Raw genomic sequence first — 72,089 nt, forward strand, 5'->3', positions numbered from 1 at the left:
GCAGGGTCGGATACTATCCTCCTATTCAAATTCTTTTGTGATGTATTCGGAGAAGGAACCCGCCTTGCAATGCCGAAGACAATACTGCGTGCCGGACTCATCGTCATTGAAGCCTGGTTCAGGGGCTACTGAGGGAGTCCTGGATAAGGGGGTCTCCGGACAGCCGGACTATCTCCATTGGCCGGACTGTTAGACTATGAAGATACAAGATTGAAGACTTCGTCTCGTGTCCGGATGGGACTCTACATGGCGTGGAAGGCAAGCTAGGCAATACAGATATGGATATCTCCCCCTTTGTAACCGACCTTGTGTAAACCTAACCCTCTCCGGTGTCTATATAAACCGAAGGGCTTTAGTCCATAGGACAACAATCACAACATACAATCATACCATAGGCTAGCTTCTAGGGTTTAGCCTCTCTGATCTCTTGGTAGATCTACTCTTGTACTACCCATATCATCAATATTAATCAAGCAGGACGTAGGGTTTCACCTCCATCAAGAGGGCCCGAACCTGGGTAAAACATTGTGTCCCCTGCCTCCTGTTACCATCCGGCCTAGACGCATAGTTCGGGACCCCCTACCCGAGATCCGCCGGTTTTGACACCGACACTCGCGAATGGTGGTCGCACGCCCCCCCTCCTTAGCACTACGACAATATTACCGAGGTGGTAAACTGTGGAGGGGGGCACCGCACACGGCTAAGAAACAACTGTTTTGTCTTTGGGGTGCCACTGGCCACATATATAAAGGCGGGGGGAGAGAGGCCATGCCTATTCCCTCTGAAGGAAGAAAGGAAGGGGGGGGGCGAATCCTACTTGGACTAGGAGTGCAAGTAGGACCCCCGCCATGGCGCGCCCCTCCTAGGCATGGCCTCTCTCCCCCCGCCTTTATATATGTGGCCAGTGGCACCCCAAAGACAAAACAGTTGTTTCTTAGCCGTGTGCGGTGCCCCCCTCCACAGTTTACCACCTCGGTAATATTGTCGTAGTGCTAAGGAGAAGCCCCGCGCGGATCACATCACCAACACCGTCACCAAGCCATCGTCCTGAACGTGTGTTGAACACGAAGGTACCATATGTTCAGTACTTGGATTGGTTGGATCGTGAAGATGTTCGACTACATCAATCGTGTTACATAACGCTTCCGCTTTCGGTCTATGAGGGTACGCGGACACACTCTCCCGTCTCGTTGCTATGCTTCTCCTAGATAGATCTTGCATGATCGTAGGAAGTTTTTTGAATTACTACGTTCCCCAAAGGTCGAAGATCTTTTCTTAATCTAATGGAAGAGCACGTAATTTTTGTCTAAAAGGAAGCACATGTGCACATGCAATCTTGCATTGTTAAGAAGTTGATCCCCACTACTACCATCTCTCTCAACATACCCACACTCCATGTGAGCATGCATGCTGATGTCGCTTGAAGCTACGTCAGTATTTCCCCAAAGAGGAAGGGATGATGTAGCATAGTGATAACCCACAAGTATAGGGGATCGCAACAGTTTTCAAGGGTAGAGTATTCAACCCAAATTTATTGCTTCGACACAAGGGGAGCCAAAGAATATTCTCAAGTATTAGCAGCTGAGTTTTCAATTCAACCACACTTGGAAACATAATATCTGCAGCAAGGTATTTAGTAGCAAAGTAATATGATAGTAGTGGTAACGGTAGCAAAAGTAATATTTTTGGTTTTATAGTGATTGTAACAGTAGCAACGGAAAAGTAAATAAGCGAAGAACAATATATGAAAAGCTCGTAGGCAATGGAGCAGTGATGGATAATTATGTCGGATGCGATTCCTCATGCAATAGTTATAACATAGTGTGACACAGAACTAGCTCTAGTTCATCAATGTAATGTAGGCATGTATTCAGAATATAGTCATACGTGCTTATGGAAAAGCACTTGCATGACATCTTTTGTCCTACCCTCCCGTGGCAGCGGGGTCCTATTGGAAACTAAGGGATATTAAGGCCTCCTTTTAATAGATTACCGGACCAAAGCATTAACACTTAGTGAATACATGAACTCCTCAAACTACGGTCATCACCGGTAAGTATCCCGAGTATTGTCACTTTAGGGTTAACGGATCATAACACATAATAGGTGACTATAGACTTGCAAGATAGGATCAAGAACTCACATATATTCATGGAAACATAATAGGTTCAGATTTGAAATCATGACACTCGGGCCCTAGTGACAAGCATTGAGCATAGCAAGGTCATAGCAACATTAATCTCAAAACATAGTGGATACCAGGGATCAAACCCTAACAAAACTAACTCGATTACATGATAAATCTCATCCAACCAATCACTATCCAGCAAGCCTACGATGGAATTACTCACGCACGGCGGTGAGCATCATGAAATTGATGATGACGATGGCGACGGATTCCCCTCTCCGGAGCCCCGAACGGACTCTAGATCATCCCTCCCGAGAGAGATTAGGGCTTGGCAGTGGCTCCGTATCGTAAAACGCGATGAATCCTTCTCTGTGGTTTTTTTCTCCCCGAACACGAATATATAGAGTTGGAGTTGAGGTCAGAGGAGCAGTAGGGGGCCCACGAGGCAGGGGGAGCGCCCAGGGGGGTAGGCGCGTCCCCCACCCTCGTGGACAGGGTGTGAGCCCCCTGGCCTTGATTCTTTCGCCAGTATTTTTTATATATTCCAAAAATAATCTCCGTTTATTTTCAGGTCATTCCAAGAACTTCTATTTCTGCACAAAAATAACACCATGGCAATTCTGCTAAAAACAACGTCATTCCGAGTTAGTTCCATTCAAATCATGCAACATAGAGTCCAAAACAAGGGCAAAAGTGTTTGGAAAAGTAGATACGTTGGAGACGTATCAACTCTCCCAAGCTTAAACCTTTGCTTGTCCTCAAGCAACTCAGTTGATAAACTGAAAGTGATAAAGAAAAACTTTTACAAACTCTGTTTGCTCTTGTTGTTGTAAATATGTAAAGCCAACATTCAAGTTTTCAGCAAAGATTATGAACTAACCATATTCACAAAAACATTTAGGGTCTCATGTTTACTCATATCAATGGCATAATCAACTAGCGAGCAATAATAATAAATCTCGGATGACAACACTTTCTCAAGACAATCATAATATGATATAATAAGATGGTATCTCGCTAGCCCTTTCTGAGACTGCAAAACACAAATGCAGAGCACCCCTGAAGATCAAGGGCTGACTGGAAATTGTAATTCATGGTAAAAGAGATCCAGTCAAGTCATACTCAATGTAAACTAACAATAATACATGCAAATGACAGCGGTGCTCTCCAACTGGTGATTTTTAATAAGACGATGATGACTCAACATAAAAGTAAATGGATAGGCCCTTCGCAGAGGGAAGCAGGGATTTGTAGAGGTGACAGAGCTCGATTTTCAAATAGAGATGAATAATATTTTGAGCGGTATACTTTCATTGTCAACATAACAACCGAGAGATCTCTCTTCCATGCTACACAGATTATAGGCGGTTCCCAAGCAGAACGTTAAAGTTTATACTCCCCCACCACCAACAAGCATCAATCCATGGCTTGCCCGAAACAACGGGTGCCTCCATCTAACAACAATCCTAGGGGATTTTTGTTTGCAATTATTTTGATTTGATTTGAGCATGGGACTGGGCATCCCGGTGACAAGCCATTTTCTCGTGAGTGAGGAGTGGAGTCCACTCCTCTTGGGAATAACCCACCGAGCATGGAAGATACGGACAGCCCTAGTTGATACATGAGCTATTTGAGCATACAAAACAGAATTTTTATTTGAAGGTTTAGAGTTTGGCACATACCAATTTACTTGGAACAGCAGGTTCATACCGCATATAGGAAGGTATGGTGGACTCATATGGAATAACTTTTGGAGTTTATGGAGTTGGATGCACAAGCAGTATTCCCTCTTAGTACAAGTGAAGGCTAGAAAGTGACTGGGAAGCGACCAGCTAGAGAGCGACAATAGTCATGAACATGCATTAAAATTAATCAACACTGAATGCAAGCATGAGTAGGATACAATTCACCATGAACATAAATATCGTGGAGGCTATGTTGATTTTGTTTCAACTACATGCGTGAACATGTGCCAAGTCAAGCCACTAGAATCGTTCAAAGGAGGATACCACCCTATCATACCACATCACAACCATTTTAATAGCATGTTGGCACGCAAGGTAAACCATTATAAACTCCTAGCTAATTAAGCATGGCATAAGCAACCATAATCTCTAATTGTTATTGCAAACATGTTTCATTCATAATAGGCTAAATCAGGAACGATGAACTAATCATATTTACAAAAATAAGAGAGGTCAAGTTCATACCAGCTTTTCTCCTCTCAGCCAGTTTGTCATATAGCGTCATTATTGCCTTTCACTTGCACGACCGAATAGTGTGGATAATGAAAATAGTGCACGTGCGTTGGACTAGCTAGAATCTGCAAGCATTCAATACATGGGAGAAGACAAGGTAATATAGGCTCTTTTTTAGATCAACAATAATGCATAAAACAGCCACTCAAAAATTTCATCACGGTCTTCTCCTCTCAACCCCCAAAGAAAGGAAAAGAAATAAAACTATTTACACGGGAAAACTCCCAACAAGCAAAAGAAGAACGAGAAATCTTTTTGGGTTTTCTTTTTAATTACTACTACAGGCATGGAAAGTGAACTAACTAAAAGCTACAACTAATTTTTTTGGTTTTTCTTAAGGTTTTTCAAACACACAAAAAGAAATCTTAAAAAAGAAAATAAACTAGCATGGATGATACAATGAAAAAGTATTAGCACCGACAACTAGAATGAGTGTGTGAACATGAATGTAATGTCGGTGAGTGAGGGAGTGCTGGATTAGGGGGTCTTCGGACAGCCGAACTATATCCTTTGGCCGGACTGTTGGACTATGAAGATACAAGATTGAAGACTTTGTCTCGTGTCCGTATGGGACTTTCCTTGGCGTGGAAGGCAATCTAGGCAATATGGATATGTAGATCTCCTCCCTTGTAACCGACTCTGTGTAACCCTAGCCCCCTCCGGTGTCTATATAAACTGGAGGGTTTAGTCCATAGGACAACATACAATCATACCATAGGCTAGCTTCTAGGGTTTAGCCTCTACGATCTCATGGTAGATCAACTCTTGTAATACTCATATCATCAAGAACAATCAAGCAGGACTTAGGGTATTACCTCCATCAAGAGGACCCGAACCTGGGTAAACATCGTGTCCCCTGCCTCTTGTTACCATCCGCCTTAGACGCACAGTTTGGGACCCCCTACCTGAGATCCGCCAGTTTTGACACCGACGTTGGTGCTTTCATTGAGAGTTCCACTGTGCCTCACCATAAGGCTCGATGGCCCCTTCAATCATCGGTAATGATGCGGTCCAGGGTGAGGTTTTTCTCCCCGGACAGATCTTCGTATTCGGCGGCTTCGCACTGCGGGCCAATTCGCTTGGCCATCTGGAGCAGATCGAGAGCTACGCCCTTGTCCATCAGGTCAGATTCGGAAACTTGAACTACACTACCGACATCCGCGGAGACTTGATCTTTGATGGATTCGAGCTCGTGTCAGGTGCGCCACACAGTCACGACGAGCATGACGTAACTCTGCCGTCGGACAGCATTCGGGAGATCGCATCTGCAACTACTCCGGCCGTCAATCCGGAGCAAATCACGCCATCCGAGAGCGGAGGGATAGACCCGGCCATGGAGGCCGCACTCTCAGTGGCGATAGAGCCGGATACTGACTTCACCCCTTACAAGAGCCGTGTCGCCGAACCACTGGATTTGTCTTCGACCATGGACTCCGAGCCGCCTGCATCTGCGCCCATCAAATCCGACTGGGCACCGATCATGGAATTCACCTCCGCGGATATCCTTCAGCACTCACCTTTTGGCGATGTGCTAAATTCATTAAGGTCTCTCTCCTTGTCAGGAGAACCTTGGCCGAACTATGTCCGGCTAGACTGGGATGCATACGACGAAGAAATTCGCTGCCCACCCACCACCCACTTAGTAGCCACTGTCGACGATTTAACCAACATGCTCGACTTCGACTCCGAAGACATCAACGGTATGGATGACGATGCAGGAGACGAACTAGAACCAACACCCACAGGGCGCTGGACCGCCACCTCATCATATGATATATACATGGTGGACACCACGAAAGAAGGCAATGACGATGAGACAGCGGAAGATAACCCCTCCAAGAAGCAACCCAAGCGCCGACGTCAGCGGCGCCGCTCTAAGTCCCGTCACAGCAAAAGTAGTGATACCGACATAGGAGATAATAACACTCCAGATAGTGCCGAAGACAACCAGAATCCCCTCCAGCATGATGTAGAGCGGGAAGACGAACAAGCTAGCCCTCCAGAGCAGGCGGCATATGGAGAACCAGAAGAGGAGAATTACATGCCCCTCTCCGAAGACGAGGTGAGCCTCGGCGATGAAGAATTTATCGTACCTGAGGACCCCGTCGAGCAGGAGCGCTTCAAGCGTCGTCTTATGGCCACAGTAAATAGCCTGAACAAAAAGCAACAACAGCTTCAAGAGGATCAATACTTGCTAGCAGACAGATCGACCGAAGTCCTTGCGGCCGAGGAATACGAACTCGAGCGCCCCTCCAAGAGTTACCCAAAACGCAGGATGCTACCTCACCTCGAGGAGGAAGCATTGAAACCCCCATCACCAGTGTACAATGCGGCTGACCGGCCACCGTGTGGCCGAGCCAGAGAGGCGTTTTAGCCTAAAGTTCAGCCTACACCCCCGCCGCCACTCAATCAAAACTACCAAGGCCCGGGGCAACACACGGGACCTGTGAGGCCTATTGGACAGCAGGGCAAGACTTGCAAGGTCAATATACGGATCACGGCCACGCGTGCCAGCACGGGACGATGATCATCGCGCCGGATACACCAAAGGTAAATCTGGCCGGGCCGAATACAGGAGACAAGACTCATATGAACTGCATCATGATATAGCCCGGCACAGAGGCGCCGCACACGCCCTATGCTTCACTGATGAAGTTATGGATCACGAATTCCCGGAGGGTTTTAAACCCGTAAATATTGAATCGTATGATGGTACAACAGACCCCGCTGTATGGATTGAGGATTTCCTCCTTCACATCCACATGGCTCGCGGCGACGATCTACATGCCATCAAGTACCTCCCACTCAAACTCAAAGGACCAGCTCGGCATTGGCTGAATAGCTTGCCAGCAGACTCCATCGGCAGTTGGGAGGATTTGGAAGACGCATTCCTAGACAACTTCTAGGGAACTTATGTGCGACCATCGGATGCTGATGACTTGAGCCATATAACTCAGCAGCCAGGGGAATCGGCCAGGCAATTCTGGACACGGTTCCTGACCAAGAAAAACCAAATTGTCGACTGTCCAGATGCAGAGGCCCTAGCGGCATTCAAGCATAACATCCGCGATGAGTGGCTTGCCCACCACCTCGGCCAGGAGAAGCCGAAGTCTATGGTAGCCCTCATGACACTCATGACACGCTTTTGCGTGGGCGAGGATAGCTGGCTGGCTCACAGCAACAACACATCAAGGAATCCGGGCACTTCGGATACCAAAGATGCCAACGGCAAACCATGTCATAACAGACCAAAGCGCCGCAACAACGGCGATAACAACGATGATACGACAGTCAATGCCGGATTCAGAGGCTCTAGATCCGGTCAGCGGAAAAAGCCATTTAAAAAAAGTACTCTGGCTCTGTCCAGTTTGGATCGCATACTGGATCGCTCGTGTCAAATCCACGGCACCCCCGACAAGCCAGCCAATCAAACCAACAGAGAATGCCGGGTGTTCAAGCAGGCCAGCAAGTTAAATGCCGAAAACAAGGACAAGGGGCTGCATAGTGATGACGAGGAGGAGCCCCGGCCACTGAACACGGGAGGACAGAAGGGGGTCCCCCACAAGTGAAGACGATGAACATGATATACGCAACCCACATTCCCAAGAGGGAGCGGAAGCGTGCACTAAGGGACGTCTATGCGATGGAGCCCGTCGCCCCAAAGTTCAACCCATCTCTACAAAAAAGACACATCTGTGACATTTTGGGCCGAACGAATTTTTTTTCTGTCATACATATGACACTTCTATGAGGATAATTGTGACAAAACCCGGTATCATCATAGATGTGGTAGGCTCCTACTTCTATGACAAAAAATCATGACAGAAAATGCGCTTTTTGTCCTGGGCGGGCCGGAGACGTAGCTGCATGACATTCTTTGGGACGTCCATGACGGAAAAAACCGTGATAGAAGCGAGGGCGAGGAAAATTTCGGGGAGTTCCCGGTTACGGTGGGAGGTCGGGGGCCGAGCGATGCGCGTTTCTCTCGTACACGTACGCGCGTGTGTGCGAGACGTTGGCTCTAATTGAACCCGAGCGAGGCGTTGGGCTCTAACTGAACCCGAGCGATTGCACTACAGGCTACGCGTTACTGAACCCGAGCGATCGATCGATGGCTGTTAACTGAACCTGATCGAGCGAATCCTTCGCTACTGCTACTAACTGAAGCCGATCGATTGGACGAACAGTGAGCGTTGCGGGGGAGGGGGGGTTTGGATGAACAATGAGCGGTGGCGTTACCTCTGGATGAACAGGACCCCGTGGTATGGAGGGCTGGATGAACAGTAGACGGTGGAGGGGTGCCCGTGGAGGGGTGGTTGTACAGGACCCCGTGGTGTAGAGGGCTGGATGAACAGTAGACGGTGGAGGGGTGCCCGTGGAGGGGTGGTTGCACAGGACCCCGTGGTGTGGAGGGTTGGATGAAAAGTAGACGGTGGAGTGGTGCCCGTGGAGGGGTGGTTGAACAGTAGTCGGTGGAGTAGCGCGCGGTGGAGGCTGGATGAACAGGAGCCCGTGGAGGCTGGAGGAGGTCGACGGTAGCCCATGGAGGCTGGAGGAGGTCGACGGTGGAGATGAACAGTATCCCGTGGAGTCCCGTTTTGCGGTACACCACACCCCTCCCGATGAACAGGACCCCCGTTTCGATCGTAGGAGGTCCGTTTCATCCATTTTGCGGTACGCCACACCCCTCCCGATCAACAGGAACCCCGTTTCGACCATAGGAGGTCCGTTTCGTCCGTTTTGCAGTACGCCACACCCCTCCCGATCAACAGGACCCCCGTTTTGACCGTAGGAGGTCCGTTTCCTTCGTTTTGCAGTACGCCACACCCCTCCCGATCAATAGGACCCCATTCCGAACATAGGAGGTCTGTTTCATCTGTTTTGCGGTACGCCTGTTCCGTCCAAGCCCTCTTGATGAACACGACCACACATTCTGTTCCGACCCAGCCGGTTGGCTCCCACGCGTTCCGTTGCCTCCCGATGAACATGACGCATTCCGTTGCCTCCCCATGAACACGACGCATTCCGTTGCCTCCCCATGAACACGACGACGATGCTGTTTCTCCGTTCCGACCCAGCCATGTACACGAGCCCTGGCCGTACGTATGCGCGAGTAGGCGTTCGAGACCCCGCCCGTATGTACACATACGTGGCCGTATTTTCTTTCTTGCACCCTGGCCGCTGTACGTACGTGTACATGCTACGTGCGCGCCTCTACTACGACACGTACGCGCCTCTACCACGACACGTGCGCGCCTCTACATCCACCAGTATATATGTACATACACATTCGCGACCAGAATGACAACGCTACGTACGGTTCGACCAGGTGGGTCCCGACTGTCCGGCACTTCCTTGCGTGCGAAGATGTAGCTGGTGGGTCCCAGTAGTCAGGGGCGAATCATTTTTTTCCCGGACGCACTTCCTTGCGTGCGAAGATGTAGCTCGTGGGTCCCAGCAGTCAGGTGGCGAATCATTTTTTTCGCGAAATACGGTGGCCCGCCCGGTGGGTCCCCACTCTAAGGTGGAGGAATAATTATTTTGCACGTAATAAGGAGGCACTTCCTTTGCAGCTGCCGTGGACCCAGCTGTCAGCCTCTCCACGTATAGTCCATGTCCGATTGAAGTCGTTCCTTGACCATGTTGACCACGCCGCGCCGAGAGCACCAGGGCGGTGGACGACGGCGAGGCCTAGGAAGGGGACAACGCGGAGCCGGGGAAGACGCGACAGTGGATGCACACACGGAGAGGAGTACGAGGGTTCACTGGTTCGGCTGCGCTACCGTCACCGCAGAATAACAGGGGGTGTGGGTGAGTGGAGGGATGGCCTGGCCAGCGGTGGGAGTAGTAGGGGGCAGTGAGGCCTCCGTGGTAGCACAGCCGGCCACGGAAGGCAGGAGCAGGCGGCACGACCGGCGCTGCATTGGGCGGCTGGAGCAAGAAGACTAGAGGTTGAAGAAGCACGATGGCCATTGGATGGACATCGTACGGTCACTACAACTAGAATCGTTTATATTGACTAAGTTGACAAAGCCCTTGGTACGTCAACTTAGTAGGCCCACAGGTCAGCTTTCGAAACGGTGCGCCCCAGATGTCAGTGGGAGGAATCATTTTTTGGGCGGGTGAAGCTAGAATATCCGAGATTGAAGAAGAAGCACGGCATCCGTTGGATGGACATCCAATGGCCACTGCTGCTAGAACCGTGTGTTGACTATAAGTTGATAAAGCCTTGCATATGTGTCAACTCTGTTTTTTTAGGGGACGTGTCAACTTAGTAAGGGCAGAAGTGTGTGGCAGAGAACTTATAGCCCATTTGAGATTTGTAAGAATGTGTAGCCCATTTTTGAATTCTAATGTTATTTACTACAGCCCATTTAGAGTTTGTTAAAAGTACAGCCCATTTCAACCAACCGTTCAAAACAGAATTCAAGAAAATTTCCCACATTTTGATGGGATCCAAAATATTTTTATCCCAAAATTTCTAGTCAGATTAAATACAATTTCGATATAAATTTATATTATGTGAAAATCCAACGAAACATTGCGCTCGCAACAATTAATGAAATTAAAATTTTCAATATCCAAAAATGATATTTTATAAAGTAATCACGTGTTTGGTGCATTTTTTATAGTTACTGCCCAGTTTTTATAATTACATCACATTTATTATTTCTTAAAGCCCATTTTCTTGTTAAGCCTAATGCATCCCTCCTAGGAAAGATTTGTAGCCCAGCGGGGCGGAGAATAACAACTTGACCTTGCCTGGGTATTCCTAAAAAAAGTATCGCCGGGCTAGCCATTTTCAGCTTGAAAAAAATTAATATCTGGGCTGGATATCTGGCCTGGGCTAGACGGGCCACAGCCCGCCCAGTTAATACCTGCAGCGATGTTTTCGTTGTTGTTCAGAGGAGAAAAATTAATATCTGGGCTAAACGTCGAAAAACTTTGCAGTGCTCACACCTCAAAAACACAAATACTGCTCGAGCTGCTTGGTCCCAGCTGTCGGCTGCTTCTTGTGCAATTCTCTCGTTATTGACTACTCCCGCCTTTCCGTTTTATAAGGCTCAGTTCAAAAATCTCACCAACCAAGGTAGATGATGAGTGGTGGAATATTTTTTGTAGTTTGCAAAAGCACCCAATTAATGCTCTTGTTTTCCTCAAAAAATTATGTTTACGAATGGATTAATTGCAATGCATGCATGCATAAAGTGCATGCATTGGTCAGTTTTATCTTAATACTTGCATGCAATGATTTAATGCACCTTGAAGTCTGAACATGTGATGGGGAACAACCAAATTGAGCCTTATAAAATGGAAAAACTAAAATTTTGAGATAAGCCCTATAAACGGGAAAGGAGGGAGTACTACATAGGTTGACAATGGTGTGGGACCATGATGTCAGGAAACCAGGAGGAAGCAAAATAAATTATAGTTATATATATAGGGTGGGTCTATTATGATAACACCCTTAAGACTCTTATTCTAATAACAAAAACTGCTTGTTCTGATAAAACCTCTCTCCGCACCATCCCGCGGACCGAACCACCCCACTGCCACTAACCAAACCACAACAAAGCCCATCCCAGCTCCCACACGACACCCACCTCCCTCTTCCCCCAATCCAAACCCCCACCTCCCTCCACCTTCTACCGGCGCCGCCGCCACCAGAGCACCACCTCACCTTCTTCCACCTTTGCCCCTCCTCGCCCCCACCTTCCTCCACCACGCCCACCCCGGCGAGCCCCTCCGTGCCACGGCTCCACCACCCCCAACCTTCTACCCCTTCCAACCCCGCACCGTCGGATCCCCGCCCCACCACGCCCCGCGCCTCCCCGACTGCCGGCTCACTGCCCCGACCCGCCGCAGGACCAGGCTCGCACCGCACCGCCGCCTCCATCCTCCTGGTTCCCCTCGCCAGCGCGCCCCGGTGGTCGCCGGATCCAGGAACCTCCATCTTCCATAGTGCTGCCCCGCATCACCAACCCCCGAGTTGTCTGGCGCTAGATCGGCGTTTGCAGCATCCCAGCATCCACCGTCGGCGCCGTCCCCCCCTCCAGCCTTTCCCCATGGCGCCCACCCTCCCGAGCGACCAGTGCTATGCTGGATGGCCGGCGACGCCCTCCCTTCCCTCCTGATCCGCCTGCGCTGCGCTGGATCTGGGCACCATCTTCACCCATCGCGCCGCCCCTGGCCGGTGATGGAGCAAGCGGCTCCACTTCGGTATAGGCTCCGGCGCCGCCCTTCCCCGACCGCATCAAGCTGCTGGTGCTGCCTGTCATCTTCTTCGGGCTTGCCTCCCATGGCCTTCCCCACGTGCTATGTCTCCTCGTAGGCAGCCGAGCCCACCACTGCTCCGTGGCCCCTCTTTGGTTCTCCTCCTGCTAGCAAGCCGGCTCAGGAAGCACACTCCATCCATGGTGAGCCTCCCGCGTGTGCCTGTGTAGTGCACGGTCCCTCGAGGTGCAGTGCGGCGGGTGTGCGTGCAGCCCAGCTCAAAGCAAAAGTGCAGTAATGGGGATGGAAGCGCAGGTGGAGGTGCACGATAAGCTCGAGGTCGCTGACGGCCTCCCTCTGTCCATGCGCATGTGATGCAGTGTGGAACCACGCCCAGCTCTTCACCGACGCCCCTTCATCATATTCCGGTGAGGTGCCAGCCCATGCATGATATGCAGTACTTACGGCGACGCCGTGCAGTTCGCCCTGTGAATCTGTCTAGGTTTGGTGCTGTTTAGAAGCATTTCTACTGCTTTCAGAAAAAATGATGAGCTGTTTTCGATGTTGTGGGGAGTAATGTAACCACCCTTCAACTGCTCCTTCTGATGAGAAGATAGACAGGGCTTCTTCATCCTGGCATAATCAGAACTAGTCACTTCACGTACTCCATATTCTTCTTCAGAGGAAGATGATCCTGTTGTGCAAAGACAAGAGGACTACGAAATGCTAGCATCCCTGTTTGCTCTAAAAAAGGAAAGGAAATATTTAAAATAGTACAGATGAAGCACTTCTCAAGGACAATACCACTTTTTCATGACAGTATCTAAACAGTAGCACAACACCAATAGAGATGACAAAGCTCAATCATATGGATGAAATCAGTGGGCGAGTACCAACCTTTGTCAGAAGGCTTATTGTGTAGAGCATACAGATGAAGCACTTCTCCGAACCATCTGTTGCTATCTACGATGGTGGCCATGCTTACTATATACTCCTCGATTAGTTTAATGTTTCCAACATCTTCTTGTGCAGTTCCACTAAAATATATGGTATCTTCAAAGAAGATCCCTGTTTGCACAACTAGAGATAATTACATATTACATTAAGAGTGGCATCAAATCAGTGGCAAAACAATTGCTCGTTCCAGCCATAGCAATAAATTAAGATGCAAAACTATATCATTACTTGTGTCATCACAGTACCAGTGCTTCGTTACAGCACCGGGAGTTGATTTTTGTTTTTCTTCTGCTTGTTCTTCCCCTTCATCACTTGGTTCAATAACAGACAAGCTTCGCCTTCAATGTAAGATTTGGCATGTCAATTAGTGAGCACATGTATAGTACTAAACTTAATTTTCTGATGAAAGTGGCAAAATAGAGGCCAGCAGTTGTGGAATATCCTTATCTTACCTCAATGTGATATTACGGTGCACATACAGATTGGAAGTCTTGTCTCCATTTGTGCAGTTCACTAAAATCAAGCAACATTATCGTACAAGTAGCACAATATATGAAAGCACACTACAGAATCATGTGAAAGAAGGCTAGTACTGACCTCTCATGATGCCGAATTCAAACAACTCACAAGAAGAAGATCTGAACCAAATTCGCCTTAACGGATAGGAAGTAAGATCTCCTCTTGTGCAGTTCCACTAAGATCAAGCAATCAAGCAACGTTGTCGGTGTGAAATTTTGGTTGAACTGCACAAAACACTCTTAAAAAAAAGTGTTTTGTGCAGTGCAACAAAAGGTCACAATGGCAACGAGGTGAAGTAGATAACCCTGTTTACACAGAGGTGCAAAGGAAACAATTAGTGGTCAATAACAATGGATGACACAGAAGCCAACAAAAAGAAGCATCTACCTTATCTAAATGGGAAAGAAAGCAAGACAGTAGCATTTCTCAAACGGTGGCATTGATTAATATTAACATAGAGATTATATTAACAATAAAATTCGTTAAACATGTAATTTGCTTTTAACTGTGGCATTGCATCACTTTTCCAGCGGCATTATTAGAGGGTGTTTGTTTACAGGGACATTTTGGTGTAGGGACTAAAAAACTCCGTGTCAGTCCCATCTAAACCAAACAGGAGGGACTTTTAGGGACTAAAATTGGGCATTTGGAACTAAAGAAAGAAGACCCCGAGGGAGTCTTTTTGGGACTTTTTCCAACAGTTGCCCCTGCCACGCATCGCACCTTGTCTCTATTAGTTCATTACTAGGGGTAACATGGTCTTTTAACATGTCATTTAATAACCTCTAGTCCATGTTTAGTCCCTGGAACCAAGCAAGTAGGGACTAGGGAGTTTTTAACCAATAAGGGCCTTAGATTAACAACAGCTAATGAGTTGCACGGGACAGTGGACGCACCAGCACCATGTGCATCTACCGATGTACTGTGGTCATGCACAGTCTGTTGCAACAAAGAACAAACAACCAAGGAGCATATTTGTGCTGGTCCCAGTTTTGTTATCTTTAGACACATTTCCCTATGTGAGCGCAACAAATCTAGTCCTGCTCAAACTCTACAGCCTTGTCCCTTCCTTTCCTTTTTGAACTAGTACTTTTGCCCCTTCCTTTCCTCTTTGAACCACGTCCTAGATTTATGCGATACAACTTTCCCCACTACTTTCCCCCATTCCTTTCCTCTTTGAACCACATCCTAGATTCATGTTATACAACTTTCCCCCTTCATTTCCTTTTTGAACCACGTCTTAGATTCATGCTATATACAACTTTTCCCACTACTTCCCCCCACTCCTTTCCTCTTTGAACCACGTCCTAGATTCATGGTATACATGCAGCTAGAGCAATGCATGTGGAGTAAGTAAATTATACCTTAAGGTTCTTGGGGCGTGGTTCGGTGGGAGACGGGACGGCGGTGAAGAAGAAGGGGTCGGAGGCCCTCCCACGCCGGTAGTCCCTCACCGACGGCGACAACGTTAAGCCTCCTTCCCTTCTTGGCGGACGGATCCTGCCGGCTCTTTAAGCAGCAGTGGGGGGAGAGAGAGGCCAACGAAGTCTTCTTTAGATCTGGAGAGGGCGAGAGAGTGTGAAGAGAGCAACTACAAGCACTGAGACTCCAGCGGGAGAGGGCGAGAGAGTGTGAAAAGAGCAACTACAAGCGCTGAGGCTCCAGCGTGTACATATATACTGGAGAGAGTGTGAAGCGTGCAAACCCTAGAAAACATTTTGACCAGTCAAAGAATCCTCCTGGCACAAATTATGCTCAAGTGTAGTTATCGAACCCGAGACCTCAAGTTTGATGAGCGAACAGGCTAACCAGCTACACAACCCTCCCGTTATGTTCAATGAGAGGGAAATAACCTTTTATACATTCCTGCATTCGTGTGACAAGCATGTCGTGTTTTGTGTGTGTGTGTAGGAGTCACTGGGATTTCAATCATAATCGTGTCATGTGGCTTTGGTGGTAAGACTATCCACAGTGGTGCAGAAATAATGCAGCCTTAGTCACCTTACCTCTCTCCACGTAGTACGTTGGGTCCCACCAGTCAGAGGGTGAAACAAACAAATTAATAAGAAAAATTAAAAGTGCCAACGGTGTTTCTTACCTCACACATCTCGCTACTGCTCGGGAACATTGTCCAATTAATCCCTCTGTTCGCTCACGTACTATTTTAAGTGAATCCTTATTATAACATGCACACAAATTTTGGGCACTTGTATTCGACTTAATTCAGTGTGTCACCGTATCTCGTATACTTACTACTCCCTCCGTCTAGGTGTAATAATTCACGTTAGAAGGTGCAACGGGACCAAGGTGCGTGCGTGTGTGTGTGCGTGTGTGTGTGTGTTTAACAACATGTGTGTGTTAGAGAGAGCGATAGATCGACCTACTCCTACAGAGCGATGTTGTGTAGTGTATGATTTTAGCCGCGAGAGTCGGTGCATCCTCTCGTTTCCGGGCATGTCCGGTAGGGACATGCGGACAGCTGCCACGCCCGCTCCTGACCAGCCTGGCCCACCCAAAGCCCCTCCATCACCCGCGCGCGCTTCCCGCCTGAAATGGTCAGCGCCGCTCCAAAGAATCGGTGCCGCATTCATGCCTGGGCAGAGCGGATGCGACCTCTCACTGGCGCAAGAGTAATGGTTGCTTCGTCCGTCCAACTTACTGCTGGGTCTATGTGATTTGACAACTCATTGGTCTTTATTACTGAGGTGGTAGGACTGTTGGATGTCCCACGCTTTCGGCGAAAGGAGGTACTACTACTAGATTACAATTTTCTCCATTCTTAAAGTGGAGGCGTGCAAGAGCACTGAAAACACGCAGGCTCAGTGATTACATGGCCCACCTCACACTATCACCGTGCGACACCTCACTGCATGACAAATGTGGTAGACAAACTAAATAAACTCCCATCATCATTTAGATCATCCCACGTAAGGAAAAAAGATCAACCAACTCCTACTGCATAATGGGATTATATTTTTCTTTTTGACATGTTAATGGGACTTAAAAGCTCACTTACATGCATGCTACCAGTGCATGCTTGCATGCAGACATGTTATTGTGATTTAAAACCCACTCACATACATGTGCCACGGTATTTCTGCATGCTTGCATGTGGCTTAGCGCGGAGCCTCTCAATGTCTAAATTAGACGACTATTATGGACTAATTTACTTCATCTAACGGCTACATCAATTTTGATGATGTGGCTCAAGGAGAGGATAGAGAATTCCTAGTAGTGGGGGCTAGCTATAACTAGTAGATAAGTCTTTGTGGAGATTCCACTACATACGGAACAAAATGAATGAATCTACACTTAAAATGCATCTATATACATCCGCATGTGGTTCATGGTGAAATCTCTGCAAAGACTTATATTTAGGAATGGGGGAGACGGCGTACTAAGCAAGCTTCTCCTCGTTCTGCGAGTTGACGCGACACATCAAAAGTACTCCAGTGTATAGAGCCTTGCCTCTAAGGTAGGCCCCACATGGTTTGCCTCTTTTTTTAACATAACACGTCAAGTCGCAATTTGTTTGTTCACCCGTGGTAGACGATCCTCCCTCCACCAAGTGGACAACCAGTACACGTGCCAAATTACCACGTGGGATGCCTTTTTCGTACAGAAATGAGCTCCACCATGTACCCGCGTGGGTGTGGTTGGGAAAGAGACGGGAGTACGTGCGCCGTGCATGCACCTCTTGTGTTCATGCATGTCCCCCACCTACGTGGGTGTGTGTGAGAGGTACAAACCACGTTCGTGAGTTTTTTTTGTTTTGGGGTGGGGTGGGGTGGGAGATTGATTTCGTGAATTATTTGTGGGAATATGTGTCGATGACATCTCAAACAAAATTTTGCATGCAATTTGTGTGAAATGGAGGCCTATCCATATCATACATAGAGGGTCGGGCAATCCACGAGAAGAGAGGGAGGGGTCATAGCTATCGATAGAGTCGAGAGGATCAAGTGGGTGGGTGCGAGATCGATGAAGAGAGCCATCGAAATTGTGTGTGTGTGCAAGTCAAAGATAGAGGGCACATGTCAAGTTTGTGTATGGAAGGGAGACATGACTAGAGCGCTCGATGTATCGGTGTGTGCGGGGGGGGGGGGAGGGGTGTGGGGGAGGGGTAGCCAGAGGCCTAACTATAGAGGTAGAACGACTCGTATATGTGTTGAGAAGGAGAGACCGAGCTATGTCTTGAGGGAGATCGGTCGACATCCATACATAACTGAAGGACGAGAAATATGATGGGACAAAGAGAGAGAGGAGAGAGAGAGAGAGGGAGGGAGAGGGAGGGAGAGGGAGGGAGAGGGGTAGAGTGTTGGATGGGTGATGTAGTTGCTTCTCGAAGATGATGGGAGAGGCCTACTAGACAAACTGAGGGTGGAACTGCAATGCTATCAATAAGAGTGGGGATGTGTTTCTGTGTGTGCCTGTGCGTGATAGATCTGTCGGGACGCATCCATGGATGATGAAGGGGAACCATGTGTTTGGTAAGAAAACCTAACTAGATCGGTAGATCAATTGTTGTTTGTCGGAGGAAGGGAGAGACACAACTAATGAGGTAGATCGATTGACGTGTGGGTAAAAACGAGTTATAAGGACCTAGCTAGCTATATGTATAGCAAGATATCGGTCGGTGTACATCCATTTGTTAGAGGCAAATAAGGCCCAGCGAGACGGATAGACAGAGAGAATGGAGCTAGGAGGTGGTGCGAGAGGCCCAACTACTAGCTAGATAGGGGGAGGAGTGTGCGGTTGTGAGATCAATGAAAAGAGGGGTGAGAGTTTACACATGTGTCTCACCGTATGAGAGACACGAGGCAAGGACACATAAAGGAGGAGAATGAAGGTGTGTGTGTATGTTGTAGGCAGACATCGCTGGAGAGGTTTATCAATCAGTGTGTGTCGGAAAGGAGTTGTGGAGACTCTAGGAGAACGACCTAAAAAAATTAATGTGCCCGGTGTATAGAATGCCGAGGGAGGGGGAGGGCGAGGAGGGCGTGTGCATGCACGAGAGAAAGTTAGTGGTTGCTACAAAGGTTAGAGGATTGTGTGGGTGTAAGAGACTAATGAAGATCATAATTTGATATGAAAGCAGATTCATATATTTGAATAGGAGATCATAGTGTTTTAAACATTGCATGCATGAATATAGTGGTGATACACGTGCTATGCACATGTTATACCATAATGTGATAATGCATGGCGTTTGCAACTCATAGCTAAATGCCGAACAATCTAAACCATAGTATACATCAAACAATCTCACATTTTATTTGAATTTGTGATAATGTGTGGCATTTGCAGCTTACAACTAAATATCGAACAATCTAAAGAATACTATATATCGAACATTCTCACATTTTATTTGAATTTGTGGTAATATGTGGTGTTTGCAACTCACATCTAAATACTTGTAGGCGTAGGGGGCAGGGCACCATACATAATGTGATAAACACATTTTACATATGAGACATGGTTTAGATTATGAAGATCTAGCTAGAGCTAGAAATGTAATTGATTTGAAATCAAAATAAAGTGGATTCAAAAAATCTAGTTCGAGTTCATATAGTACACATAGTTCATATGTAACTCGAGGCTAATCATGCGCTGTGCTGTGAAGATAATACACAAATGATGGTTTAACTTGACAATAATGATGATCGTAGATCTTACTAAAACAGAGAAACGAATTCAAATGCTTTGACTTGACAACAATCATTACTGTAGATCTTATTCAAATAGAGAAACGAATTCAAATTTAGTTCATATTGAAGCGGTAGTATATACGTTTTGAATGCACTAAAACGTTCATTTGAGTAGTAGGTTGCATGCATTATACACGTAGCGAAATATTTTAATTGAACATAATATGAATTCAAAGTTTTGAATGACATTTGTAGTGCGCAGTGATTTGGTACAGTACACTTTAGGCTTGTCAGGAAATTTCAACCCGCACCTTGTTAGCCCAAAATATTTAAGATATATCTTTGTCTCGTTGTGCTCCGACAACTCCCTCCATCTCAACCCGCGCCTTGCTATTCCGAAATTACGACGCGCGCGAAAACTCCCACCTCTTGTGAAATCCCGACAAACGAAATGCCCGTGGTACCCCTGAACCGAAAGAACCGCCTCAAATCGGTGGGGGTACTTTCGTAACTTACCCCACATTTCGGACAAGCATTTCTCTAAGCCATGGTTCCCAACTGCCATCCCATCCTCCCACCCATTCATACACCGAGGCCGCGAAAACCCGCGACGAACCCCCACACCCAACTCCGTCCGCCAGCCAGCCAGAGCCTTGTCCCCGACGACGTCGTCCACAGCAACATCTCGATGTCCCTCATCGACCGTACCAGACGAGGATCCGTCGTCGATCTCATCGTCCCGCCAGTTCAGCCACCCCGTCCTCCACCTCCAAGGAGCTTCCCCGATGTTCCCCTCGTCTTTCGCGCCACCTCCATTCCCACAGTGCTATCTTCACCTGCACCACCAGAAGAGCATCATCATCACCGTTTCCTCGGATGAAGCTGTGGCCTAATCGGTGCCACCAAAGAGGTTGTACACTAATCGCCGCATTTTCTTCTTGATTCGATCTCATAGTGCTGCCGGCGCTCTGTCCCGAGCCAACACGGCACGGCTCCATCCATGGCGGCGTCGCCGACCACTTTCTCCACGACATCGGTCCCTCGGCGGCGACGTCCACATCAGTAGGAGCTACTGCTGCTTTAGCTCTCGCTTGCGCTGCTGCTTTGCTCTTGCTCTCGGTCCCCTGCCTGGTCTGCTCTTGCTATTGCTCTAGCTCGCGCTGTTGCTCTCGCTCTTGCTCTTGCTTGCGATGCTGCTCCAATTTAGCTACACTTTAGTTGACTGAATCGACTTTTGGGTCAGTCGATTTTCAGGGGGTGGGGGGGGGGGGGCTCGCCGGGGTGAAGGAAGAACCAGCCGAAGCGGGGTGGGGGGCTCGCTGGAGAGGTACCCCACTATCTATCTTAGGGTTCAGGATGGGGGCGATGGTCGCCGGCTGTGGCGAGGCGTTTGCGAGCCGGTGGCGTGGGGATCGCCAGAGAAAAAGCTCGGCACTGGGGGCCTAGAGGGATGGCCGGGGCGGTGGCGGACCGGCGGTGGGGAGTGTTTTCGGGGCGGGCGGGGCGGCGCACCACCGGCCGCGGGCGGCGGGGGGGCTGCTGTTTGGCCGGTGGTGGCTGGCGGCTCAGGGGGGTGGAGGTTGAAGATGAACCGCAGGCCCTTGATTTCGTATCCAACGGCTGCAAAATCGACTGACCAGAGATGAAAAAGTCAGTCGACCGACGTGTAGCCTCACCTTGCTAGTGCGTTCAGTTTCGACAGCAAAATTCAGTTTCGACAACAAAATTCAGTTTCGATAGTTAAGTTCAGCTTCGACAGTTAAGTTCAGTTTCGATAGTTAAGTTCAGAGATGAGCGGCTGATGTATTTTACATCTAGCACTTTGTGGTTATGTATTTTACGTCATGTATTGGAGATGCTATTATAATTCCACTCAGGTTCACGTTGTTCGTTGTCTCTCTTGTCCTCCTTCTGCCTCGGTGTCGTACAACTCACTGGAGCTGCTCCAACGACGAAACCCTCCATCACAGCGGAGCAGTACCTCGGGCTCCATCTCCAGACGCCTAAGATCTTCTTCCCCTCCTCCGATAGCAAAGTCAGCCGGAGCATCCTCACCGGCCAACCCAATCACGCTGAGATCGACATGGCTTCGCCAAAGAGGTTGTACACGTGTTGCATCTCTTTTTTACTCTACATGTTATATATATTGTCCACTGAGCACACGGATTTGTTCTTTTAGTGTCTCCTTAAAAGAAAAAACGTAGGAATTTTAATTTTCACTTGTCCTCCTTTTAAAATTCCCATTCATGAAGCTCAAGACTAAGAGATAGTAGCATAATAGCATCATAACCGTACATTTTCTTGTGGTTTGACTTAATCTCACCATGCTTCTTTGCATCCTGTGATCTTCCAATTGTTGTGAATCAAACACCCAGATTGGCAGAAATCATGTGTTTTTAAATTCTCTGTTTTGCACGTGCATTCCTATCCTATTCCTGTCTATTTCGTATCCCTACATTGTTGGAATCCTCCAATTCAAACGAGCCCTTACAGAATTACTTCTCTTACAGATAGTTGTCAAAGCAAACCTTGCGTGGTTTGTCCCGCTCCTTCTGCGCTGTCGTCCACCCCAGCTCAGCTGCTCCAATGACAGAAGGGTCCAGCACAGTAGGGATCCGGCCTCCAGACTGTCTTTCGCCACCTCAGATCTTCTTCCCCGCCGCTGGCAGCCATGAAAATTGCATTACCATCATCAACCGAGCAGATGACCTCGAGGACTACACGGGTCCGCAAGAGAGGTCGCACTCTTTCGTGTCTGGTTACGTTATGCATCAATTAATATTACATGCTACTTTATCATCATGTTCACCGATTAGACTCTGAGTCAGCTCCAAACCAATGGTCAAACTTGAGTATCAATAGTATCTATCTACTATCTGGTTAATCTCCGGTGTCTACTATGAGTTTCATGTTGGGTGGGAAACAAACAGTAAAGAAGCCATTATCTGTATTTTTTAACTGAAGCCATTATCTGGCTGCTATTATTGGTTTTGTGTCTATCCACAGGTTGCTACCATCACTCTGGATTTCTGCATGCACTCCTTACATAATCTCACTATGTTTTATACCTATGCATGACAGTTATTGTAAACAATGGAACTGAACATGTAGAGCAAAAGAGACGAGCCTTGCGTGGCAATAAAATTTCATGCAGATGTCGCTCCATGGTAGGCGCAAAGGCATCCCCCCTCCATGCATTTTGGATTGTAATCGAGAGGAAGATATCTGTTCTGAGGGGGATTCAAAAGGAGAAGACAACTCCTATTTACCCCCTGAGGTCTTCGCTCTAACTTGGCATGATGATGTTGGTTATATCATGCATATGGTGTCTTGCATTGCTTACTTTATACATCAAATATGTCATCTGCTTAGTTTAGACATCCTTTGTGCGAATGCCATCTATTTAGTTTATTCATCATTTATGTGAATTATGCAACGCCATCTTGTTTGACAGGCATCAAATATGTGAATTTTGCAATGCCATCCTGCTTAGCTAGTCATCTTATATGTAAATTATATCAGGCCATCCTTTTTTCATTACATATTACATTTGTCAACAATGTTAGTACATTCAACTGCTCTTCGTGTGCATCAGCCATTTGACACGGTGATGGCAAATTATGGAGTGAAAACAAGGTCTTCAGAGCAGACTATGCTATCTGACGAAGCGCATATCTCGCTTGTTACGGATAGCTCCTCAGAGGAGGATTCAGATACAGATGACCAGTCCTATTCCCCCCCGAGGTGTATGCTCTAACTTGGCAGGGTTATGTTGCTCATATCGTGCGTATGGTGTCTCGCATTGCTATGTCATTTGATTAGTTTAGACATGCTTTGTGTGAATGCCACCTGTTCAGTGTCTAATTACCATATTTGTGAATTATGCATTGCCATCTTGTTGCAAGACATTATATATGTGAATTATACAATGATATCTTGTTGCAAAGGCATTATATATGTGAATTATGCAATGCCATGTTGTTTAGCCAATCATCATGTATGTGAATTATATCATGCTATCATTTTTTTGTATTACGTGTTCCATTTGTTGACAACCTTTGTATATTCAACTACTCTTCCTGTGCATCAGCCATTTGAAGCGGTGATGGAAGTATCTGGAGTGAAAACAAGGTATTCAGAGCAGACAATGCTACTTGCTGAAGCAGACATCTTGCTGGTTATATTACCCATGTCAGAGGAGGATTCAGAGACTGATGACCAATCCTATTTCCCCCCTGAGGTCTATGCTCAAACATGGCAGGGTTATATTACCCATGTCATGCATGTTGTCTTGCATTGCTTAGTTTTTACATCATATATGGATTTCCATCTGCTTACTTGCTTACTATATAAATCATATATTTGAATTATATCAAGCCATCATGTTTACATAGTACATACACATCATCTATCTGAATTATGGCATGGCAACCCATTTAATAGAGACATCATATAGTTATATCATCTCATCCTGTTTAGTGTTTACAATCATCATATTTTGAATTATGGCATTCTATCCGTGAATGTATGTGAATTATGGCATGCCAACCTATTTAATCAACACATTATATAGTTATGTCATGTCATCCTGTTTACATAGTCTCATATTATGAACTATGTCTTTCCATCTTTTTTAGTTAACCATCACACTACTAGGAAAAGGCCTACTAATGGAGCACAGGTTTTGCCTACTAATGGCGCATCACCGGTGCGCCATTAGTAGCACGCCACTAGTATTTTTTACTAATGGCACACCACTGGTGCGCCATTAGTATCTGGTATACTAATGGCACACCATCCAGTGCGCCATTAGTATATAACACCATGCGCCATTAGTGTGCCTCCCAGGGGCCATATTTAACCATGTGCTTTGGCACACTAATGGCGCACTGCGGATAGATGCGCCATTAGTATACTTGGCATACTAATGGCGCACTCTGTCTTGATGCGCCATTACTATCCTTTGGCATACTAATGGCGCACTCTGTATTGATGCGCCATTAGTATCCTTTGGCATACTAATGGCGCACCTTGTGGTGATGCGCCATTAGTATGAATATTTGTTTTTTTACTTTTCTGATTTTTGCGCAAGTTACAAAATATATTATTTGACAGAATATAGACAGTAGCACATAGCAACAGCAGATTCATCGAATACAATAGAAGATTATTCTCCGAATACAATTTATCATATTAGTCTCCGAACTCAAAAGATCGAACAAAGATAAAACATTACAAGTCTTGAGATCGTGAGTATCGAGTTTGTCTTCACATTACAAGTCGATATCAATCATCTAAACTACCATCACATAGAAGAGAGCTGCGGTCATCATGATGAGCATCATCACGATCAAACTGGTCTTCATCCGGTTCCTCCAACACTCCCTCCTCTCTCCTGCTAGATAGCGGGCGTATCTAGATTCGGCCTCCGCCCTAGTGGTGTACCCTTTGTAACTGTTACCGCTGAAACGGTGAATCTGTCTCCGACACTCCTCCCAGTCGTCGTAGACTCCGGGAACCTTACCCTTGTACACGACATACGACGGCATCTCTATGCACACGCCAAACAACAGACAATACATACATAAGCAATAAATAAGTATGCAACAAAAGGATCGGAAGAGAAAAGCAAGACATTAATAGCACGATTCATGGTCCTACTAATAAATAGCATCGATTACATCTAAGTTGAATGACTGCCCAAACCAAAGAGACATACAATTCATTAAAGTTTAATTACAACATGAGCCAATCAATGTTTCAGAACTACACATCACTACTTTCGACTCGACTCATGGACAGGAGCGTGGATGAAGCCGCCGTCTGTCGTGATGGTCATGAAATAGCGGGCATTGTCATCCTCCATTTGTAGCATTCCGTCTATCTCAATGTTGGAAGGTTGATATCTGAGGAAGAACTGCCCCGAGGTATGAAGGACATCTTGATGGATGATGTTCGCAAACTCCGACTGGATGCGAAAGAATTCTTGTCTGATGTCCGCGTCCTGGATTGCCGACAAGCTCGCGGCCCAATCTTTGAGATTATTTGGTAGCAGAAGGTGATGATGGTCCCTTACGATCGCCCGCATGTGATGGAGGGCGTAGTAGGCATCCTTCTGACCGCCAGGCGGCTGCTTGACGCAGCAGAACGTCGTATTGTGGGCGAACACGTGCTTGCCGTACTTACGAACTGCCCTGATGAAGGTGCCTCCAGATTTGGCGTAGCCAGGGAGAACATCATCAAGAACTTTCTTGATATTTGTGTAGTCTATCTTGGAGTTATGGTTCGGGTCAAAATACGTGGCCATGGAATATTTCGGGGTTAAGAGGATGAGTGTGCAATGTGTGTCACTGCACAGAACACGGAATGTTAGAAAAAAAAGAACGATCGAAATCTAAGAAATCATATGTTATGGGGCGGTTAAGGGATGACTTACTCGGGAAAGTAAGGCACAAGAAAGTTATCCTTATCTGGGTTTGCCAGAATGACGTCTTCAAGGTGTGAACTCGCGACTTGGCGGTCCCCAACGCTGCTCAAGAGCTTGGCACGCATGTAGAAGGGGTCGACGATCACGATGTCCGGGGTCTTGTCTCTAATGATTCGCATCTCCATACTCAGCGAAAATAGCCGAACGAAGGTGTAGTGCAGTGGATGAAGGTTGAACATAGCAAAGATGTCATCAAACCGCAGGATGATCGTACCCCCGATGGCGCCATCCACAAAGCCCTTGCCCTCTGGCACCTTGGCCACGAAAACCGGGTATGCCACATCATTCTCTCTGAGACGCCACTTCTCCAAAGAAAGAACACTGTCGTGCAGACTCCGCATAGCACCGGTTGCAGCACTGAGCATATTTGCCGGTAGCATCGCCCTACCCGCCACATGCACCCTCCTCGAGATATCCTTAGGTGAAGGTGGCCCGTCCTGAGCATGAATCGTACTCGGTGCTGGCTGGCTCGCACTGGCGGTCTTTTTAGTCGGCCGTTTCCGGCCCTTCTTCTTGATCTGCTGTAATGGGACCGAGTTCTGCTCACAGACCGCCTTCTTGAGCGTGTTGGGGCTGATAATATTTGGCACCTCCGCTATCTGAGGCTCGGTGAAGGCAGCAGCTGGAGGCGTCTCCTGAGAACTGAATGCCAGACGACGCCTGTTGCAATTGGGTTTCTCCGTCGTACCAGCTAGACCGCGGTCGTCTTGTTTGGGTTCTTGAGAAGGAGGCCCGCAGAACTCGTCACCGTACCCATGTTCGGCAAAGTACTTATCGACGTTGGTAAATGTACCATCGTCGTTGTCATCGTCGTCCAGATCCTGTGCCATATGCATGTCCGGATCCTATGCCATAGGGATGTCCGGCATGTCCGGTAGCATTGCGGCGTTCTTTCCATGGCTTGGCGCCGGCACGACTGGCGGTCTTGTCTGTGGGGTGGTGTCCCCCGCCCCCAAACGAATCTGGCTCTTCGGCCAAAGCAGGGGCCAGCTTACGTAGGCGCTGAGGGTCATCTCATCTTCTTCATTGGCCCCAGCAGGTCGAATCGGAGGTAACAGCTCGTCGCAGCCTGGCAGCACCCGAACAACTTCAACCCTATACATTGTGGGTGGCATCGTATTACCGTGGAACACGGGGTTGCCCGGTTGAACGATTCTGCCCTTGGCGACATCGACCAACTCGCCGCCCACAAAGTGCAGGAGAGTGCAAGGAACGTTGGCAGCGCCCTGCGAAAACATGTAGGGCGTCAGGAATGCCCAGTCAAAGGCAAGGAGATGAACTCCTCGGCCGAGAGGCTTAGTTACCGTGATGTCGTCGAGCTCGGCTAATGTCGAGGCACCGCCAACGGCGGGCGTGCAACTGATGGAGGGGCCGCTTGCTGGCGAGGTGCCGGTCGGCGTACACCCAGGTGCATTAAGCTCCAATGCCGGCGTCGGAGACACCAGTACCGCCGCCGCCGGAGACACCAATGGCGCCGCCACCGTAGACACCAATACCGCTGCCGCCGGAGACACCAATGGCGCCACCTGCGCGTTGTGTGAGTTGCTGGCCGTGAAGCTGGGAATCGGGGGCGGCCCCTGTTAGCCACCCGCAATCCACGTCGTTATCCCATGAATCAAGGTAGGCATAATGCCGGTAAGTGTCGATCCCAGTTGTTGTTGCACTTGCTCTTGGACCATCTCCGGAATCAGCGCCACTTGCGCCTTGAGTGCTTCAACCTCGCGCGACTAGCTTTCTGAGCTGGTCTTTTTCTCCTTTCACCCACCAGCGCCATAGTATGATGACCATTTTGTGGACAAGCCTTTGCCAGACACACGACCAGCTGACGTCGGCTTATTGAGCTTATTCCTGTTTTTCATTACGTTCAATGCCCTATTCAAAGGGGTGTCGAAAGGGGAGCTCTGAGATGACCCCGCGCTACTGCTTTCTTTGTCCTGCGGAAGGAACGTGAACCATTTAGAAATATTGGGGATTAATTAGAATGCAACCATATGGAGCTAATTACGCGGGGGTGTATTCCTTACCAGAACAAGCTCAAGCTCCTTGGTCTTCGGATCCGTGGTAAGCTCCTTTGTTACCGGGTCCTTCTTGTACCGGGCCCTGAGAAAGTTCCTGGTCTATTTTTCACTGTATTTCTCGAAGCGGGGCAGTAGGCCTTGCTCGGCACGCTCCGCGTCCTCCTTGTCCCATACAGGCTCCGCCACTCTGTAACCGCCGGGACCGAGTTGGTGGACCGCTATGTTCAACTGCCGCATTTCTTTCTCCCACTGACTTGATTTGGAGGTTGCGAGGCTCTCGCACTTGATCTTGAACTCCTTGTAGTCATTTTCGCTCATCAAAGGATATTTTGCCTTGATCTTCTCATAACTATCACCTTTGTCAATCATTGCCTTCACCGTGCTTTTCCAAGTAGACAGGGCCGTGTCATCGTCGTGAGGGCGCCACCATTCACTTTATTACCCGAGAGGCGTGTGTTTGCGAACTCAGCGGGGAACTTGTATCGTTCATGCAGCTTCATGAAGACGAGGCCGCACAAATTCCCTCGGTCCTTATGCCTTAGATTCTCGATGTTGATCGAGGCGGTGCTCCGGAGAATGCACCCGAGCTGAATCGAGTACCCCTTGACTACGTGTTTGGGCGCCGTCGGATGCCCGTCGGAGTTCACTTCAGCAAATTCCTCCCTGACGGTGCCGAGCATGTTCGGGCGCCGGTCCTTCCATTGCCTCTTCGGTTGGCTGCCATCTGTGCGTGCGCCGCCATCAACAGTGGTGGCATCCGCGGCGCCATCATCAGTGGTGTCATCCCCGACGCCACTAGGGGTTGTGTAGTCAGGATCGGTGTCTTCCACGGCGTCCTCATAGCAGTGAGGTTCTTCCTCCAACTCCTGGGACAGCTCCCAGAATTGCTTGCCGCCCGAACCGCCGGCCTCATCGTTGTGGGCCATGTTTCGCTCTAAATAGGAAAAAAGTTTGGTCAAAAAGTTGGTTATTGTCAAGGAACAAGATCATGGTCTCATCATTTAAGGTTTGTCGACACCGAGGCATCCTAAAAGCTAAACTTTTATCATTTAGGGTTTGTCGACGCCGAGGCACCCTAAAAGCCTAAGCGTACATCATTTAGGTTCTCATCGACACCGAGGCACCCTATAGAAGCCAAGGTTTCATCATTTAGGGTTTGTCGACGCCGAGGCACCCTAAATGCTAAGTTAAGTTTTCATCATTTAGGGTTTATCGATGCCAAGGCACCCTAGGTTGGGCCTAATCACTTGGCACTAATCACTTGGCTCTATTGCCACCTATGCAGCAAGAATGGCGGGGCAGTTGATCCTACTTAACTAAGTACTAAGATACCCCGGCCCATGCATTAGTCGCAAGTACCCCATATGTCCTATTTTTAGCAAAGTCATGCTAAAATTCACGGAAAATTTCAGCATCACCTTTGCTGAAAATAGGACATGTGGAGTACCCGAATTTGCCGGAACGGAAGTTAATCGACATTCCGGCAAACTCAAGGGCCTCTCGGGATACCTGCAATATCATTATCCCCGCGTAATGAAGTCGCCAATGGGTTATTTCAGAAGATCACAAGTAGCATCATCACAAGTACAACATCATCTATAGCTTTATATTAACAAAGCATCAGCACATATACAAAAGACCACTTATGCCAACAGTATGGTTTGTATCAGATTCAGAGTTAGAAACAGGAAAAACCGGTGCTTCAAAGCCTACTGGACACAATTTACATCTATCAGTATGGGATGTCCTAACTAATTTCAAGTGTTCACAGGTGAACTTGTACCATGGATGAGCCTAGTGCTTCATTAGTCAACTGAACAGAGATAATAGGGCATAACACCATACATAAAGTGATGAGCATACATACTATTGTCCAAGAAAATTAACTGAATAGTATTGTGTCAAGTTCAGTTTGAAAATTCAGTTACTGCTTGAGTTATTTGACACCAAAAATTACTCCCGAAAATTACAATGATTGTATATTGACTGCATATATTCACTGTACAGGACTGAATTCAGTCAAGAAAACCTGTCAATTTCTGTTCACTGCATATATTCACTGTACAGGCTGTCAAGTTCTATTTCAGCTCAAGAATGACACACTCAACTTCATTGCTTCAACCAAATGGACAACAGAGCAAATGTTGGAAGTTGACAATATACTTTAGATTCACACATGCTCCCCTAATTATTTTGTCTGTATCTTTAGATTATCTACTTTAGGCACAATCATACACAATTCTGACTAATTCATCACTGTAGGCCAGCATGAAACACACTCCTCCAAAAAAAGCCTAAAATTCCACTATTATTGCCTGTAAAAAGGCCTAATATCCACTAGTATTGCCTCTAAAAAAGCCTTAAATGTCCACTATTGTTGACAATCAAAATATGATCTGAACTGTAAGGAGTTAACTGAAAAATGAGTGGTTGTTGCCATGAGGGAGTAAACTGATTGTTGGCACAAAAATATTGGTTCTGCAAATATGAAAACAGTCACAAAAATAATGCACTTGGTTTGTGTTGAGTTTTTGCTTTCAGGGATTGGTTTGTGTTGAGTTGTTAACCTAAAGGTTCGGCAGTTTGAATCTCCTTTAGCCAGTTTGAATCCATGGACTACCCTGTTAGATTGGGACTGAAGATAGGTACCTGCTTATCTTTCTATTCCGTCACCAACAGTGGCTTTTCCAAGAATAATATCCTTGCATGAACATAGGTGAGAGGTTAACTAACTGCCTCAAAGGCATAATCAATGCATCAGCTCGAAGAAATAATGCGATTAACACGTCAAAACTATGACAGAAATGTAAAACTTGATGGCAACTACGACATGGCAAGAAAGAACTCATATGTAGTGATGGCAGAACGTATGAATTTGCCGCGGCAAAATTTGGTTCTCCCTAAAAACAAAATGGAAAAATTGTGGTGGAACGAATCTAAATTTGCCATTCACTGCATATTGGAAATTACCCTAGAATACCCCTACAAGTTCTGAACCAGATCAAAAACTACATATTACAAAAATACCATGGTACAGAATGGGGGTGAAATTTTCCATGAGATTTCTACTAGTGCACTAGGTCATGGCATGTCATCTGTACTAGTCTATTGGGTCATGGGATGCAATTTGGGGTGAGAAAACTAAACACAAAATTTGGATGTGCCTCTACTGGGTCATGGCACATCAATTTACAGATAATCAAACTAACAAAAATGAAAAAAAAGACGAGGGGTTGAGGATGTTGCCACCAGCAGTGGAAAAGGAGGAAGGAGGAGGCCCTCCCCAATCTTGCAACCATAGACTGCCACGGTTGAGGGAAGGGAGGGAATGGGGAATGGTGGAGAGAGTGAGGAAGGAGGAAAGAGGAGAGGTACCAGGTCGCCGGAGGGGTTGGGGTTGGGGTCGGGGTCCGAGCTCGTCCGGTTCCTCGCTCGCCGCGGTCGAAGGAGAGCAGGGGGCCGGTGGCAGAGGATGGCAGGGGTAGGCGGGGTGGAGGGAGCACCTTGGTTGGGGTGGAGCAGCGAGGGCAACGAGGCGACGGAGCGGCGAAGGCGACGGACGGGAGGATGAGGCGTGGCGGACGGCGGCGGTTGAAACCCTAGGCGGTCGCTCGCTCGCTTCTGGGGTTGGGTTGGGGGTGGGTCGATCGATCGATGGGGATCTGGTGGCGAGGGAGAGGGAGATAGCTAGGGGGAAGCTTACTAATGGCGCACCAGACCACGGTGCGCCATTAGAAATCTTTCTTTTAGATAGCAATGGCGCACCCCGCAGCAGTGCGCCATTAGAAATCTTTTTTTAGATAGAAATGGCGCACCCCGCAGCGGTGCGCCATTAGAAATCTTTTTTTAGATAGCAATGGCGCACCGCGCAGCGGTGCGCCATTAGAATTTTTTTTTATTACAATTCGAGCACAGGTTATATTGCACCTAACCCAATCCACATCAGAACCCGCCCACTAGCCTGACTGGTCAGCACGCAGCACACACACCAGGAGGTCCTGGGTTTGATTCCCAGGCTCCGCAATATTATTATTTTTGCATTTTAAATGTTGTTTGATATTTATTTGTGTTTAAATATGTTCAAACTTGTTTAAATCATAACAGTAATATTTTTTTTATAAAAACAGTAATAATTTTTTTTAAAAAATATATTCAAATTTGTTACTTGAAAATATCATCGGCGGCGGCGGTGGAACGGGGGAGGGTGCGGGGGGTGCCCGTTGGCGGCGGTGGAGCGGGGGAGGGTGCGGGGGGCCGGGTGCTCGTCGGCGGCAGTGGAGGGGGATCAAGATCGAGTGTCCTCATGAATTCAAAAAGTGCCCGTGAAATTTAAAAATATTCATGATATCAAAAAGTCACATGAAATACAATCGAGAAATGAAGACTACGATTTAAATACAATCGATCTTAGCTAGCTATCTGTTCACAATCTTCTTGCCCTTCTTTTTCGCAAATGGAGTTCTTCTGTGGAACGGACGTCCCTTAGGTAGGGTGGTCCTGCTTCTTCTTGTGGTGTGTGCTGCTACTTCATCGTTGTCGTCATGTTCGATCTTCGGGTCACCGTACTTGTCGAAGTCTTGCTCATTGGCTACTCCATCCATTCCGATGATCTTCCTTTTGCCTCTCCTCACGACAACACGACTGGGCTTTGACGGGTCGGTAATGAAGAAGCATTGGTCCACTTGGGAAGCCAGTACCCATGGCTCATTTTTTGCGGTGATGTTTGCGCCCGCGGTCTTGGATTTGGCTTCGGGTATAACCATGCTGGTGAAATACCGGTCTTCTTTTAGGACGCTCTTGGCCCATCTGACACGGAACATCGGGACCTTCTCTCCAGCGTAGCTCAGCTCCCAGATCTCATCGATCCTTCCATAGTATCTGTCCTTGTCGTTACTGGTGTAGAATTCCATCGTTACCCTGGAGTTCTGATAACCATCGCTCTTCATGTCCTTGTCCTCGGTGTAGAATGTGTAGCCGTTGATATCGTACGCCTCATAGGTCATCAGGTTGTGCTCGGCGCCCTATGACAATGCGAATATGAGTTGTTCTTCTGAGGAAGAATCCTCATGTAAAGGGTACGACAGAAGCTTCTGCTTGAACCAACGCATGAAACATGAGTTGTGCTCTTTGATTATATCTCCGTCCATCCTCTGTTGGCCTCGGTCATTGTACGTCTTCTCAATAAAGGTTTTGTGCTCTACCACCCAAGGATCGACCACGTCTATGTGTTGTAGCATGACTAGGTTTGCTCTTTCAAAGTCGGCGAGTCGACCCTCGAAGTCGACATGCATTTCGCGGCGACCCTCACGGTGACCCCATCCAGCGAGCCTGCCGAAGTGCCTGTTGACGGGCAGACCAACAGGGTTCTCGATGCCTAGATAATTCATGCAGTAGGAGATGCACTCTTCGGTCAGAAAGCCCCTAGCTATACTTCCCTCTGGACGTGACATGTTGCGAACGTATCCTTTGATGACACCATTCATCCTTTCGAACGGCATCATGCTGTGCAGGAACATCGGCCCGAGTTGGATGATATCCTCCACGATATGGACCAGCAGATGCACCATAACATCGAAGAATGCGGGCGGGAAGTACATCTCAAGCTCGCATAGTATCACCACGATCTCTTCCTGTAGCCTTCTGAGTTGCCTCACACCAATCGACTTCTGAGAGATGACGTCGAATAAGTTGCATAGGCCAAATAGCGTTTCACGGACATGCGCATCCATGATCCCACGGATTGCAACTGGAAGTATCTGCGTCATCAGCACGTGACAGTCGTGACACTTCATCCCGCTGAACTTCTGCTTCGCTGGGTCTAGGTATCTGCTTATCTTTCCCGCGTAACCATAAGGAAGTTTTACTCCTATGAGGCAGGTGAAAAACTACTCGATCTCCTCCTGACTTAGAGTGAAGCACGCGGGAGGGTAGTCACTTCTGGTCTTCTTGGCCTTTTTGCCTTTGCGACGAGTTTTTGTGTCCTGCTTCGCCTCATCATCATCATCATCATGATCATCATCATCATCATCATCATCATCAGCGTGAAGCTCCTGCCTGATGCCCATTGATTTCAAGTATGCCCTTGCTTTCGGCCCATCTTTGGTCCTCTCTGGCATGTTGAGCAGGGTACCAAGCAGACTCTCGCACACTTTCTTCGTGATATGCATGGCATCAATGCTATGAGGCACACGGTGGATCTTCCAGTACGGCAAGTCCCAGAAAGCAGACCTCGTTTTCCATACCTTCAACAGTGGCTCTGGCGCCTTTCGCTTCTTTCCCGGCTCTGGCGCCTTTTGCTTCTTTCCCGGCAGTGGGCAATCTTTCCAATTTTTCAACAGCTCGTCTATTTCCTCGCTGCTCCTCGTACGCGGGCGTTTTCGGGGTTCGGTTTCACCATCGAACAGATCCTTGCGTTTCCTCCATGGGTCATCGTCGCGAAGCCAGCTTCGATGTCCTATGAACATGGTTTTCGAAGATCCGGGATCTCTATCTAGCTGGCGATACGTTGTGTCATCCATGCACCTTACGCATCCAGAAAATCCGTGGACTACCTGCCCCGCGAGATATCCGTAACGGAGATAGTCGTGCACCGTCGTGAGCAGTGCGGCTCTCATAGGGAAATATTCTTTCTCTCCGGCGTCCCACGTATTGGCTGTCGTTTTCCACAGCATGTCTAGCTCCTCTTTCAGCAGCCTTAGATACAGATTGATGTCGTTCCCTGGTTGTTTCGGCCCTTCAATTAGCATACTCATGTGAATGTACTTCCTCTTCATGCACAACCAGGGGGGAAGGTTGTACATCCACACAAACACAGGCCACGTGCTATGTGTGCTTCTCTGGCTGCCAAACGGATTGACTCAATTGGTGCTCCCGCCCAGCACGATGTTCCTTGGATCCTTCCCAAATTCTGGGTATTCGAAGTTCAACGCTTGTCACTGGCTCGCATCCTTAGGGTGACTTAGCATCTTGTCTTTTTTATTTATCTCCGGATCATTTCTGTCATCTTCCCGCTTCTTCTCCTCCCTATCCGCGTGCCAACGCAGGAGCTTTGCTACCTTAGGGTCCGCGAAATACCGCTGCAGACGAGGAGTGATCGGAAAGTACCACACCGATTTTGGAGGAGCTTTCTTCCTCTTCTTGTATCGAGTGACGCCGCACACCGGACATATGGTAGACTCCGCGTGCTTGTCCCGATAAATGATGCAATTGTTCATGCACACATGGTATTTCACGTGCGGTAAATCCAGAGGACACACAATTTTCTTCGCCTCCTCGAAACTGGTCGGGCACTTGTTCCCCTTGGGAAGACGTTCGTGCCAGAATGACATGTTCTCGTCGAAGCATGCGGCGGTCATTTTGTGTTTTACCTTCATCTCCAGAGCCATGAGCGTTACTTTCAGGCGGGTATCCTCGGGCCTACATCCTTCATACAATGGAGTAACCGCGTCTATCTCCAGTTGATCCATCTTGGCTTTCTCTCGGGTAGCATCTCTTGCGTTATCCGTCTTCTTGAGAAGCAGCTCTTGAATATGAGGGTCCTGCACCCAGCCTCCATCGTCGTCTGCTCTGGCATCTTCATCTTCATGATCATGCCCTTCGTCTTGATCTTCCTCATCATCATGTACGACATCTTCTACATGATGACTGTGTACAGCATCACCGTCGTGATCATGTCCTGGAGATTCTTCGTCTTCTCGCCCGCCCTCGCCGCGGTGGTACTTGTCTTGTTGCCCTTCCTCATTTCTTGCCCGGCCCCCATGGACGACTTCATACTCATCTTCATCACCTTGCCACCAATAGCCATCCATGAAACCACGCAAGAGCAGGTGGTCCCGCACCTGCCCGAAATCCGGGTCCGCAATAAGGCTCTTCAGCTTGCATCTTCGACACGGACATCTTATCTCCGTCTCGTTCTTTTGAAGCATCTCGGGCTTCGCGGAGCTTAAAAACCTATTCATGATGCCTTTGGTCATCGTGCAGACCATGGTCGCCTGCGGGGTAGAGCAAAACGATATTTTAGAACCAAGAAATTTTTTGGCATGACCTTCTCTAAAAATAGGACCAAAAAGAATGCATAGTGCAAAATTCTTGCCGAAACGGAAATGAATCAACATTCTGGCAAAATATTGGCAACTATCGCATTTCAAATACCGGTACCTACAAAGACAAACATATATGCAACACCACAAACACATGCAACACCACAAACATACATAGATCTAGCTAGGCCACAAAAAGTGCATGTGCACGTTGTTGGAGCGAGCTAGGGAGAAAAAAAGTAGATCTACATCATGAAGATAGATTTCCCCTTACTTACCTATCAAAAAAAGGTAATTTCACCACTTAATTTGATGAATCTATGGTGGAAATGAGGTGAGGAGGAGGAGGCAGCCGAAAGCTTGGAGAAGGAGGTGGAGGGAATGAAGTGGGGAAAGTGAGTGGGTAGGTGTGGGGATGTCCAAAATATCTTGTTGGGGTCCCAGGTTACTAATGGAGCACCACCTGCAAATGCGCCATTAGTAACCCTGGTTACTAATGGCGCACCTGCAGGTGGTGCGCCATTAGTAGTTTTGTAGAAAAGTAAAAATATATATATATATACCAATGGCGCACTTTTATAGGGTGCGCCATTAGTAGTTTAAACTAGTAATGGCGCACTGTGAGGCGGTGCGCCATTAGTAGTTTTGCAAAAAAAAGAATAAAAAAATTTAGTACTGGCGCACTCCATGTCTGGTGCGCCATTACTAGTTAGAACTAGTAATGGCGCACCAGAGGTAGGATGCGCCATTAGTATGTATGTAAAAATGAAAAAAAAAATATCACTAGTGGCGCACCAGTTCTCTGGTGCGCCATTAGTGTCTTCCACACTAATGGCGCATCACCAAATGGTGCGCCATTAGTATATAGTAGTGGCGCACTACTTCCCTGGTGCACAATTAGTGTCAATCCTATCTATAGCCCTTTTCCTAGTAGTGTCATAATGTGAAATTGTGTCATGCTATCCTGTTTAGTTAGCCATCATATATGTGAAATTCTGTGATGCTACCCTGTTTGGTTAGACAACATAAATATGAATTATTTCATGCCCTCTTTTATTCCCCACTATCCATTGCACCTGTCTACCATTCCATGTCTATACTTTCAATTACTTTTCTTTTTTATCAGCCATTTGAATTGGAGAGCGTGATGGCAGTATCTAAGGGAGTAACAACACGGTCTTCAGAAAAGATAGTGCTACTAGTTGATGAACCACAGTTGTACTTTCCCAAGGACCAGATCCACCACACATAACCCAGACTCTCGCAGATTGTAGCCCTACCCAGTTGGACAGAGAACCAGCTACACCCCTTCTAACCCCAACCCCGGTAGATACTAACCCAGTTCCAGTTGACACAGCACCGTCTCCACCACAGAGCACCCAAACACGAGCCGTTAGTAAGGGAACTGCAGTGCCCAAAGCACGAGGACCACCACTCCGAATCCCAACTCAACGCTTAAAGGAGAAGAAGATTTGTTCTCAGGTCAGGTTATGTAGCTATGGTTCATACTCCTTTGCTCTTGCATTACTGTATTTACTCATACCAACTATTTTTAAATTTGAAGGATGGAATTGAAACTCCAATGGCGCAACAGGTATGTTTTAAACCTGTTTCTTTAACTGGTTTGCTGTTGTAACCTGCTCTATGTTGATTTCAGTTTCAATTGAATAAACAGTTATGTTCTCATGTCATGCACATTACTAGTGTTGTTATTGCTCTATAGTTACCCACACTTATATTCTGTCTATTCTACTTTGTCTTGAACAAATATTATTTGAACTGTGTCTCTATCTTGATTTGGCAACAAAAACTAGAATGATATAGACCATAAAGTGACCATGGTACATAGATATATGTTTGTTTCATGCGGTTATCCTGTCCACTTTACTACTAACTCATTTACCAAAATGAGTTTCATATACAACATGGTAAACATGTGATGTGTCTGCTTGTTTCTCTTTTAGAATGCAGAAAAAATATTGGAGAACAGTACCGCGTTATCCAATGGTAAAGGAAGTAATGCAGATAAGGTTCAAGATAGTGAGACATCCCTGTTGGTCTCCAAGAAAGCTGATAAAAACTATCTTGACGACAGTGAGGGAACCCAAAAGTCCTGTCTTGATGTAGTGTTCGAGTTACTGGCCACTACTGCTGCCACAAGCTCTTCGAACTCGCTGCCTGAATCAGTTCGTCTTCTTGAGTCTCAACTTCAAGTTAAAAGACCTCGATCAGATGTGCTACGATAAGAAGTTGAAGGACTGAGGAAGTCCCTGCAGAATTCAGATGCATATTTTCTGGTGCAATAGCAAGCGCTGGAGGATTTAAGCGTCAAACAAGAGAAAGTTAATAAGCTTGCCAAGCATCTTGCCAGCATTATGGGTACCCAGGATATTGTTTCTTGAGATCTTCTGAAGTGGTTTAAGTTCTGGATTTGTATTGCTGCGGCGTTTATTTGCGCTGGTCGCCAACTTTGACAACCAGTGTATATGATATGTTGCTTTGTTCCCTATATTTGCACTGGTGGCGAACTTTGATGCCTAGTGGATGTAATATGTGTAATAGCCGTGATAGCCTAGCATTAGTTGCTTGCTTATTTATTTCCTTGTTGTCTTGTTTATGTGTTTGCTTGTAGTCATTGTAGTTCTTTTTCCGCGGTTAGCTAGTGGCTGCAATAACCTATTTTTTAAAACTAGGCCACAATAACCATGGGCTAATATTTACTGTAGTGACATTGGGCCTCCTACTGGCCATAAAACAGTGGGCCTTCTATGGGCCATAGAAACAATGGGCCTTCTACGGGCCGTAGAAACAATGGCCCTTCTGCGGGTCGTATCATCAATGGGCCTTATACGGGCCGTACGATCGATTGGCCAAACATGGGCCAAACAGACCGCATTATGGTCGTAAACGGGCTAGAGTTGGAATCGTCCGTTCATGGGCCGACCATAATGGGCCATCGTTAATAGGCCATATTTGATGACGCTATGAAAACGGACCAACGTATTAACGGACCACAAATGGGCCGACTCTAACCACAGGCTGAATTTGGCCCACAAGCAGAAAATGACAGTAATGGGCCGTAAGTAAACGAATGCTGGAAATGAGCCCAAGAATAAATGGGCTCTGAGAAGGTCGAAAGATAACATGGACTGGAAACGGCCCAACGGAATAACGGGCCGTTAATGGGTATAAAGTGATACAGTGTTCATTACGGGCCAGTTTCACCACGGGTCGTTAATGGGTGTAAAGTGATACACTGTTCATTACGGGTCAGTTTCACCACAGGCCGTTAATAGGCCAAGAGTTACATATGACCTCATATGGGCCGAAAGACATCATGGGCCATACATGGGACAAAAGTGAAAATGGGCTGGAATCATATTGGGTGGCCCAGATGACGCTACGGGGCCTAATTCAGATAGGGCGTAACGGGCCTTGGGTTAGCGGGTTGTAAATGGGCTATATGCGAACAGGCCGTTAATAGGCTTTACATGGGCCTGCCCGCCACCTTTTGATGAAGTCAAATGGGCCGGCCTTTTCACAAGAATGGGCCTCTGTTGGGCCATGCCACGTGTTGACGTATCATAGGCGCCTTCTGTCCAATGAGTGGATGACATCTGTCCCAACGATGAGCCGACACGTGTTTCCTCCAGCCAATGATGATTTTACACGTGGAAAATCCCCATTGGTAGGGGCTATTAACGGGTTATCAGATCCAAAACCCGACCCGATAGCTTAACGGCGTTCCATTACGGTGGAAGCCACGTGTCGGTCACCCTTGACGAAAGCACTTCTGTGACGCGGGATTTATCGTCATGGAAGTGGACACTTCCATGATGATAATTTTGGTAATGTCATGGAACACTTCTACGACATCACAGGTATGACTATCTTGATTGTATCATAAAATCGTCATGGATGTACATGCATGACAGAAAATGCGACCTACTGTGACAAACACGTATTATCACGGAAGTGTATTTTTTGTAGTGCATGGTCCGCTTGTCCGATCACCTTTGATCGCAGGGACCACCCCACTAGTATCCGTCATGGCAGATCCACCGCTCTGGTCCTAGACCCCATCATCAATGGATTTCACCTCACTCGAGTCCTTATGGACGGCGACATCAGCCTGAACCTGCTCTATCAGGATATAGTGCGAAAAATGGGTTGATAACCCACAAGTATAGGGGATCTGTCGGAGTAATGGGCCACGGGTAGGCCAACCCGAGGCCCATAACCTTTCAAGACATCGGGGCAGGCTGCGCCCCTCAAGACCACAGGGCAAAGAGCCGCCTCCTGGGGAGTCTATGGCAAGATGGCCGACTGCCCGCTCACGGTCGAGTCCCAGGGGCGACTTCCAGAGAAGCCGGCTTTGGGGAGTCGGCCAGCGACTCCAACAAACCGTGACCTCATCGAAGGGGACGGGAAGGGGCGTGGCTACAATGAAGCCCACTCCCCGCCCCTTACCAAGGGCAGGCATGGCTATAGCATGCCGTACTTGGGAAGATCTCCCCGCGGCGTGGCACTGTTGCCCGGCCAGCCCTGACATCAGCACCACTGTACCGGGTCCTGCGCCCACGACGGCTTGTCTGTACGGCCTGGAGGCAGCAGGGCCCACCAGTCAGCGAGACCTCGGGAGACGGCGGGAGAACCGCCAGTCGGACCTGCCGGGAGTCGGCCCGGGGGAGTCGGCCGAGCCCTCCCCGGGGCCCATGCGCCATTAATCAAAAAGAGATGGGGAGTGGCCACAGTGATCGCCCACCAGGAGGCGGGGCTGTTGCCACGACCCCATGACCAAGCTTGCGTCATCAGGAGCACGGCTACAGTAATCAGCAGCCAGCAAGACCCGCCCGCGGCGGACGCGGCCTGTCGGCTCAGTACCAGACTAGTCGGCGGGTTCCACCAGTTGGCGGGCCCCAGTAGTCGGCGGAGAAGTCGGAGGTCGGAGGCACTGACGGCTGGGCCCGCGCCCAGTCGAATTACCATTGTACCCCCGGGGGGTAGGCCTATATAAACCCCCAGGGCACCCATGCAAAGGGGGGATCCCAATAGTTCTATACCATACTAGATAGAAGGAGAGAGCTAGCCTTGCCCTCTCCTACCACCAGACACAGCTCAAGGAGCAACCGTGTAAACACTTGACCATAGTGATCATGCGGAGACCCCGCAGAGCAGCAGTAGGGGTATTATCTCCCCGGAGAGCCCCGAAGCTGGGTAAGATTCGCCGGCGTGCATGTCTTCGCCTCATCCCGTTTCCAGGCACCGGCGACGTTCTACTCGCCCCCACCATGATAAGCCATCCGTTGGCATATGTCGCACCAAACCCCCGACATTTGGCGCCCACCATGGGGCATGGTGCACCACCGTCCGGAGATCTATTCTGGACGGGAACCCTTTTCCTCCCTGGCGAGCGCAGCCAGCTAGGCACGCTAGACGAAGTTTGCGTTGACGCGCTGCGCGGCGTTGAGATCGCCTGCGCAGCCAGCTCCTTGGCCGAACTTGTCGACGAGGTACGCCTCTCCGACTAACCTGCGTCCGATGCAGGCGCAAGCGGCCCCGAAAACCTCCCCGCGGGCCTCCTCGATCAACTCCACGTTTCCGGCAAGCCTGCCGTAGACTTGGAGTCCGTAGGCTCCATCGACCCGATGCTGGTCGACTCTGACTCCGCGTCGGTCGACGCGTTCCCCACCAACGTAGTGGTCTATGACGAACCTCTCCCCCACGCGGAGAGCGACGGAAGCACCGTCACTGAGGTGCTGGTCATCAGTCATGACGAGTTCCCTAGTGGAGGGGCGCCCGACTCACTCGGCGCGGCGCTGCAAGACCTAGCTGCGCCCATTCCAGAAGATGCTGACGCAGAGACGTTAGAAGCGCGCCGCCTTTAGCTTGTTGAAGGCGCGAAGAAGCTGGCCAGCATGAGACGCTTGTCAGAAGCTTACCAGCGGGAGATGGATCGCGCTGTTGGCGGCTCGCCGACCCCGGCAGGGCCCAGCCGCCTTGGCGCGGTTCAGCAGCGCGGCGTAGCCATCGCCAGCCTGTTTGGGGCTAGCCGCCCCATGTATGCCACGCCAGCGGAGAACATCCGAGCCGCCTAGGCAGCGGCGGATGAGCTGGACAATTTCGAGGGCGAAGAGCGCCGCCTCATGATGGAGCGAGTCCAACGGCTTCTCGACGCGGCCGCCGCGCAGAACAAGGTCGGCTGCCGCACGGAGGCGCCGCAGCGGCCAAACGACGAACCGCACCAAGATCAAGGCGCGACGTCTCGGACGCCGACCGGCAGTGCCCGAGGAAGAAAGGACAAGGAGCCGGCTGTCAGCCACAGTCGGACTCGGATTACCATAGAGCGCGACCGAGACGGCCGCCCGAGAGCAGTGGAACGACGGGACGACTGTCCGCCTCCCCCTCCCCGCAAGGAGAGGCGAGTCTCCCTGCCGCCTGTTGACCATCCGACTCTCGGTGACCGCCTTTGCCGCCGAGAGGGAGTTGGAGAGAATGATGCCTGCCACCGGATCGACCGACTTCAACGGTCCCTGGCGTTGGAAGAAGAAGACGACCTGGGTCCGCCTTGTTTCGGGCCCCACATTCGAGACGAGCCCTTTCCCAGAGGGTTCACGCTCCCAAGAGACACGCCCAAGTATACTGGCTCCGTAAAGCCGGAAGACTGGCTAGTCGACTACTCCACGGCTGTCAGCATAGCAAACGACAACAAGCGTGTCGCCGTAAAGTACGTTCCGCTCATGCTCCAGGGCACAGCCCGGACATGGCTGAACAGCCTAAAGCCCCGCAGCATCAATAGCTGGGTCGACTTCACTGAAGCATTCGTCCACTACTTCACCAGCACGTACAAGCGTCCTCCCAAGCCTCGTCAGCTCTCCTTGTGTGTGCAAGGTCCTAACGAGTCGACTCGCGACTACCACACGCATTGGGCTGAGCTCCGGAACTCCTGCGAGGGCGTGCACGAGGTGTAGGCCATCGAGTACTTTACAGCCGGGTGCCGAGAAGGCACCCTCCTCAAGCACAAGCTCCTCTGCAACGAGCCAGAAACCCTTGACGAGCTGCTGATCATAGGGGACAAGTACGGTACAGCCGACTCCTCCATGAAGACGGAAATTCAAATCAGCACGACTAGCAAAGTAGCTCCTCCGGCTCCAAGAACTCCGGCGGTAGACGCCGGCCGGCGACAACAGCAGGGTGACAACAAGCGCAAGGCCCCGCAGCCGGCTTCCAGCAGCCGGCAGGTCGCGACCGTTGAAGCCCAGCAGCCAGAAGAGTAGCCTCTGCCCAAGCGACAGAAAGGCGGCAAGCCGAACTGGTTGTCGGCCTTCTCCTACGAGCAGACCTTGGATGGACCTTGCAAGTTCTACAGCGGCGCGAATCCATCAAATCACACCACCCGGAAGTGCCACTGGCTCACCAGGATCGCCAAGGGAGACGGCCTCCTGCGACCTCCGCCTGCTGGGCAGCCGCCTCCGCCTCCGCCCCAGCAGCCGGCAGTCAGGCCAGTCGGTGCAGTACAAGACGAATACCCTGAAGAGCACGGAGCCTACATGGTGTTCACCAGTATGGCTGACGATCGACGTAGCAGGCGGCTGCAGCGACAAGAGGTGAATGCAGTAGCCTTAGAGACGCCAGAGTTCATGCACTGGTCCGAGAGGCCGATCAGCTGGAGCAGGGCTGACCACCTAGAAGTGATGTCGAGTCCGGGCTCCTACGCCTTGGTCCTAGACGCCACCTTTGCCACGGACAAACGGGCCGCGCGTTTCTCGCGAGTTCTGATAGATGGGGGTAGCAGCATCAATATCCTGTACAAGGACACCATGGAGAAGTTAGGAATCAAGCAGAGACAGCTTCAAAACAACCGGACTGTGTTCCACGGCATTGTTCCTGGGCTCTCCTGCTCACCAATCGGCAAGATCCTGACTGACGTCCTCTTTGGGGACAAAGATCACTTCCGAAGAGAGTCTGTTTGGTTTGAGGTAGTGGACCTTGAGAGCCCATACCATGCGCTACTTGGCCGGCCCGCCTTGGCCAAGTTCATGGCGGTCCCCCACTACGCCTACCTCAAGATGAAGATGCCCAGTTCCAAAGGAATTCTGACTGTGGCCGGCGACTACCGGAAGTCGTCCGCTTGCGCGGCTGAGAGCAGTCGGCTGGCCGAGTCCCTGGTGATTGCAGCCAAGAAGCGACTCCTTGAGCGAGTTGTGGCGATGGCCGGCAAGCAGCCGGAGATATCGCCCGACCCGAAGGAGTCGGAAGCCGAAGGTTCGTTCAAGCCGGCCAAAGAGACAAAGAAGATACCCTTGGATCCGAAGCGCCCAGAGAGGTACGCCATCGTAGGTGCAAACCTCGACAGCAAATAGGAAGGCGAGCTTGTCGATTTCCTCCATGAGAATCGGGACATCTTCGCATGGTCTCCCAAGGACATGCTAGGTGTACCGATAGATTTTGCCGAGCACAAGTTACACGTCCGATCTGATGCGAAGCCGGTCAGGCAGCCCCTGCGCCGCTTATCAGAAGAGAAGAGAAGAGTTGTCAGAGAAGAGATAGCCCGACTCCTAGCAGCCAGCTTCATTATGGAAGTTTTCTTTTCGGAGTGGCTGGCAAATCCGGTCCTGGTGCTAAAGAAGAACAAGCAATGGCGAATGTGTATTGACTACACGAGCCTCAACAAGGCCTGCCCCAAGGACCCATTTGCTCTACCAAGAATTGACCAGGTGACAGACTCCACAGCCGGATGCGAGTTGTTGAGCTTCTTGGATGCATACTCAGGATATCACCAGATCAAGCTGAATCCGGCTGATAGATTGAAGACCGCCTTCATCACGCCATTTGGAGCATTCTGCTACCTCACCATGACGTTCGGCTTGAGGAATGCCGGCGCCACCTTTCAGCGTTGCATGCAGAAGTGCCTCCTCAAGAAGCTCGGCAGGAACACCCACGTTTACGTGGATAACGTGGTGGTGAAGACGGAAAAGCAAGGAACACTGCTGGAAGACCTCAAGGAGAACTTTGAGAACCTGCGCCGGTTCCAGATCAAGCTCAACCCCGAGAAGTGTGTCTTCGGAGTACCAGCCGGCCAGCTGTTAGGTTTCCTGGTCTCTGAATGCGGCATAGAATGCAACCCAGTAAAAATCAAGGCCATCGAGAGAATGGAGGTACCCAGCCGACTACTGGATGTGCAGAAGTTCACCGGCTGCTTGGCGTCCATCAGCCGATTCATCAGTCGGCTGGGCGAGAAAGCTCTCCCCATATACCAACTCATGAAGAAGACCAGTTTTTTCGAGTGGAACCATAAGGCGGACGAAGCCTTCCATCAGTTGAAGAAAATGCTGACTACTCCACCCGTCCTGGCGGCTCCGACTCCCAAGGAACCTATGCTCCTGTACATCGCCGCCACCAGCCGAGTAGTCAGCACAGTCATTGTAGTAGAGCGCAAGGAGGAAGGCAAGGCGCTACCTGTCCAGAGACTAGTATATTACCTGAGCGAGGTACTGTCGACCTCCAAGCAGAACTACCCCCACTACCAGAAGATGTGCTATGGCGTGCACTTTGCTGCCAAGAAATTGAAGCCTTACTTTCAAGAGCATCCAATCACAGTGGTCTGCACGGCTCCACTTGCCGAGATCATCGGTAGCAGAGATGCCTCTGGTCGAGTGGCCAAGTGGGCCATAGAGATGGCTCCTTACACCATCTACTACCAGCCCCGCACCGCTATCAAATCACAAGCACTGGCCGACTTCCTCATCGACTGGGCCGAGACCCAGTACCTGCCTCCAGCGCCTGACTCCACCCATTGGCGGATGCACTTCGACGGCTCCAAGATGCGCCCCAGCTTGGGAGCCGGCGTCGTCCTCACCTCTCCCAAAGGCGACAAGCTCAAATATACACTGCAAATCCATTTTGCCGCCTCCAACAACGTGGCCGAGTACGAGGCGCTCATTCACAGGCTCCATCTTGCCAAAGAACTTGGCATCCGCCGGATCTTGTGTTATTGCGACTCAGACTTAGTGGTCCAGCAATCATCTGGCGATTGGGACGCGAAAGACGCAAACATGGCGAGCTACCGTTTCCTCGTGCAGCAACTCAGCGGGTATTTCGAAGGGTGCGAGTTCCTCCATGTGTCAAGAAACGACAACGACCAAGCAGACGCCTTGGCACAAATCAGCTCTACCCGCCAAGCAATACCATCTGGCGTCGCCCTTCAATGCCTGCTCAAGACGTCTGTCAAGCCTTCACCAGAATCAGACTCCATTTTTGTGCCGGCTCCTCCCGAAGACGGCGGATCTGACTCCAGAGCTCCGGTAGTCGGAACGGGGACTTTGGCGGGCAACTCCAAAGCTGTCACAGTCGAGCCCGGCCCGGGGACTGCGGTGACGGACTCAAAGATTCCAGAACTCGGCCCAAGGACCGTGCCAGTCGGACTGGGGACTTTATCAGCCCAGCAAGCGGCTATTGACTCCAGCCCGCCGCCTCCCAGCCCAGCCGCCCTCGTCCAAGTTGCAGTTCTGGTAGTCGAAGAAATAGCAGCACGCCCATCCTTAAATTCCTGGTGAACAAAGAGCTACCAAATGATGAGACCTCAGCTTGGCAATTACAACGCCGGGCGGCAGCCTATACCATAATCAACAGAGAGCTGGTCAGGCGCAGCGTCACTGGTGTCTACCAGCGCTGCGTAGAGCCAGAGCAAGGCCAGGCGATCCTCAAAGACATCCATCAAGGCGAATGCGGCCACCATGCGGCTTCAAGAGCACTCGTCGCCAAAGCTTTTCGGCATGGTTTCTTTTGGCCGACTACCTTGGAAGAGGCCAAGGAGTTGGTCCAAAAATGCAAAGGGTGCCAGAAGTTCAGCTCCAAGCCGCACCAGCCGGCTTCCGCGCTCTAGACCATCCCCATCGCTTGGCCTTTCGCGGTTTGGGGTCTAGACATGGTGGGACCATTCAAGACAGCACGAGGTGGCCTAACTCACCTACTTGTCGCAGTGGACAAGTTCACCAAGTGGGTGGAACTGAAGCCAATTAAGAAACTGAACGGTCCGACTGCTGTGACCTTCATCACCGATATCACAATTCGGTACGGCATACCACACAACATCATCACCGACAATGGCACAAATTTTGCCAAAGGCGCCTTGGCCCGTTTCTGCGCAACACAGGGCATCCGACTGGACCTAGCGTCCGTCGCCCACCCGCAGTCAAACGGCCAAGTGGAGCGAGCAAACGCCTCATCGTGTCCGGCATCAAGCCTCGGTTGATCGAGCCTCTGGAGCGCTCGGCTGGCTAATGGCTCGACGAGCTGCCAGCCATCCTCTGGAGTCTGCGCACGACTCCAAACAAGTCAACCGGCTTCATGACCTTCTTCCTCGTCTACGGTGCCGAAGCCGTCATCCCAACGGACATAGAGTTCGACTCCCCACGAGTCACTATGTACACCGAGGAGGAAGCAGAAGAAGCACGACAAGACGGCGTCGATTTGCTGGAAGAGGGCCGGCTGTTGGCACTCAGCCGGTCCAGCCTCTACCAGCAGAGCCTGCGCCGGTACCACAACAGGAAGGTCAGGCCAAGATCTTTCCAAGAAGGCGACCTTGTGCTCCGGCTATTCCAGCGAACAGCCGGCCAGCACAAGCTGTCGCCGCCTTGGGAAGGCCCTTTCATCATCAGCAAAGTACTAGGCAATGATTCCTACTACCTGATCGACACTCAGAAGCCCCAAGCATGCAAGAGGGACGACTCCGGCAAGGAGACAGAGCGGCCATGGAATGCAAATCTTCTCTGAAGATTTTACAGTTGATGCAGTATGTACCACGCTACCTTTTGTATTAAAGTACCAAGACTTTGGGCCCCCCGAGACGAGCTCGGGGACTGCCCTCTTTTGTCTGTATGATAAAAATTATGCCTACAAGTATGTTACTCTTTGTCATGACGCTTGGCACCGGGCTCGACAAGTTGGCCCGGGGACTTGCCGCCTTGCACTATGAAATGCTTCCTGCAGCCGGACAAGTAGTGTGTAACACCTAAGCCGTCTTCTGTCAGAAGCCGCAGCTCGCAAAGCGACTGTACGGTGGGAAGAGGTAACGTAGAATAGGTGCTCGCACGAAAAATGGCTAAGGACTCAAAGCGTAAAACATAGCTCAAGATGGCTTCCAGCCTTTCTCGCAAACCGACTCTCGAACAGTTGGATTGTTGCTTTCTATCCAACTTGCTCAAACAATCTTGAAATCGGCTAAGTACTTGCTTTCCCAAAGTAGCCTAGCACTTGATCTAGCAAGAGTCCGCAGAGCGGCTGTCCGATTGGCAAGACAGGCAACTAAGAGAAAGCGGCAAAGGAAAATAGCCAAAAGAACAATGAGTAAGAAAAGATATATATATATATATATAACATAGGCCCTTGGCCGAATTGTCGAGTAGAGGTTCAAAATACACCCCGCGGGTGGAATTGTGCGAATTAACAAGTTCTTCAAAAGACTACCGAAGCAGATAAAACAAAAGACACAGTGGCAGCTTAGCAGGCGGCAGACGAATTCGAGGGGTCGGAGAAGGTGCCAGCGTCAGGCGTCGGGGCGGTCGGCCAGCTAGTCTCGGCTTGATCACCTCCGGCAGCAGTCGGGTCGGTCGCACGTGGCTCGTTGCTGGAGGCGCGGTCGGGCTGAGGCTGGCCGTCTGCTCCGTCTTCTGGTGCCTCCGCCTCGCCCTCATCCTCTGTCTCGTCCTCCTCCTCGACGCTGGAGGCAATCACCTCCGCCGAGTCTTCACCATAGTCTGGGTTCATCCCAAACCACTCCGGCGGTACCTCCTCGCCATCTTCCGACCGCTCATGGAAGAAGATGCTCGTGTTGGTGTACTCAGCGATCGCCGCAACACGCTTGACGAGGGCGTCTTTTGCAGCCGCCAGCTCCGGCTGGGCCTCTGACCGAAGCGTGGCCAACCGGTCTAGATCCAGCCCCGGGTACCACGCCTTGACGAACTCCAAGGCCCGTCGCGCTCCAGCCCGGGCCGAAGAGCCCTTCCAGGCCTCGAGGCGACCAGCCGCAACCGCCAACCAGTTGGCCGTAAGGCTGGGGGTGCGCGGAGCCTGCATATCCGGCCAAAGGGCGAAAATCGCCTGGGCACCGACGCGCTGAAGCCGACACAGTATCCGGTGAGCCGGCCGGAGGCAAGCCTCGATGCTCAAGATGTGCTCATCAAGAGTTCGGGGGGCATCAGCGGCGATCTCCACGCCCTCTGCCCTCTGACTTTCACGATCGGCCTCGATAGCTTGGATAGCGGCCTGCGACTGCCCAGGGAAGAAGTCTGCAAAAGACACAAAGAAACGAAAAAGCAAGTCAAAAACCAGGAGTCGGCACGGTCTAAGTCGGCAGCTAGAAGAAAGAAAATAAAGAGACTCACCATCAACGATGTCTTCAATCTCGTGGAAGCCGGAGGACAGCAGCGCCTCCTTGTCAGACCAGGAGGAGCGCTCGCTCGCGAACTCGGCCAAGAGGGCGGTTTCCGTCTCCTCCGCCTCCCTCTGCGACTTCGCAAGCAGCTCCGTCTGCTCTGCCAACTCAGTGGCCAGCAGATCGCGCTCTATGGCGAGCCTGCTGCACTCCTCCCCTTTGGCGAGCAGGGCGGAGTTGGCTTCGCTCAGCTGTTGTTGAAGAGCAGCATTGGCTCCTGAAGGAAAGGAAGAAAGACAACAGTCGTCAATAAAGTAGGTCGCCGGGGAGATCCGGCCCGACTGCTCAGCAGTCGGCCCGAATCTCGGGGACTACAGCCCGCGGGTGCGCTAGCGTGCCCCCGCAGAGAAGAAAAAAGAGGGAAGGACTTACTCCGGCTCTCTGCCAAGTCGGCGGTCCACTTGCCCAGCTCTTCAACATTACGGTTGAAGGCAGTGACGCGGAGGTTGTGGTAATCCAGCAACAAGCATTTCAGACAAAGTTAGTACCCAGAAGTTCATCAATTGGAGTTCCGGGCCGCCTGCTCAGCATCCGGCCCGAAACTCGGGAACTACACCCAGTGGGTGCGCTGGCGCGCCCCAAAGAGAGGAACAAGAAAAACAAGGATCAAATAAAAAACATACCCGGACGGCTGCCCGCGACGCTAGGAACGCCTTGGTGCAACTCTGGAGGGAGTCGCCCTCAGCGCGGAGCTTCGCCTGGATGTCCAGGAGCACCCGGTTCAGCGGCCCTGTGCCGCCTCCTCGCACCCACCCAACAGGTGTGGCGCTCGTCGCTTCGGCGTCTGGAGCCGCTGAGCTGGCGGTGCCGGCTTCCAGGGGGCGGGGTGCCGAAGTCGCCTTCTCCAGACGACGGTGCGCTGGTGAGCCGACCTGGAGGAGTAACCTCGCCATGGCCTCGTCTTCGGTCGGCGGCACCGGAGGGTCCGCTGGCTGCTCGCCTTGCACTGCTTCAGACGGCGGCGGAGGCGACGGCGGAACATTCGCGCCCGGAGTAGAGGGCTCGCCGCCTTCCCTCTCCTCGACGAGGTTCTCCCTGCCGGCTTCTCCAGTCTGCCCCGTGAACTCCGAGGGCGGCGGCACAGAGTTCAGCGGGGTAACAAGCAAGGCCGACTGGCGGTGTGCGGCTTCCTCAGCCTGCTGCTTTGCCACGGCGGTGGCTTCGACCTCCGCTAGTTTTTTCTTAGCGGAGGCCTTCGCCCTGTCGGCCTCCGCCTTCTCCAGGCGGAGGGCTTCTTCTTCGTTGCGCTTCTCCTGTGCATTCCGCTCCGTCGCCTCCCGGAGGTCGGCAGCGGGGTCTATCCGCCGAGTGGTGGCGGGCCTCTCCGCTGACCCCATGACGGAGGCGGTGGCGACCCGCTCAAGAGAGAGGGGAGCCCTGAAGAAAGACGGGCGAGCAGAGACTCAGACAAAACGCAAAGAAATAATAAACTTTGAAGACGGAATACTTACGCAGAGACCAACGGCGGCTTCTTCACTTCCTTACGGAAGCGGATGGCCTTCGCGGCCGCCTCATCCCGCCGGATCGCCGTAGCCGAGCCCTTGGGCTTCTTCGGCCGGCTGCCAAACAAAGTCGGCGCAGCCCGGTGCTTCTTCCCGCCGCCTGGAGCGCCTGACACGGCAGAAGAGCCCGCGCCCAGCTGGCTGGCTCCTGGCCGAGGGCGAGGGGCGACTCCTCCCTCGACGTCATCTTCAGGCCAGTCTGCGAAGGTAGCCGAGGGCCTGAAGTCGCCTGTCGTCGCTCCTCCTCCCTCGGCGTCGTCTTCCAGAGCCGCCGCCCCCAGATCAGGGTCATCGACGTCGCTCTCCGCCCGGTCGGCGACGAACTCACGGGCCGGCCCCGGGGTGCCGGCTGGTGGGTGAAGAAGGGGATTCTAACCAAGGCCGAATGATCAGAACAAAACTCGGCAAGAAGAAGACAATCCAAAAAAAGAAAAGAAAGGCGACTCACCACGGGCGGGGGATTGGCGCGGGAGTATGGCTCCTTGCCGAATCGCCAGTCCCCCGGGAGCCTGCTGTCCGAGAGGTAGTTCACCATAAGGGCCACCTCTCCGTGAGGCATGTCCTTAGTGCACATCCGACTCGGGTCGCAGCCCCCGCTCATCTGGCATATCATGTGAGGGCGGCCTTGGAGTGGGAGAACTCGCCGCGAGACGAAGGCGGCCAGCAGGTCCAGACCAGTCAGACCCTCCGACTGCGTCAGCACTCGAAGTCGCGTGATGGCGCCGGCTCCCGCAGGCATCAGTGACCTGGCCCGGTAAGACCAGTTGGGCAGCCTACCAGCCGGCGGGCCGGCTTCGAAAGCCGGCAGATTGAGCCAGTCGCCCCTCGTGGTGACGTTCCTAACGTAGAAGTAGGACCTCTGCCACATCTTCACCGACTTCAACAGCGAGATGGAGGGTAAGTGGTTGTTGGCTCCTGTCCTTCGCACGGCGCTGAAGGCGCCGCACTGACCCGGCACGCCCGTGGCCTGGGTGCCGAGCTTGGAGAAGAAGAACTCCCCCTAGAGCTCGAGGGTGGGGAGGACTCCGAGGAAGCCCTCGCACAGAGCCACGAAGGTGGACAACAGCACCACTGTGTTGGGGGTGAGGTGGTGCGGCTGGAGGCCGTAGTACTCCATGAACGACCGGAAAAAGCTGCTTGCCGGCAGCCCCAGCCCGCGCAGGCAGTGCAAGCGGAAGATGACCCGCTCGCCCTCCTGCGGGGCGGGGGAAATCTCCCCCGCCGGCGCAAGGCGCACCTGCACACGATCTTCGCCGGGAAGCCGATGGGTCTGGCGGAGGAACTCGATATGGTCTTCGTGGACTTCATAGCCGTCCCAGGTGCTGGAGCGCACTGGGGGAGGTGTGGCAGCGGAGGAAGAACTCATCGCGAAGTTGTCACCGCAGCGTTCGCCGGAGCCTGGGCGTGCGGCGGAGCGAAGAAGAGGAGAGGAAGCAGGAGAGCAGGAGCTGCAAGGAGGAAGAAAGCAAGGGGTAGTGGGAAGGAGGGGCGCGCGTGCCCCCCTCTTCCCCCTACTTATAGCCCCGTGGGCTGCGAAGCCGAGGGGGCGGACGTGGGGATTTACTACGTCCGCAACCCCACGACCCCCATGATGCATGTAAAGTTACTGCGTGCAGTAACTTCTCGGGAATCCCAACCGTCCACCGGGGCCGCAGCGGATCCGCTCGGGCGCCGAGGCACAGAAGTGGCGGGCCCCGCCTACGGGCCTGTCCCGTCGCGCGCGTGGGCTGGCAAGACGGCCCGGCCACGTGCCCTCGCATGACAGGCCAAGAACGGGCGGCGGCCTGGAAGCTTAGCTAGCACGCCACTTGAAATCCAGCTGCTACGTTCGAACTACTGAGCAAGTCGGAATTGAGTGAGTCCGAGTTGGGCGAGTCCGACTCCTTCTAGTCAGCCCAGCAGAAGTCAATCAAGACCATGTGTAGAGCACCTGGAAAGGGAAACTGCTGAGGCTTCTCGGCCGATCGCCCATAGCGCCTCACCAGCTTCGGGGACTACTGTCGGAGTAATGGGCCACAGGTAGGCCAACCCGAGGCCCATAACCTTTCAAGACATCGGGGCAGGCTGCGCCCCTCAAGACCACAGGGCGAAGAGCCGCCTCCTAGGGAGTCTACGGCAAGGCGGCCGACTGCCCGCTATCAGCCGAGTCCCAGGGGCGACTTCCAGAGAAGCCGGCTTTGGGGAGTCGGCCGGCGACTCCAACAAACCGTGACCTCATCGAAGGGGACGGGGCAGGGGCGTGGCTACAATGAAGTCCACTCCCCGCCCCTTACGAAGGGCAGGCATGGCTACAGCACGCCGTACTTGGGAAGATCTCCCCGCGGCATGGCACTGTTGCCCAGCCGGCCCTGACATCAGCACCACTATACCGGGTCCTGCGCCCACGACGGCTTGTCTATACGGCCTGGAGGCAGCGGGGCCTACCAGTCAGTGAGACCTCGGGAGACGGCGGGAGAACCGCCAGTCGGACCCGTCGGGAGTCGGCCCGGGGGAGTCGGCCGAACCCTCCCCCGGGGCCCACACGCCATTAATCAAAAAGAGATGGGGAGTGGCCACAGTGATCGCCCACCTAGCGGCGGGGCTGTTGCCACGACCCCATGACCAAGCTTGCATCATCAGGAGCACGGCTACAGTAATCAGCAGCCGGCAAGACCCGCCCGCGGCGGACGCAGCCTGTCGGCTCCGTACCAGACCAGTCGGCGGGCCCCAGTAGTCGGCGAAGAAGTCGGAGGTCGGAGGCACTGACGGCTGGGCCCGCGCCCAGTCGAATTACCATTGTACCCCTAGGGGGTAGGCCTATATAAACCCCCCGGGGCACCCATGCAAAGGGGGATCCCAATAGTTCTATACCATACTAGATAGAAGGAGAGAGCTAGCCTTGCCCTCTCCTACCATCAGACACAGCTCAAGGAGCAACCGTGTAAACACTTGACCATAGTGATCATGCGGAGACCCCATAGAGCAGCAGTAGGGGTATTATCTCCCCGGAGAGCCCCAAAGCTGGGTAAGATTCGCTGGCGTGCATGTCTTCGCGTCATCCCGTTTCCAGGCACCGGCAACGTTCTACTCGCCCCCACCATGATAAGCCATCCGTTGGCATATGTCGCACCAAACCCTCGACAGGATCTATCGTAGTACTTTCGATAAGTAAGAGTGCCGAACCCAACAAGGAGCAGAAGGAAATGATAAGCGGTTTTTAGCAAGGTATTCTCTGCAAGTACTAAAATAAGTGGTAACAGATAGTTTTGTGATATGATAAATTGTAACGAGCAACAAGTAACAAAAGTAAATAAAGTGCAGCAAGGTGGCCCAATCCTTTTATAGCAAAGGACAAGCCAGAACAAACTCTTATAATAGGAAAAGCGCTCCCGAGGACACATGGGAATATCGTCAAGCTAGTTTTCATCATGTTCATATGATTCGCCTTCGATACTTTGATAATTTGATATGTGGGTGGACCGGTGCTTGGGTACTGTTCTTAGTGGAACAAGCATCCCACTTATGATTAACCTCTATTGCAAGCATCCGCAACTACAACAAAAGTATTAAGGTAAACCTAACCATAGCATGAAACATATGGATCCAAATCAGCCCCTTACGAAGCAACACATAAACTAGGGTTTAAGCTTCTGTCACTCTGGCAACCCATCATCTACTTATTACTTCCCAATGCCTTCCTCTAGGCCCAAATAATGGTGAAGTTTTATGTAGTTGACGTTCACATAACACCACTAGAGGCTAGACAACATGCATCTTATCAAAATATCAAACGAATACCAAATTCACATGACTACTCATAGCAAGACTTCTCCCTTGTCCTCAGGAACAAACATAATTACTCACAAAGCGTATTCATGTTCATAATCAGAGGGGTAATAATATGCATATAGGATCTGAACATATGATCTTCCACCAATTAAACCAACTAGCATCAACTACAAGGAGTAATCAACACTACTAGCAACCTACTAGCACCAATCCCGGACTTTGAGACAAGAATTGGATACAAGAGATGAACTAGGGTTTGGAGATGAGATGGTGCTGGTGAAGATGTTGATGGAGATTTCCCTCTCCTGATGAGAGGAGCGTTGGTGGTGACAATGGTGATGATTTCCTCCTCCGGGAAGGAAGTATCCCCGGCAGAACAGCTCTGCCGGAGCTCTAGATTGGATCCGCCAAGGTTCCGCCTCGTGGCAGCGGAGTCTCGTCCCGAAAAGTTCCCTCTTCCTTTTTTCTCATCGAAAGACCTCATATAGGAGAAGATGGGCATCGGAGAGCCACCAGGGTCCCATGAGATTGGGGGGCGCGCCCTAGGGGGGGCGCGCCCCAGCCTCGTGAGCAGGGTATGGGCCCCCTGGCCTTCATCTTTGGCGTGGATTTTTCTTTATTTCTTTTAAGACGTTCTATGGAGTTTCAGGACTTTTGGAGTTGCGCAGAATAGGTCTCTAATATTTGCTCCTTTTCCAGACCAGAATTCCAACTGTCGGCATTCTCCCTCTTTATGTAAACCTTCTAAAATAAGAGAGAATAGCCATAAGTATTGTGACATAAAGTGAAATAACAGTCCATAATGCAATAAATATCGATATAAAAGCATGATGCAAAATGGACGTATCAACTCCCCCAAGCTTAGACCTTGCTTGTCCTCAAGCGAAAAGCCGACAACAATAAATATGTCCTCATGTTTAGAGGTAGAGGCGTCGATAAAAATAAAATACGGACATGAAGGCATCATGATTATTCTTATAACAACAACATATATAGGTTTTGTCATATGATTACCTATGTTCAAGTGATGATCTATTCACAATACAAAAGTATAAATCATAAACCTTATTGGACTCCGACAAACTATAATCTCAGTCATTGAAGTAATTGCAATTTATCATAACATAGGAAAGAGTCTATGTCAGAGCTGAAAAGCAAGTCCACATACTCAACTATAATTTAGTCCTCCATAATTGCTAACACTCACGCGATACTTGTGGTTACAGAGTTTAATTCGGACACAGAGAAAGATAGGGGCTTATAGTTTTGCCCCACAACCTTTTACCTCAAGGGTAATGTCAACAATAATGGTTCATGCTCCCCTACATCCAATTAGATATATATATATATATCATGTTCTTTCCAACATGCTGAGCTTGCCAAAGGATAAAATAAAAAAGAAAAGGTGAAGAGCACCATGACTCTTGCATAAGGTAGAACATAATAATAAAGGATAGGCCCTTCGCAGAGGGAAGCAAAGTTTGCCATGCGCTTTTATGGTTGGATGTATAAAATCTCAATGCGAAAGAACGTCACTTTATATTGCCCCTTGTGATATGAACCTTTATTATGTAGTCCGTCGCTTTTATTACTTCCACATCACAAGATCGTATAAAGCTTATTTCTCCCACACCAATCAATCATACATATTTAGAGCGATTTTTATTGCTTTGCACCGATGACAACTTACTTGAAGGATCTTACTCAATCCATAGGTAGATATGGTGGACTATCATGGCAAAACTGGTTTAGGGATATTTGGAAGCACAAGTAGCATTTCTACTTGGTGCTAAGAATTTGGCTAGCATGAGGGGGAAAGGCAAGCTCAACAAGTTAGAGGAACCATGACAACATACTTTATCTCAGATATAAGAAAGACATAACTCATTACGGTGTCTTCCTTGTCCAACATCAACTCTTTAGCATGTCATATTTTAATGAGTGATCCCAATCATAAAAGATGTCAATGATAATATATCTATATTGGAAACCTCTCTTTCCTTATTACTTCCTATTAATTGCAACAATGACCAAAGCTATGTCTGCCAACTCCCAACAACTTTTAATCATAATGCTCTTTGTATGTGAAGTCATTACTCTCAATAAGATCAATATGAACTTTTTTTTTCTTTTATTCTTTTCTTCTTTCTTTTATTCACCCAAGATTATGGCAAAATAATCAAGCCCTTGACTCAACACTAATCTTTATTATATATAACTCACGGACTCAATTACATAGAGGGATAATAAAGCAAAACTCAAAACTAGATCATGACATAAACTTTATTCTACTAGATCAAGATACTACTAATAGGATCGAACTAAGAAAACGGTAAAGATAGGAGTTGTGATGGTGATACGATACCGGGGCACCTCCCCCAAGCTTGGCAGTTGCCAAGGGGGATGCCCATACCCATGCGATCATGTCTCCTTGTTTGTTGGTGAAGAAGGTGGCGGTGACGGATAATCGCACATCGAGCGTAAGAGGTCCTCCAGCTTGCGAATAATGCCCTTGAGTGCAACAATATGCTCCTTCAACAAAATATATTCTTGTGTGAGATACTTGTTTTGAACCCGAGCTAACTCAATCATCTTGAAAGCTTCGATCTCAGTTGGGGTAAGAAGGTTATGATCAATTTGAAGGGTGTCTTTTGCTGCTGGAGCTTGATCCTCCGTGGCCTTCTTGATCCTTTCATCCTTGTTGACCCTCATGGGTTCTTCCCTCTTCAAATCTATCTTCATTAGCCAAGCAAGGTTGTCACCATTGTTGGGGGAGGAAGACGACATGATGCCTAGCCTGAGAAACCCTGACAGAAAATAGCTCGAAACAAGAATAGAGGAGGTTTACGTGATACGGGAGTCAAAACCTTTGGGAGAATATATAATGAATTTTTATCGACCAAAATACGTATCATGCAAGAAAACGGAGTCCGGAAAGCACACGAGGCGCTCACGAGGTAGGGGGGCACGCCCACCACCCTCGTGGGGCCCTCGTGTCCTTCCCGAATTGCTACTTATTTTTCTATTTTTCTAAATATTCCAAAATGGAGAAATATTGCCTTAAAAATTGTTTTAGAGTCGGTTTACTTACTGTACCACATACCTATTCCTTTTCGGAGTCTGAAACATTCCGGAAAGTGTCCCTTATGTATTCCTCCGGGGTTATGGTTTTAATAATATTGGTTTCAACATTTATGGGATTACCTGAGATATAATGTTTAATTCTTTGACCATTTACCACCTTCGGATTTGTGCCCTCGAAGTTGTTGATTTTTATGGCACCGGAACGATAGACCTCCTCGATGACATAGGGGCCTTCCCATTTAGAGAGAAGTTCTCCTGCAAAAAATCTTAAACGAGAGTTGTATAGCAATACATAATCACCTACATTAAACTCACGCTTTTGTATCCTTTTGTCATGCCATCTTTTAACTTCTTCTTTAAACAACTTGGCATTTTCATAAGCTTGGGTTCTCCATTCATCAAGTGAGCTAATATCAAATAACCTCTTTTCACCGGCAAGTTTAAAATCATAGTTGAGCTCTTTAATAGCCCAATATGCCTTATGTTCTAGTTCGAGAGGTAAGTGACATGCTTTTCCATAGACCATTTTATACGGGGACATACCCATAGGATTTTTGTATGCAGTTCTATAAGCCCATAATGCATCATCAAGTTTCTTAGACCAATTCTTTCTAGACCTATTAACAGTCTTTTGCAAAATTAATTTGAGCTCTCTATTGCTCAACTCTACTTGACCACTAGACTGTGGGTGATAAGGGGATGCAATTCTATGATTAACATCATATTTAGCAAGCATTTTACGGAAAGCACCATGAATAAAGTGTGAACCACCATCATTCATTAAATATCTAGGGACTCCAAACCTCGGAAAAATAACTTCCTTAAGCATTTTAATAGAAGTGTTATGATCAGCACTACTAGTTGGAATAGCTTCTACCCACTTAGTAACATAATCAACAACAACTAAAATATGTGTGTATCTATTAGAGGCAGGAAAAGGTCCCATATAATGAAAGCCCCAAACATCAAATGGTTCAATAACAAGTGAATAATTCATAGGCATTTCTTGACGTCTACTAATATTAACAATTCTTTGACATTCATCACAAGACAAGACAAACTTACGGGCATCCTTGAAGAGAGTAGGCCAATAAAAACCATATTGCAATACCTTATGTGCAGTTCTATCTCCAGCGTGGTGTCCTCCATAAGACTCGGAATGACACTTGCGTAGGATCTGTTCCTGTTCATGCTCAGGTACACAACGCCTAATAACACCATCTACTCCTTCTTTATAAAGATGTGGGTCATCCGAAAAGTAATATCTCAAATCATAGAAGAACTTTTTCTTTTGTTGGTATGTGAAGCTAGGTGGTATAAACTTAGCAACAATATAATCAGCATAATCAGCATACCATGCAGTACTAGGAGAAGTACTTATAACATTTAATTGCTCATCAGGAAAGTCATCATTAATAGGTAGTGGGTCATCAAGAATATTTTCTAACCTATAAAAGTTGTCTACAATGGGGTTCTCAGCTCCCTTTCTATCAACAATATGCAAATCAAATTCTTGTAGCAAGAGAACCCATCTAATAAGTCTAGGTTTAGCATGTTTCTTTTCCATAAGATATTTAATAGCAGCATGATCTGTTTGAATAGTTACTTTAGAATCAACAATATAAGATCTGAACTTATCACAAGCAAATACAACTGCTAAAAGTTCTTTTTCGGTAGTAGCATAATTTCTTTGAGCATTGTCTAGAGTCTTACTGGCATAATGAATAACATTTAATATCTTATCGACTCTTTGCCCTAGAACAACAACTACAACATAATCACTAGCATCACACATAATTTCAAAGGGTAAATTCCAATCAGGTGGCTGAACAATAGGTGCAGAGACTAATGCTTTCTTACATATTTCAAATGATTCTACACAATCATCATCAAAGACAAATGGTATGTCTTTTTGCAATAAATTAGTCAGAGGCCGAGAAACTTTTGAGAAGTCCTTAATGAACCTCCTATAAAACCCGGCATGACCAAGGAAACTTCTTATACCTTTGATGTCCTTGGGACATGGCATATTTTCAATAGCATCAACCTTGGCTTTATCAACTTCAATACCTCTTTCAGAAACTTTGTGCCCCAAAACAATACCTTCATTAACCATAAAGTGGCACTTTTCCCAATTCAAGACAAGATTAGTTTCTTCACATCTCTGCAAAACTCAATCCAGATTGCTCAAGCAATCATCAAAAGAGGAACCATAGACAGAAAAGTCGTCCATGAAAACCTCACAAATCTTTTCACAAAAGTCAGAGAATATAGCCATCATGCATCTTTGAAAGGTAGCAGGTGCATTACATAAACCAAAAGGCATACGTCTATAAGCAAAAGTACCAAAAGGGCATGTAAAAGTAGTCTTTGATTAATCTTTAACCAACACAGGTATTTGAGAGAAACCAGAATAACCATCTAGAAAGCAATAGTGTGTGTGTTTGCATAATCTTTCTAGCATTTGATCAATAAAAGGTAAGGGGTAATGATCTTTCTTAGTAGCTTTATTTAATTTGCGGAAATCAATTACCATCCTATAACATGTGATAATTCTTTGTGGAATCAATTCATCTTTATCATTAGGAACAATAGTAATACCTCCCTTCTTAGGGACACAATGGACATGACTTACCCACTCACTATCAGCAATGGGGTAGATTACACCTGCCTCCATAAGCTTTAGTATTTCTTTTCTTACCACTTCTTTCATTTTAGGATTCAGACGTCGTTGAGGATCACGAACTGGTTTGGCATCTTCTTCCAGATTTATTTTATGTTGGCATAGAGTGGGACTAATGCCCTTAAGATCATCAAGAGTATATCCAATAGCAGCACGATGCTTCTTCAGAGTTTTCAATAATCTTTCTTCTTCATGCTCTGAAAGGTTAGCACTAATAATAACAGGATATATCTTCTTTTCATCAAGATAAGCATATATAAGATTATCAGGCAAATGTTTAAGCTCGAACACGGGATCACCCTTGGGTGGAGGAGGATCCCCTAAGATTTCAACAGGCAAGTTGTGTTTCAGACCATGTTCCTGTTTAAAGAATACTTCATCTATTTCCCTTCTTTCATTCATGAACATATCATTTTCATGGTCTAGCAAATAGTGTTCTAAAGGATCACTAGGAGGTACTGCAATAGAAGCAAGACCAATAATTTCATCCTTACTAGGTAATTCTTCCTCACGATGTTGTTTACTAAATTTACAGAAATTAAACTCATGAACCATATCATCCAAGCCAACAGTAACAACATTCTTTGTGCAATCTATGGCAGCATTGACAGTATTTAAGAAGGGTCTACCAAATATAATGGGACAAAAACTATCTTGTGGGGAACCAAGAACAAGAAAATCAACAGGATATTTAGTTTTCCCACACAAGACTTCAACATCTCTGACAATTCCCATTGCTGAAATAGTATCTCTATTGGCAAGTTTAATTGTGACATCAATATCTTCTAACTCAGCAGGTGCAATTTCATTCTTAATTTCTTCATATAAAGTATGGGGTATAACACTAGCACTAGCACCCATATCTCATAAGCCATGATAACAATGATCCCCTATTTTAACAGAAATAACAGGCACGCCTACCACGGGTCTATGTTTATCTTTAGCACAAGGTTTAGCAATTCTAGCAGTTTCACCTTCGAACTGAATAACATGCCCATCAATATTATTAGAAAAGAGATCTTTAACAATAGCAATATTAGGTTCTACTTTAACTTGTTCAGGAGGTGTATAAGTTCTAATATTGCTTTTATGAACAACAGTTGAAGCTTTAGCATGATCCTTTATTCTAACAGGGAAAGGTGGTTTCTCAATATAAGAAGTAGGAACAATAGGATCATTATAAGTGACAGTCTTTTCTCCAACATTAATAGGTGCAGCTACTTTTAATTCTATGGGAGGATGATATTTAAACCACTTCTCCTTAGGGAGATCAACATAAGTAGCAAAAGATTCACAGAAAGAAGCTACTATCTCAGAGTCAAGTCCATATTCAGTGCTAAACTTACGGAAAATATAGGTATCCATGAAAGATTTAACACAATCAAACTTAGGTGTCATACCTGACTCCTTACCTTTGTCGAGGTCCCAATCTTCAGAGTTGCGTTTAATTCTATCCAATAAATTCCATCTGAATTCATTAGTCTTCATCATAAAAGAGCCAGCACAAGAAGTATCGAGCATGTGGTGATTGCTTTCAGAAAGCCGAGCATAAAAACTTTGCATAATTATTTCTCTCAGGAGCTCATGATTGGGGCATGAATATAACATTGATTTAAGCCTCCCCCAATCTTGAGCGATGCTTTCTCCTTTGCGAGGCCAAAAATTATATATGTAATTGCGATCACGATGTACAAGATGCATAGGGTAATACTTTTGATGAAATTCCAACTTCAATCTTTTATAGTCCCAGAATCTCATATCATCACATAGCCTATACCATATCAATGCGTCTCCCTTCAAGGATAAAGGGAAGACCTTCTTCTTAGCAACATCATCGGGTATACCTGCAAGCTTAAATAATCCACAAACTTCATCCACATATATTAAGTGCTCATCGGGATGCTTTGTTCCATCTCCTGTAAAAGGGTTAGCTAGAAGTTTTTCCATCATAGCCGCAGGAAATTCAAAAGGAGTTTCATTTTCAATAGGTTCAGTAGGTTGAGGAGAAACTCTTTTCTCTACTGGACGGGGTGAAGATACCCCGAACAACCCCCTCAGAGAATTACTTTCCATAGTAACAAGTGGAAATAAATTTCAGCACACTATATAAATTTTTCCTTACCAAATTCTACCTACCAAAGGCGCTACACTCCCCGGCAACCGCGCCAGAAAAGAGTCTTGATGACCCACAAGTATAGGGGATATATCGTAGTCCTTTCGATATGTAAGAGTGTTGAACCCAACGAGGAGTAGAAGGAAATGATAAGCGGTTTTCAGCAAGGTATTCTCTGCAAGTACTAAAACAAGTGGTAACAGATAGTTTTGTGATATGATAAATTGTAACGAGCAACAAGTAACAAAAGTAAATAAAGTGCAGCAAGGTGGCCCAATCCTTTTGTATCAAAGGACAAGCCAGAACAAACTCTTATAATAGGAAAAGCGCTCCCGAGGACACATGGGAATATCGTCAAGCTAGTTTTCATCACGTTCATATGATTCGCGTTCGATACTTTGATAATTTGATATGTGGGTGGACTGGTGCTTGGGTACTGTTTTTACATGAACAAGCATCCCACTTATGATTAACCTCTATTGCAAGCATCCGCAACTACAATAAAAGTATTAAGGTAAACCTAACCATAGCATGAAACATATGGATCCAAATCAGCCCCTTACGAAGCAACGCATAAACTAGGGTTTAAGATTCTGTCACTCTAGCAACCCATCTACTTATTACTTCCCAATGCCTTCCTCCAGGCCCAAATAATGGTGAAGTGTTATGTAGTCGACGTTCACATAACACCACTAGAGGCTAGACAACATACATCTTACCAAAATATCAAACGAATACCAAATTCACATGACTACTCATAGCAAGACTTCTCCCTTGTCCTTAGGAACGAACGTAATTACTCACAAAGCATATTGATGTTCATAATCAGAGGGGTAATAATATGCATATAGGATCTGAACATATGATCTTCCACCAATTAAACCAACTAGCATCAACTACAAGGAGTAATCAACACTACTAGCAACCTACTAGCACCAATCCCGGACTTTGAGACAAGAATTGGATACAAGAGATGAACTAGGGTTTGGAGATGAGATGGTGCTGGTGAAGATGTTGATAGAGATTGCCTTCTCCCGATGAGAGGAGCGTTGGTGACGACGATGTTGATGATTTCCCCCTCCGGGAAGGAAGTATCCCCGGCAGAACAGCTCTGCTGGAGCTCTAGATTGGATCCGCCAAGGTTCCGCCTCGTGGCGGCGGAGTCTCGTCCCGAAAAGTTCCCTCTTCTTTTTTCTCATCGAAAGACCTCATATAGGAGAAGATGGGCATCGGAGAGCCACCAGGGGGCCCAAGAGATAGGGGGCACGCCCTAGGGGGGGCGCCCCCACCCTCATGAGCAGGGTGTGGGCCCCCTGGCCTTCATCTTCGGCATGGATTTTTCTTTATTTCTTTTAAGACGTTCCGTGGAGTTTTAGGAATTTTGGAGTTGTGCAGAATATGTCTCTAATATTTGCTCCTTTTCCAGACCAGAATTCCAGCTGCCGGCATTCTCCCTCTTTATGTAAACCTTGTAAAATAAGAGAGAATAGCCATAAGTATTGTGACATAAAGTGAAATAACAGTCCATAATGCAATAAATATCGATATAAAAGCATGATGCAAAATGGACGTATCATGGGTATCGATCCCTCGAGGATCAAACCCACCAAAACCACCTTTAAGGGCATCATCCCAGGTGTAGAGGCCCATTGCATGGGCTCAATCACACTAGAAGTGGTCTTCAGATCACCGAACAACTTCTGAAGCGAGGAGTTAATCTTCGATATCGTCCCGTTTCACAATGGCTATCACGCACTGCTCGGACGAACATCATTTGCAAAATTTAATGCAGTACCGCATTACGCATACCTCAAGCTCTAGATGCCAGGACCTAGGGGGGTCATAACAGTAAATGGAAACACAGAACGCTCGCTCCGCACGGAAGAGCACACTGCGGCCCTCGCAGCAGAAGCACAAAGCAGCGTTTTAAGGCAAACCACTAATTCGGTGTTACAGCCCCCGGACACCTTCAAGCGAGTCCGGAGTAAGTTGCAACAGGATCGCCTGGCACGTTTAGAGATCACCTAGCAATTTGGCCCCCGTCCCAGTCCCAGTCAAGCGACGAAATCCGTGTCGCACGTACATAATTACACACTGAAAATACCATGGACATAGGAAGGGCACGATCAGGGCACGTCCCGCAATGCGGCTTAGCCGCCCTAGGGGCTTTATACCTTTATCATTTATTTTTCTCTTTCAGGGCCTAACTCTCTGGAAGCCCTTTCCGGCAGTACGATCGCCGGACACATTACCAGAAGGAACAACCAGGGTGGCAAGAAGCTAAGATATACACGGGAACCCCCAGGTGGTCTCTAATAATAATTGATATACCCGCTTTCTACTATCCATACGCAGCTTGCCCTTGGATAGGACATTTCGAATAGTCCTACTTTCTTCTTATTGCACTACTTGTACCAGTACGCTTCGACGTATTATTTAAATAACAATGCATAGCATTAGTCTATTATTGCATTATTTATCCTTTTTTCTTATATGTCCATTTATGACAATCTGCACCCGTACATTCGGGTACGGCCAGTACGCCAGGGGCTTTTGTTTACCCCATAATACGGCGCGAGAAGTCCGAACACTTTCGACAGTGCGGCACCCCGAACTTATAGCACTATATGCATCAGCTCCGAATCATGTCTTGGGTTAATAGTTGGGTTTGCCCGGCTCCCATGCTTTGGTACCTTATGTTCCGCTATATCGGCTAAGGTAGCGGTGGGAGAACTACTGAATTGTGTCCTGGTTCTTTCGGACGAGCACCTCAGTAGAGAAAGCCGAAAACCCACTGTCATGATAAGGCGAGAGACTGGTCGCTGTTCGAGAGGTCTCAAGTCCTTAAAGACTTTTTCTGCTTCAGGTGAGGAGTCGGCCTTGCCCGGCTTAGGCGTGTATAGCGCCCCAAATTCGGCCTTCCGAATACTAGGGGCTTCGCCAAGATTTAAAATTGTAGACTTCTATGGCTAAGTGAGAGTGATAAAGCCTTATAGTCCGATTGCCTGGTTCGTTGTGCTGAACACCTCCCTTGATGGACCCAAAATTGGGGTAAAGAGTGCTCAGGTTTATCCCGAACACCCCAGTACTTACATGGGGGCAGAAGCCGACGACTAGCCAACTCTCCGATTTTATAAACGGCCGCACAGAAGGTAATATTTTAAATTAAAAAAAAGCATTGCATAGCGCAGATGAACTTGTTTCACATTACAGGATCACATGAGCATGTTCATTCCAAAAATACATCCCTGGCACATTCATCCGCCACAAGGCGGGAACCCTTCGGGACACTCTCATAATACATCTCGAGGCAGCGATGCTCCTTGCCCTCCGGCGGCCCCTCCTTCACCAGCTTCGTGGCATCCAGCTTCGCCCAGTGCACCTTCGCCTGGGCAAAAGCCCTACGCGCACCCTCGATGTAGACGAACCGCTTTATGACTTCAAGCCATGGACAGGCATCCAGAAGCCGCCTCACCAGACCAAAGTAGCTGCTGCACAGGGGCTCGCCGGGCCATATCCGGACTATAAGGCCCCTCATGGCCTGTTCGGCCGCCTTGTGAAGCTCGACCAGTTGCTTTAGCTGGTCTCTCAAGGGAATTGGGGATTCGGTCCCAGTATACTAAGACCAGAACAACTTTTCCGTCGAGCTCCCCTCCTCAGCTTGGTAAAACTCCGTGGCATCCAGTACACTGCGGGGAAGATCCGCGAACGCTCCTGGAAAGCTCCGAACTCAGGTAAGAAAAAGGAAAGTTTCCTTCACATGCTTGCTTTGCGTAATGAATGCCTTACCCGCTGCTATCTTCTTCACCGCATCAATCTCATGGAGGGCCTTGTGGGCTTCAGCCTTGGCGCTCCAGGTGCTTTCAAGCGCCTGCACGAGCTCGGACTCTCGCGTCTTAGAGTCAAGCTCCAAGGACTCGTGTTTTTTGGCGAGAGCCTTGAGCTCTTGCTGCACCTCACCCACTCGGGCTTCTTGCTTCTCCAGCTCGATGCTCTCCTTGGCTGCTTTGTCTTCGGCCTCGGACAACGCCTTCTTCAGGTTCGCCACTTCGGTCGTGGCCCCTGGCAAATTCATGATTATCCTATTATTTTACAACTGAACTTCTTTTCAAAGTGTAGACAAGGTATTGCTTACCTTTGCTCTCCTCGAGCTGCCTCTTGGTAAGGTCGAGCTCGTTCTCGGACTGCTCCAGGTCCTGCTTTAGTGCAGAGACCTCCGCAGTACGTGCAGCAGCGGCCAGCAGTGAAGCCTGCACATACACATCGACATATTCTGATTAGACTCCTGAGTCATCATTTGATCCTCTATTCGGCCTTTCTTCTTGAACGCCGAACAGAGCATCAGGGGCTACTATCTATGCGGTAATATTTTCCTATATTTTGATTGCTTACCTCAAAGCCTGTTAGAAGGCTGGTGCAAGCTTCGGTCAGTCCGTTTTTGGCGGACTAAACTTTCTCGATCACCGCGCTCGTGATAGTGCGGTGCTCTTTGTTGATGGAAGCGCTGCAAAGCGCTTCCAGCAAGTTGTCCAGTGCCTCTGGATGGACAGAGGACATCGGCACGGGCGGCTGGCCCCCCTTAATGGGGGATCGCCTGCCGGAGTCCGGAACCATCGAAGGTTCTGGCATAGTGTTCGGCTGGGGGCCGAACTCGGAGCCCGTGGGAACTCGGAGCCCGTGGGAGTTTTGCTCCCTTTGTACCCAGGGTCTAGGAGGTCACCTCGAGGCACCCCTAGGACCACCTCCCCTCGGCTTGGTGCCTTTCGAGACAACACCTCGAGGTTGTCCGTAGGGCGAGGGGTGGAGGCGGTCGGAAGAGAACCACTGTTCATATCCGACGAGTCCAATGAACCGCTCGACGAGGATACATTGAGATGAGCTCGGGACGGACTGCATAATCATGTTCGGCATGAGGAGAAGTAGTGTAATAAAACATACCATGAATTACTATGGTGTCTGGATACTTACGACTTCGCCAGGGGCTTGACCCTGGGTAGCCACTCGTCGCCGCTGTAGGCGGCCATCGTGGAGCAGTCCGGAGGGAGGGTCCTTCCCTTCTTGGACCCTTGGGCCTCCCCGGTTGGGTCGGCCTTCCTTTTCTTGTCTCCCCCGGCTGGGGAGAGAGAACTTTCCTCCTTATCCTCCTCGTTTTCGTGGGAGGAGTGCGCGTCGGAGTCGTCGGACGATCAGTCCGATACAACCTTGTGCCGGAGACCCTTTCGTGTCCCCGTGGCCTTCTTCTTGGTCTTCTTCGCCAGCACCTCATAAGGTGCCGGAGCCAGCATCTCCTTTAAGAGAGCATCCGCGGGATCTTCCGGCAGGGGGGCTGGGCAATCGAGCTGCTCTGCTGTCTTTATCCAGTCCTGTTAATGGCATGGGAACTTAGATCCTGCACATCATTTAACTGGGGAAAATAAATACCCTGTGAGATACAAAAACTTACCGGATTGGCATGGCGCTTTCGTTGAGTCCGCGGTCCTCGGTGAGGGAAGGAGGTACCTCGGCGCCCTTGAACAGCACCCTCCAGACGTCCTTGTGAGTCGTGTCGTAGAGCTCTCGCAGCGTCTGGTGCTGGGCCAGGTCGAACTCCCACAAATTGAATGCCCATCGTTAACACGTGAGAATCCGGCGAAAGAGCATGACCTGGACCACGTTGATGAGCTTGATTTTCTTGCTCATCATGTTCCTGATGCAGGTCTGGAGTCCGGTCAGCTCTACCGAAGAACCCCTGGACAGGCCCTTCTCTTTCCAGGAAGTGAGCCGCATGGGGATTCCGGATCAAAATTTGGGGGCCGCCACCCAGTTGGTGTCGCGCGGCTCGGTGATTTAGAACCACCCCGATTGCCACCCCTTTATGGTCTCCACATAGGATCCTTCGAGCCAGGTGACGTTAGGCATTTTTCCCACCATGGCGCCTCCGCACTCTGCTTGCTGGCCGACCACCACCTTCAGTTTAACATTGAAGGTCTTCAGCCACAGGCAGAAGTGGGGCCTGATGCGGAGGAAGACCTCACACACGATGATAAACGCCTAGATGTTGAGGATGAAATTGGGGGCCAGATCATGAAAATCCAGCCCGTAGTAGAACATGAGCCTGCGGACAAACGGGTGGAGGGGACATCCCAGTCCGTGGACGAAGTCGATAAGAAAAACTACCCTCTCATGGGGTTCGGGCATAGGGATGAGCTGCCCTGCATCTGGAGCCGGTGTGCGATATCCGCAGCCAGATATCCGGCTCCCCGTAACTTTGTGATGTTCTCTTCCGTGACGGAGGAGACCATCCACTTGCCTCCCGCTCTGGACATGCCTGGAGTGGTTTGAGAAGAAAGACGCAAACTTGGGCGCTAGAGCTTGAGTGTGCGAGAATGGGTAAGCAAGTAGGAAGAAGGAGTGGGTAAAAAAGGGTGAATCCTTGTCCCTTTATAGGGGCGGAAGAGGCGATGCACCTCCCCACTTGCCTGGTAAAATCGCTTATTCCCCAAGCGCCGTAATTGATGGCGCGATTGGGTTACCCAAGTCCGTATTGATGAGAATCCCGTGATAAGGGGGGACATGATCTCTTCTTTGACAAGACGTGTCGAGAAAACCGCCTCGCGACATGTGCGGTGCTGGTTGAGAAAAACGGTTCGAATAATGATCGGGCCATGACATGATGTCATGCTGTCAAAACGTGTCAGCATATTAGATTTGTGGAAATATTATTCACTCTACGGTGGTGTGTGGAACTTGTTTTGCAAAGCCGGACACTATCATTGTGTTCAAAATCTTCCATGGAGTATTCGGAGGAGGAACCCGCCTTGCAATGTCGAAGACAAAACTGTGCGCCGGACTCATCGTCATTGAAGCCTGGTTCAGGGGCTACTGAGGGAGTCCGGGATTAGGGGGTCTCCGGACAGCCGGACTATATCCTTTGGCCGGACTGTTGGACTATGAAGATACAAGATTGAAGACTTCGTCTCGTGTCCGTATGGGACTTTCCTTGGCGTGGAAGGCGAGCTAGGCAATACAGATATGTAGATCTCCTCCCTTGTAGCCGACTCTATGTAACCCTAGCCCCCTCAGATGTCTATATAAACCAGAGGGTTTAGTCCGTAGGACAACATACAATCATACCATAGGCTAGCTTCTAGGGTTTAGCCTCTACGATCTCGTGGTAGATCAACTCTTGTAATACTCATATCATCAAGAACAATCAAGCAGGACGTAGGGTATTACCTCCATCAAGAGGGCCCGAACCTGGGTAAACATCGTGTCCCCTGCCTCCTATTACCATCCGCCTTAGACGCACAGTTCGGGAACCCCTACCCGAGATCCGCCGATTTTGACACCGACAGTGAGGAAGACGTACTCCCCCAAGCTTAGGCTTTTGGCCTAAGTTGGTCTATGCCCATGGATCAAAGTTGTAGATGGGGTCGTACTAACATGCAGCGGTAATTGCCTCATGAGCTACAGCTTGGAGGCGGGCTGCCTCCGTCCTCCTCTTGTACTCACTGGCATCCTCCCTGGTTATAACATATTTCCCTTTTGTCTGAAAATCAAAGAAAGCAGGAGCAGGGAGAACAACGTGGATGGTGCGTCGCCTGTCAAAGATTAGTCGGTACTGGAGGAACTGATCGTTTCTCTAAACAGACTAATGACGAACCATAACATTATAATCTATATAAGCAGGAGGCAACTCAATATCATCCCCATGTATGGGTATACCAAGAAAGTTAGCTACACAAGTTGCATAAATTCCACCAAACAAATCTCTAGTTAAACCATTAGGATGCAACCTACGTGCAACAATAGCCCCCAAGTTGTATTCTTTGTCTCCTAATACAGCACTCTTGAGAACACTAAGATCAGGAACACGCATGTGACATGCCTCATCCTTGCCGTTAATGCATCTACCCACGAAGAGAGCAAAATAATGTATGGCAGGAAAATGAATGCTCCCAATGGTAGCTTGTCTTATTTCTCTAGATTCCCCACAGTAATACTAGCAAGAAATTCTTTAAATTCAGATTTGTGAGGTTCACTAGCACTACCCCACTACGGTAGTATACAAGCAGTATTAAAATCCTCTAGGTCCATGGTATAGGGTTTATCATAAAGGTCAAATAGGACATTGTGAGACTTGCGCGAGGATGTAAATTTAAACCTTCCCAAAAATGAATCAGTTGAATAGAGGTATTGCCAGCACTTATCTGCCTCAAACCTCTCAGGATCAGCGTTATGCACATATGCGTCAAATTCTTCCTTGATGCCTGCCTGGACCATGAAATCCTCTGACGGCCATTCACAAGGCCGCACTTGACGGTAGTTCATTGTCCGGCTGGCGTATTGCGGGCCTTGGGCCTTGCTTCCTTGAGGAGCCACCTTGGTACATTTTCCTAAATATATTTCTTCCTCTGAAAAATTTCTGAAATTTTTAGTGACTCAAAATAAAAGTGAACTAAACTCAACAAAATTGATAGCAACTACTCCTACAAGTGCCTAGAGGCTATATCATGCATTAAAACTACTTTTGACCACATAAATTTGACATGCAAACTCAAGAACAGGGTCAGCTGAGAAGCAAAAATTTGCAATAGATAAAGCACTAGAACAAAAACTAATTTCACCATTGGAGTCATATACCAAAGAACAATCCCCCAAAGCAGTTTTGTGAATGGAGCTTTGAGCATGGAGATCGAAAATGGCAGCAAGATGAGCTAGAACACGGGTTTGAGCTGGTGGATGATTTTTTCTAGAGCAAGACGAAGTGTGTGGGTGCAAGGATAAGTGGAGGGGACCCATGTGGGGTCCACGAGGCAGGAGGGCACGCCCTCCACCCTCGTGGGCACATGATGAGGCCCCCTGGTGTGTTCTCAGTGCCAATAATTCTTAAATATTCTGGAAAAATCATATTTCATTTTCTGGGAATTTGGAGAACTTTTATTTTCGAGGTATTTTTTATTGCAAGGATAATTCAGAAAACAGACAGGAAATATTATTTTTTTACTTTATTTAATATAAATAATAGAAAGTAAAAAGAGGGTAGGAATTTACTATTTGACAACATAAAGTAAATTCATTTTTTTCATTTCGGGACTGGGCATCCCTAATACCTTTGCCTTACTCTCATGCAATGACATGTGAATAAACACTCATCTTGAGAATAACACATCTATCATGGAAAATATAAGCCACCCCTCACCGCTCCGTGAGTGAAACAAACACACAAAAGAGAAGTTTATTTTGAAAATTAGAGG

Source organism: Triticum urartu, chromosome 2A (genome assembly GCF_056163025.1).
Source record: "Triticum urartu cultivar PI428250 chromosome 2A, HENAU_Tu73, whole genome shotgun sequence".
In the NCBI taxonomy this organism is placed as follows: domain Eukaryota; kingdom Viridiplantae; phylum Streptophyta; class Magnoliopsida; order Poales; family Poaceae; genus Triticum; species Triticum urartu.